Consider the following 72,089-nt stretch of genomic DNA (forward strand, 5'->3'; position numbering starts at 1 on the left):
AAATAAAAAAAGTAATTATGAGAGCATATCTCATTTTATAAAATTAAATATCTTGACAAAATCTTTCTTCAGTTCAAAAAGGGAAATTTCCAATTCACTATTGATCAAAAATGAGTTAAATCAGTTAACTCCTTTTTCTTCTGAAATTGAATCAATTAACTCCTTATTTTACTCAAATTAAATCTGTTAACTCCCTTTAATTTGGAAATCTCCTTTTATGACTGAACTTCACGTTTAATCCTAACCGTTGATTGAAATCGATCTCAATCGTTGATGAATTTCAGGAAAGTCTATTTAAGAGACCCTCATCTCTTCATTTTGAATGGTTGAATGAGAATTTGTATCGAATTCTTGCTGGAATTCATACTCACATTTGCTCATATTCACATACGCAATGATCTAGTTTTACCAAAAGTTGACCAGATTTAACCACGGTTGACTTGACTTGACTAGTTTTGAAAAGAATTTTTAAATAATTAAACAAAATTATTTAATTAAAGGTAGTACTTACTTCTAATTAATTAAACAAGGTTATATAATTAAATGAGAAGCCATTCCTAATTAATTAAATGAAGTTATTTAATTAAATAAAAAGTGTGTGTCTAATTGATTAAAGATTATTTAATTAAATAGAAAAAGTAATTATGAGAGCATTTCTCATTTTATTAAATTAAATATCTCAACAAAATCTCTCTTCAGTTCAAAAAGGGAAATTTCCGATTCACTATTGATCAAAAATGAGTTAAATCAATTAACTCCTTTTTCTACTCAAATTGAATCATTTAACTCCTTATTTTACTAAAATTAAATCTGTTAACTTGCTTTAATTTTGAAATCTACCTTTATGACTAAACTTCACCTTTAATCATGACCGTTGATTGAAATCGATCTCAACCGTTGATGAATTCTAGAAAAGTCTATTTAAGAGACCCTCATCTCTTCATTTTGAAAGGTTGAATGAGAATTTGCATCAAATTGTTGCTGGAATTCATACTCACATTTGCTCATATTCACATACGCAAATATCAAGTTTTACCAAAAATTGACCAAATTTAACCATGGTTGACTTGAGTTGACTAGTTTCGAAAAGAATTTTAAAATAATTAAACGAAATTATTTAATTAAACGGAGTACTTACTTCTAATTAATTAAACAAAGTTATTTACTTAAATGAGAAGCCATTCCTAATTAATTAAATGAAGTTATTTAATTAAATTAAAAAAGTGTCTCTAATAAATTAAAGATTATTTAATTAAATAGAAAAAGTAATTATGAGAGCATATCTCGTTTTATTAAATTAAATATCTCAACAAAATCTCTCTTCAGTTCAGAAAGGTAAATTTCCAGTTCACTATTGATCAAAAATGAGTTAAACCAGTTAACTCCTTTTTGTACTCAAATTGAATCAGTTAACTCCTTATTTTACTCAAATTAAATCTGTTAACTCCCTTTATTTTGAAAATCTCCCTTTATGACTGAACTTCATCTTTAATCCTGACCATTGATTGAAATCGATGTCAACCGTTGATGAATTCCAGGGAAGTCTATTTAAGAGACCCTCATCTCTTCATTTTGAAAGGTTGAATGTGAATTTGCATCGAATTGTTACTGGAATTCATACTCACATTTGCACATATTCACATACAAAAAGATCAATTTTGACCAAATGTTGACTAAATTTAACCACGGTTGACTTGAGTTGACTAGTGTCAAAAAGAATTTTGAAATAATTAAATGAAATTATTTAATTAAATGGAGTACTTGCTTCTAATTAATTAAACAACGTTATTTAATTAAATGAGAAGCCATTTCTAATTAATTAAATGAAGTTATTTGATTAAATAAGAAAAGTGTCTCCAATTAATTAAAGATAATTTAACTAAATAGAAAAAGTAATTATGATAGCATATCTCTTTTTATTAAATTAAATATCTTGACAAAATCTCTCTTTAGTTCAAAAAGGGAAATTACCAGTTCACTATTGATAAAAAATGAGTTAAATCAATTCAATCCTTTTTCTACTCAAATTGAATCAGTTAACTCCTTATTATACTCAAATTAAATCTGTTAAATTCTTTTAATTTGAAAATCTCCCTTTATGACTGAACTTCACCTTTAATCTTGACCATTGTTTGAAATCGATCTCAACCATGGATGAATTCCAGGAAAGTCTATTTAAGAGACCCTCGTCTGTTCATTTTGAAAGGTTGAATGAGAATTTGCATCAAATTGTTGCTAGAATTCATACTCACATTTGCTCATATTCACATACGCAAAGATCAAGTTTGGCCAAAAGTTGACAAGATTTATCCACGGTTGACTTGTGTTGACTAGTTTCGAAAAGAATTTTGAAATAATTAAACGAAATTATTTTATTAAATGGATTACTTACTTCTAATTAATTAAACAATGTTATTTAGTTAAATGAGAAGCCATTCCTAATTAATTTAATGAATTTATTTAATTAAATAAGAAATGTGTCTCTAATTAATTAAAGATTATTTAGTTAAAAAGAAAAAGTAATTATGAGAGCATATCTCATTTTATTAAATTAAATATCTCCACAAAATCTCTCTTCAGTTCAAAAAGGGAAATTTCCAGTTCACTATTGATCAAAAATGAGTTAAATTAGTTAACTCCTTTTTCTACTCAAATTGAATCAGTTAACTCCTTAGTTTACTCAAATTAAATCTGTTAGCTCCCTTTAATTTGGAAATCTCCCTTTATGACTGAACTTCACCTTTAATCTTGACCATTGATTGAAATCAATCTCAACTATTGATGAATTCTAGGAAAGTCTATTTAAGAGACCCTCATCTCTTCATTTTGAAAGGTTGAATGAGAATTTGCATCGAATTGTTGTTGGAATTCATACTCACATTTGCTCATATTCACATATGCAAAGATCAAGTTTGACCAAAAGTTGACCAAATTTAATCACGGTTGACTTGAGTTGACTAGTTTCGAAAAGAATTTTGAAATAATTAAATGAAATTATTTAATTAAATGGAGTACTTACTTCTAATTAATTAAACAAAGTTATTTAATTAAATGAGAAGTCATTCCTAATTAATTAAATGAAGTTATTTAATTAAATAAGAAAAGTGTCTTTAATTAATTAAAGATTATTTAATTAAATAGAAACAGTAATTATGACAGCATATCTCATTTTATTAAATTAAATATCTCAACAAAATCTTTCTTCAGTTGAAAAAGGGAAATTTCCAGTCCACTATTGATAAAAAATGAGTTAAATCAGTTAACTCCTTTTTCTACTCAAATTGAATCAGTTAACTCCTTATTTTACTCAAATTAAATCTGTTAACTCCCTTTAATTTGAAAATCTCCCTTTATAACTGAACTTCACCTTTAATCCTTACCGTTGATTGAAATCGATCTCAACCGTTGATGAATTCCAGGAAAGTCTATTTAAGAGACCCTCATCTCTTCATTTTGAAAGGTTGAATGAGAATTTGCATCGAATTGTTGCTGGAATTCATACTCACATTTGCTCATATTCACATATGCAAAGATGAAATTTGACCAAAAGTTGACCAGATTTAACCACATTTGAGTTGAGTTGACTAGTTTTGAAAAGAATTTTGAAATAATTAAACAAAATTATTTAATTAAATGGATTACTTGCTTCTAATTAATTAAACAAAGTTATTTAATTAAATGAGAAGCCATTCCTTATTAATTAAATGAAGTTATTTAATTAAATAAGAAAAGTGTCTCTAATTATTTAAAGATTATTTAATTAAATAGAAAAAGTAATTATGAGAGCATATCCCATTTTATTAAATTAAATATCTCAACAGAATCTCTTTTTAGTTCAAAAAGTAAAATTTCCAGTTCACTATTGATAAAAAATGAGTTAAATCAGTTAACTCCTTTTTCTACTCAAATTGAATCTGTTAACTCTTTATTTTACTCAAATTAAATCTGTGAACTCCCTTTAATTTGGAAATCTCCCTTTATGACTGAACTTCACCTTTAATCCAGACCGTTGATTGAAATTGATCTCAACTATTGATGAATTCTAGGAAAGTCTATTTAAGAGACCCTCATCTCTTCATTTTGAAAGGTTGAATGAGAATTTGCATTGAATTGTTGCTGGAATTCATACTCACATTTGCTCATATTCTGTAGTGCTTACCCTCGTTCACATCTTTTCTGGACATTGTTGTTATTATCAGACTATGATGGACTAGTTTTATGTTGATGAGTTAGTGGTATTGTTTTGACACTATCAGATATTATATTATGGATTCAAAGGTTATGAGATGAAATCATTTAGACTTTACATTTCATGCATACATGATGATCATTATACTATTTTTAGTTATTATTGATGATTGTTAGATCTCATGTGTTTTATTATAGATACTTACCCCATACTTGCATGTGTATGGTGTGCGTGTTTTCTTATTGTATGGCATTTTTGATGTGGTTAAGGGAGTCGTAGTCACCTGCTTAGTCGGGATCTACACGATGCACCACTTCCTGCCATTGTTTGTTTAGCTTAGCATATATATATATATATTGTATGTACATGCATAGTTTTTCTGTAGGTTGCAGGTACCGAGTATCGACTTTCGTAAATTGCTAGGATGAGCGTACCCTATTATACTATCTCAATGATAAGAGAAGGGAGATAAATTCTCAAGTCCAAATCCCAAACCCTTAAACCAATTGTCCTAGTGAGGTAGGACAAGTATCTAGATATTTTACCCTCCGAATGTGTCGAATGACATAATTTGTGATTTTTAACCCTTTAGGCTAATTTTGAGTGATTTACTCTATGATTGGTTTTCATATTTTATTTTGGAAGTCTATGGTGAATTTTCTATTAATTAAGTCTTAATAAATAGATTTAATTAATAAATTAATTATTTGAGAAAATTAATATAAAATATCATGTTATTTGATATTTTGATTATAATTAATTGAATGGGAATTAATTAAGGAAAAAGAATTAAATTAAAAAAATTAGAAATTAAAATTAATAATAATAATAAAATAATAATAAAGTAATAAATAAATAATAATAATTAAAGTTATAAAAATTAAAATATTAGTTATAAATATTTAAATAGAAATTACATTAAAGTGAATTTGAGTTATAACCTTGCATGAGAATTAACTCACTTCTCTATTTCTCATGTGTCAACAACACAGGGGTTAGTGCATCAATTAAGCACATGGTGTCTACAACCCTATGGCTCATCTTGAAGGTTGGAAAAGACCCATGCTTAGTTGGTGACACCTTCCAGCTATTTCTAAAAGCATTCTAGATGTTTCGTGAAAGCTCTTTATATTCAGGCATTCATAGAAGCTTAGACATAGCGTTGGGAGAGCAATTGGAGCATTGGAGGACTCAAGAATTCTGAAGAAGGGAGGAGCTTGCTCTGCAAATTTTCTGAGAAAGAGCGATTTAGCATCAAAATCCAGGTAGATTCTTGTGCTTTTAATTATGTTATTTTTGCATCACACATTCCCTATCTTCTTTGTGTCTTCCATATGTCTTCTGAGAAATTTTATATTTATATGCATTCTCAATATGGGTGGATTAATTTATTGGAGAATTTTATATGCATTCTATAATGTAAATATTTTATTCTTAAATTGTACATATAATCTTTGTCAAAAAAAAAAAAAAACATACATGGTTATATATTCAGATCAGCATACATACATATATATATATATATATATATGCATATGTATACATTTATTATGAATCTATTATAAAATTTGAATATATATATATATATACATACATACATACATATATATATACTAATATATATATATATATATATATATATATATATATATATATATATATATATATATATATATATATATATATATATATATATATATATATATATATATACATACCTATGTATATTTATATATAATACGTCGAATGAGAGATTGATAAATCGCAGTGGAGAAATTTAATAAATCGCATCGCGATTCATATCGCATGAATCAATGTATATAATGAAATGCCATGGGCACGAATTGTACCCATGCCTGCGAAAGGCAGAGACCTGCCATCGTAGGTCTGCGACAATAGGGGTACTACGTACCCGCTGTCGATGCAGTGCCTACAACCGCAGGTACTACGTACCGCAGAAAGTGTTTTGGGGGGTAAATCAATGTTAATGTGATGCAAAAAAAATGTTTATGTTAAAATGTTTATAAGCAATCGATTCTCATTGCTATATAACATGGTGTCAATCAAAATTGTTAAATCGATTTTATAAAAACGTATTAACTATTTATATATTTACATATGTATATATCTAATACGTAAACATGTTATTTATAAATTTAAGTTATTATTATTTGATAAATGATTTATATTGAAGGTTTATTTTCATAAAGGTGACTCTTTAATAACTTTCAACTATTTAATAATTTAATTATTTTAAATTATTAAATAAAGAATTGATAGTTTGGTGGGGAATGTATCAAACAAATATTATTAATTGGAAAATGGATTTTTTTAAGTTCTAATAAGGAAAACTTTTATCCAAAAACAATATATGTGTTCCTCCATTCAAACTTGGAAACTAAAACTGAGATCTCTACATTTTGTAAACTTGGTATAACCAAAACATGTGTTTGCATTGTGTATTCTTTAAGCTATTGTTTTGGGTTTTGGGTTTTGGGTTGACTAGTGTTGACCAGTATAGGATGTCTACCAGAGGCTTGGGGGTTAGGTGATTGTGGTGACATGATGATTTTTTAATCTCGATCTTTATAAACCCAACCATGGTTATGTGATGGAATGCCCTATGTATTGGTTGTGATTACTAATTGTAATAGTTGAGATTTTTATGTATGAGACACTTGACTTAACCATTATTTTGGTCATCGATCAGTTATCCTTGGTTATTTTCTAGATGCCATGATGGGACTGTAATGTGAATTTATTTTTGATGATGTAATGTTGTGACATGTTTGACTCAACCATTTTTGGAGTCTTCGATCAGTATGATTGAGATATATATTTTGGTTATTGAGAACCATTGGATATTTGATTATCAGTGATACTTCAGTTGCCAATAGAGAGCTGTTGTGTTCATGATTTTCTATGGATGATAGCTCATGGAGATATGATGCTTTTTATGCATATTTGATGATTTTATTATGGATTATCTTTTGTGATTTTGAGATTTATGATTCCATGAGCATTAGGGTAGGATATCTGCATATAGTGATAGGAAGTGGCTTGCAATGGGGGCCGGGGCCCTAAGAGGCTGCCAGGGTAACTCATTGTAAGTTGGATTAATAAGTGATAACATTCACACCTAATACTAACTGAATGAACCTAAAAAGATAAGTGTTTTGTTCTCGCCCATGCCTTGATTTCTTGCACAGGCTAGGATGGGAGTAGTGAGACGCATGGTTGTGACTTTGCATTCTGTAATATGCCTCGTTAGTATGAGAGGATACTAGTGGCCGCATGAAATCAGTATAGAACCATGGAGTTTAGCTAATTACTAGGGTAACTTGTACGTGATAATTGCGATGACACTTTCTCGCTTGCATAGTAAGTTCCTACATGTCATTGTGTGCCTCTGGGATTAGATGTCAGATTTTGTGTTGGAACCTTTGAGTTAGTATACTTTTAGGATTCCTGGACTTATAAAGATATGTGCTATGTGAATTTGATAGCCTACTTGGGACATGAGGTTATCTCCTTACCACAGTGGGAGTGGACCACTTAGGTACCACATGGTCGGGTGGTAGTGTATTTTCCACTCTTATCATTTTGAGATTCATTGAGATATCGTGGCTGATGCGTCCTTCATGATGGTGGATATGTATCCTTTTTCATTGATGATAAGCATATGTTAGATGATGTTATCTTATGCTTTTATTTGTATGTTAGATTACTTCTACATATGGTGTTGTATTTATTAGGAATAACATTCCTACTATGTAATATCGATGATCTCTTCGGTGATTTGGAATGTTACACACCGAGGGATGGCTAGGATCCACAATGGTCTAATAATGCTATTAACGGTTGGGAGGAATCGTGCGCTTAGTTTATTATTTTTGATATTTATGATGGATGTATATGACTTCTATGATGATGTATAATGTGATTATCTCTACTTTGATGTATCATGGATTAGAATAGGATGATGTACCTTATTCTATGTATGTATATTCTTCTGAGCTTGTCATACCCTGTGACATGTACAGTGGATGATTGAGTATTTGAAATGTAATGTATAAACATTGGACTTATCATTATTATTTCATGTGGATGTTGTACTAAATGGATTCATGTATGTAATTCAACGTTAAGGGATCTTAAAGAATGTAATCTGTTATTTATGTTATGTTTATTTTCAGATGGACATTACTATTGCTTTCGTTATTGTGCATTAGTTATATGTGATATTTTCTTTCAAAAAATAAATAAAAAAATGCTACTAAACTTAGTGAAATTTTAGGTTAATTCTTTAGATCCCTTGGCGGGGCATTACATATTCACATACGCAAAAATCAAGTTTCACCAAAAGTTGACAAGATTTAACCACAGTTGACTTGAGTTGACTAGTTTCGAAAAGAATTTTGAAATAATTAAATGAAATTATTTAATTAAATGGAGTACTTACTTCTAATTAATTAAACAAAGTTATTTAATTAAATGAGAAGCCATTCCTAATTAATTAAATGAAGTTATTTAATTAAATAAGAAAAGTGTCTCTACTTAATTAAAGATTATTTAATTAAAAAGAAAAAGTAATTATGAGAGCATATCTCATTTTATTAAATTAAATATCTCAACAAAATCTCTCTTCAGTTCAAAAAGGGAAATTTTCAGTTCGCTATTAATCAAAAATGAGTTAAATCAGTTAACTACTTTTTCTACTCAAATTGAATCAGTTAACTCCTTATTTTACTCAAATTAAATCTGTTAACTCCCTTTAATTTGGAAATCTCCCTTTATGACTGAACTTCACCTTTAATCCTGACCGTTGATTGAAATTGATCTCAACCGTTGATGAATTCCAAGAAAGCTTATTTAAGAGACCCTCATGTCTACAGTTTGAAAGGTTGAATGAGAATTTGCATCGAATTGTTGCTGGAATTCATACTCACATTTGCTCATATTCACATACACAAAGATCAAGTTTGACCAAAAGTTGAACAAATTTAACCACGGTTGACTTGATTTCACTAGTTTTGAAAAGAATTTTGAAATAATTAAACGAAATTATTTAATTAAATGGAGTACTTACTTCTAATTAATTAAGCAAAGTTATTTAAATAAATGAGAAACCATTCCTAATTAATTAAATGAAGTTATTTAATTAAATAAGAAAAGTGTCTCTAATTAATTAAAGATTATTTAATTAAATAGAAAAAGTAATTATGAGAGCATATCTCATTTTATTAAATTAAATATCTCAACAAAATCTCTCTTCAATTCAAAAAGAAATTTTTTTAGTTCACTATTGATCTAAAATTAGTTAAATTAGTTCACTCTTTTTTCTACTCAAATTGAATCAATTAACTCCTTATTTTACTCAAATTAAATCTGTTAACTCTTTTAATTTTGAAATCTCCCTTTATGACATCTCATTTTATTAAATTAAATGTCTTGACAAAATCTCTCTTCAGTTCAAACAGGGAAATTTCTAGTACACTATTGATCAAAAATGAGTTAAATCTGTTAACTCCCTTTAATTTGAAAATCTCTCTTTATGACTGAACTTCACCTTTAATCCTGACTGTCAATTGAAATCGATCTCAACCGTTGATGAATTCCAGGAAAGTCTTTTTAAGAGACCCTCATCTTTTCATTTTGAAAGGTTGAATGAGAATTTGCACCGAATTGTTGCTGAAATTCATACTCACATTTGTTCATATTCACATAGGAAAAGATCAAGTTTGACCAAAAGTTGACCAAATTTAGCCATGGTTGAATTGAGTTGACTAGTTTCGAAAAAAAATTTAAAATAATTAAATGAAATTATTTAATTAAATAGAGTTCTTACTTCTAATTAATTAAACAAAATTACTTAATTAAATGAGAAGCCATTCATAATTAATTAAATGAAGTTATTTAATTAAATAAGAAAAGTGTCTCTAATTAATTAGAGATTATTTAATTAAATAGAAAAAGTAATTATGAGAGCATATCTCATTTTACTAAATTAAATATCTCGACAAAATCTCTCTTCAATTCAAAAAGGGTAATTTTCAGTTCACTATTGATCAAAAATGAGTTAAATGAGTTAACTCCTTTTTCTACTCAAATTGAATCAATTAACTCCTTATTTTACTCAAATTAAATCTGTTAACTCCTTTAATTTTGAAATCTCCCTTTGTGACTGAACTTCACTTTTAATCCTGATCGTTGGTTGAAATCAATCTCAACCGTTGATGAATTCCAGGAAAGTCTATTTAAGAGACCCTCATCTCTTCATTTTGAAAGGTTGAATGAGAATTTGCATTGAATTGTTGCTAGAATTCATACTCACATTTGCTCATATTCACATACGCAAAGATCAAATTTGACCAAAAGTTGACCAGATTTAACCACAGTTGAATTGAGTTGACTCGTTTCAAATTTTTTTCGAAATAATTAAACAAAATTATTTAATTAAATGTAGTACTTACTTCTAATTAATTAAATTTATTTAATTAAATGAGAAGCCATTCCTAATTAATTAAATGAAGTTAATTAATTAAATAAGAAAAGTGTCTCTAATTAATTAAAGATTATTTAATTAAATACAAAAAGTAATCACGATAGGATATCTAATTTTATTAAATTAAATATCTCAACAAAATCTATCTTCAGTTCAAAAAGGGAAATTTCTAGTTCACTATTGATCAAAAATGACTTAAATCAGTTAACTCTTTTTTCTACTCAAATTGAATCAGTTAACTCCTTATTTTACTCAAATTAAATTTGTCAACTCCCTTTAATTTGGAAATCTCCTTTTATGACTGAACTTCACCTTTAATCCTGACCATTGATTGTAATCGATCTCAACTGTTGATGAATTCCAGGAAAGACTATTTAAGAGACCCTCATCTCTTCATTTTCAAAGGTTGAATGAGATTTTGCATCAAATTGTTGTTGGAATTCATACTCACATTTGCTCATATTTGCATATGCAAAGATCAAGTTTGACCAAAAGTTGAACAGATTTAACCACGGTTGACCTAAGTTGACTAGTTTCAAAAAAAAAATTTAAATAATTAAATAAAATTATTTAATTAAATGGAGTACTTACTTCTAATTAATTAAGCAAAATTATTTAGTTAAATGAGAAGCCATTCCTAATTAATTAAATGAAGTTATTTAATTAAATAAGAAAAGTGTCTCTAATTAATTTAAGATTATTTAATTAAATAGAAAAAGTAATTACGAGAGCATATCTCATTTTATTAAATTAAATATCTCAACAAAATCTCTCTTCAGTTCAAAAAGGGAAATTTCCAGTTCACTATTGTTCAAAAATCAGTTAAATCAGTAAACTCCTATTTCTACAAAAATTGAATTAGTTAACTCCTTATTTTACTCAAATTAACTCCGTTAACTCCCTTTAATTTGGAAATATCCCTTTATGACTGAACTTCATCTTTAATCCTGACCGTTGATTGAAATCGATCTCAACCATTGATGAATTCTAGAAAACTCTATTTAAGAGACCCTCATCTCTTCATTTTGAAAGCTTGAATGAAAATTTGCATCGAATTGGTGCTAGAATTCATACTCACATTTGCTCATATTCACGTACGCAAAGATCAAGTTTGACAAAAAAATTGACAAGATTTAACCACGGTTGACTTGAGTTGATTAGTTTCGAAAAGAATCTTAAAAAAATTAAACAAAATTATTTAATTAAATGGAGTACTTACTTCTAATTAATTAAACAAAGTTATTTAATTAAATGAGAAGCCATTCTTAATTAATTAAATGAAGTTATGTAATTAAATAAAAAAATTGTCTCTAATTAATTAAAGATTATTTAATTAAATAGAAAAAGTAATTACGAGAGCATATCTCATTTTATTAAATTAAATATCTCAACAAATTCTCTCTTGAGTTCAAAAAGGGAAATTTCCAGTTCAATATTGATAAAAATGAGTTAAATCAGTTAACTCCTTTTTCTACTCAAATTGAATCAGTTAACTCCTTATTTTACCCAAATTAAAATTGTTAACTCCCTTTAATTTGGAAATCTTCCTTTATGACTGAACTTCACCTTTAATCCTGACCGTTGATTGAAATCGATCTAAACCGTTGATGAATTCCAGAAAAGTCTATTTAAGAGACCCTCATCTCTTCGTTTTGAAGGTTGAATGAGAATTTGCATCGAATTGTTGCTAGAATTCATACTCACATTTGCTCATATTCACATACGCAAAGATCAAGTTTGACCAAAACTTGACCAGACTTAACCACGGTTGACTTGAGCTAACTAATTTTGAAAAGAATTTTGAAATAATTAAACGAAATTATTGAATTAAATGGAGTACTTCTAAATAATTAAACAAACTTATTTAGTTAAATGAGAAACCATTCATAATTAATTAAATGAAGTTATTTAATTAAATAAGAAAAGTGTCTCTAATTAATTAAAGATTATTTAAATAAATAGAAAAATTAATTATGAGAGCATATCTCTTTTTATTATATTAAATATCTTGACAAAATCTCTCTTCAGTTCAAAAAGGGAAATTTTTAGTTCACTATTGATCAAAAATGAGTTAAATCAATTAACTTCTTTTTCTACGCAAATTGAATCAGTTAACTCCTTATTTTACTCAAATTAAATCTGTTAACTCCTTTTAATTTGGAAATCTCCCTTTATGACTGAACTTCATCTTTAGTCCTGACCGTTGATTGAAATCGATCTCAACCGTTGATGAATTCCAGGAAAGTCTATTTAAGAGACACTCATCTCTTCATTTTGAAAGGTTGAATGAGAATTTGTATTGAATTGTTACTGGAATTCATACTCACATTTGCTTATATTCACATACACAAAGATCAAGTTTGACCAAAAGTTGACCAAATTTAACCATGGTTGACTTGGGTTGACTAGTTTCAAAAAAAAAATTGAAATAATTAAATGAAATTATTCAATTAAATGGACTACTTATGTCTAATTAATTAAATAAAGTTATTTAATTAAATGAGAAGCCATTCCTAATTAATTAAATGAAGTTATTTAATTAAATAAGAAAAGTGTCTCTACTTAATTAAAGATTATTCAATTAAATAAAAAAATAATTATGAGAGCATATCTAATTTTATTAAAGTAAATATCTCGACAAAATCTCTCTTCAGTTCAAAAAGGGAAATTTCCAGTTTACGATTGATAAAAAATGAGTTAAATTAGTTAACTCCTTTTTCTACTCAAATTGAATCAGTTAACTCCTTATTTTACTCAAATTAAATCTGTTAACTCCCTTTAATTTGAAAATCTCCCTTTATAACTGAACTTCACATTTAATCCTAACCGTTGATTGAAATCGATCTTAACCGTTGATGAATTCTAGAAAAGTCTATTTAAGAGACCCTCATCTCTTCATTTTGAAAAGTTGAATGAGAATTTGTATCAAATTGTTGCTGGAATTCATACTCACATTTGCTCATATTTACATATGTAGAGATCAAATTTGACCAAGAGTTGACCAGATTTAACTACGGTTGACTTGAGTTGACTAGTTTCGAAAAAAATTTTGAAATAATTAAATGAAATTATTTAATTAAACGGAGTACTTACTTCTAATTAATTAAACAAAGTTAATTAATTAAATGAGAAGCCATTCCTAATTAATTAAATGATGTTATTTAATTAAATAAGAATAGTGTCTCTAATTAATTAAACATTATTCAATTAAACAGAAAAAGTAATTATGAGAGCATATCTCATTTTGTTAAATTAAATATCTCAACAAAATCTCTCTTAAGTTCAAAAAGGGAAATTTCCAACTCACTATTGATAAAAAAAAGAGTTAAATCAGTTAACTCCTTTTTCTACTCAAATTGAATCAGTTAACTCCTTATTTTACTCAAATTAAATCTATTAACTCCCTTTAATTTGGAAATTTTCCTTTATGACTGAACTTCAGCTTTAATACTGACCGTTGATTGAAATCGATCTCAACCGTTGATGAATTCTACGAAAGTCTATTTAAGAGAAACTCATCTCTTCATTTTGAAAGGTTGAATGAGAATTTGCATCGAATTTTTGCTGGAATGCATACACACATTTGCTCATATTCACATACGCAAAAATCAAGTTTGACCAAAAGTTGAATAGATTTAACCATGGTTGACTTGAGTTGACTAGTTTCGAAAAGAATTTTGAAATAATTAAACAAAATTATCTAATTAAATGGAGTACTTACTTCTAATTAATTAAACAAAGTTATTTAATTAAATGAGAAGCCATTCCTAATTAATTAAATGAAGTTATTTAATTAAATAAGAAAAGTGTCTCTAATTAATTAAAAATTATTTAATTAAATAGAAAATGTAATTATGAGAGCATATCTCATTTTATTAAATTAAATATCTCAACAAAATCTCTCTTCAGTTCAAAAAAGGAAATTTCTAGTTCACTATTGATCAAAAATGAGTTAAATGAGTTAACTCTTTTTTCTACTCAAATTGAATCAGTTAACTCCTTATTTTACTCAAATTAAATTTATTAACTCCTTTTAATTTGGAAATCTCCCTTTATGACTGAACTTCACCTTTAATCTTGATTGTTGATTGAAATCGATCTCAACCGTTGATGAATTCCAAGAAAGTCTATTTAAGAGACTCTCATCTCTTCATTTTGAAAGGTTCAATGAGAATTGGCATCGAATTGTTGATGGAATACATACTCACATTTGCTCATATTCACATATGCAAAGATCAAGTTTGACCAAAAGTTGACCAGATTTAACCATAGTTGACTTCAGTTCACTAGTTTCAAATTTTTTTTTGAAATAATTAAACGAAATTATTTAATTAAATGGAGTACTTACTTCTAATTAATTAAACAAATTTTTCTAATTAAATGAGAAGCCATTCCTAATTAATTAAATGAAGTTATTTAATTAAATAAGAAAAGTGTTTCTAATTAATTAAAGATTATTTAATTAAATAAAAAAAGTAATTATGAGAGGATATCTCATTTTATTAACTTAAATATCTCAACAAAATCTGTCTTCAGTTCAAAAAGGGAAATTTTTAGTTCACTATTGATAAAAAATGAGTTAAATGAGTTAACTCCTTTTTCTACTCAAAGTGAATCAGTTAACTTCTTATTTTACTCAAGTTAAATCTGTTAACTCCCTTTAATTTGAAAATATCCCTTTATGACTGAACTTGACCTTTAATTCTGACCGTTGATTGAAATCGATCTCAACCGTTGATAAATTTCAGGAAAGTCTAGTTAAGAGACCCTCATCTCTTCATTTTGAAAGGTTGAATGAGAATTTGCATTGAATTGTTGCTGGAATTCATACTCACATTTTCTCATATTCACATACGCAAAGATCAAGTTTGACCAAAAGTTGACCAGATTTAACCACGGTTGATTTGAGTTGAATAGTTTCGAAAAGAATTTTGAAATAATTAAACGAAATTGTTTAATTAAATGGAGTACTTACTTCTAATTAAATAAACACAGTTATTTAATTAAATGAGAAGCGATTCCTAATTAATTAAATGAAGTTATTTAATTAAATAGGAAAAGTGTCTCTAATGCAGCTAATTGTGAATTCTTCAAATCGGAGATTCAGTATTTAGGGCATGTTATTTCAGGTGATGGTATTTCAGTGGATCCTGCAAAGATTCAGGTGATAATAGATTTGTCGACACCGACTAATGTGTTCGAGGTTCATAATTTCATGGGTTTAGCTAGTTATTATCGCATATTTGTCCAGAACTTCTCTAGGATAGCACACCCTATCACTTCTCTTCAAATGAAAGGAAAAAAGTTCATATGGACAAAGAAATGTGAGGAAGCTTTTCAGAAATTCAAGGAGCTTTTGACCAATGCAATGATACTAGCTGTACCGAATCTAGAAGGTGATTTCATTGTATGCATAGATGCTTCTCTTGAAGGGATTAGGGCAGTATTGATGCATAATGGATGGGTGATTGCGTATGAATCACGCAAGCTCAAGGATCATGAGTTAAATTACCCTACGCATGATCTTGAGTTAGCAGCAGTAGTTCATGCTTTGACTAGATGGAGACATTTCTTGTTGAGGCACAGATTTGAGCTACATAGTGATCATCGTAGTCTTAAGTACATTTTTACTCAGCCTAATTTGAATGCTCACCAGAGGCGATGGATGGAGTTTCTATGTGAGTATGATTTTGGGGTTAAGTACATTTAGGGTAAGGAGAATGTGGTGGTGGATGCTTTGAGTCGCAGGAGACATGTGTTATCATCGATGACTCTTAGTGTGGATTTGAGGAGTCAGATTCTTCAGGCACTTCCTACAGATTCATGGTATCAGGAAGTGTGTAGAGAGATTGATTTAGGAAGATCTCTAGAAGGTAAGCTTGCAGGTTATGTTTGAGAATTAGATGGTCTTTTGAGGCATTTGGGGAGGATTTATGTGCCATGTTCAGATGAGCTTCGCACCTTGATACTAGTAGAAGCCCATCATACACCTTACTCAGCACATCCAGGTGTTAAGAAGATGCATGCTGATTTGAGACGTTTGTTATTTTGGTTTGGGATGAAGCGAGATATTGCTGATTTTGTGGCTAAGTTCCTTGAGTGTCAGAGAGTTAAGGTAGAACATCAGCACCTGGCTGGACTTTTGCAACCTAATCTCATTCCTTCTTGGAAGTGGGATATCATCTCCATGGATTTTATTGTGGGATTACCTATGACAGTTCGACGTCATGATGCTATCATGGTCACCATTGATCAATTGACTAAGGTGGCACATTTTTCATGAATTAGGTCTTCCTACATAACAACTTCTGTAGGTAATGTCTTTATGCATGATATTGTGAGGTTACATGGTCTTCCTAGAAAGATCATTTCTGACAGGGATCTTCTATTCACATCTGCATTCTGGACATCGCTGCAACATGAGCTTGGAGTGCAATTAAACTTTAGCTCGGCATATCATCCAGAGATTGATGGTCAGACAGAGAGGGTGAATTAGGTTTTGGAGGATATGTTACGGATGTATGTGATGGATAGGCAGACACATTGGGAGGATTATCTCTACTTAGTGGAGTTTGCTTACAAGAATGGGTATCATAGTTCTATTGGTATGGCACCATTTAAGACATTATATGGACATCCTTGTCATACACCATTGAGTTGGGACAGTCTTGAGGATCGCATCCTAATGGGTCCTGAGATGCTTCGTGATATGGAGCAACAGGTAGCGTGTATCCGTGAGCACTTGACTATGGCACAAGATAGGCAGAAGAAGTACGCCGATGCTCATAGGACTGATAAGCAGTTTGTTGTGGGTGATAAGGTTTTCTTGAGAGTGCGATCGCGAAAGAGTCCTATCCAATATGGAAAGGGTTCTAAGCTAGCACCTCGCTTTGTGGGACCATTTGAGATTCTAGAGAGGATTGGCCTGGTTGCTTACCATCTTGCTCTATCGCCTAGCCTAGCTTGCATTCATGATGTTTTCCATGTTTCAGTGCTTCGATAGTATATACTTGATATTGTACACGTTCTTGATTGGAATGCATTGCAGGGTAGAGGATGGGTAGCTGGTTTTGGAGCCGGTTTGTATTCTGGAGCAGTGGGAGTTGACCCTCAGGGGTCGAACCATTGAGCAGGTAAGTGTCCAATGGGACCCTACTGATGATTCTTCAGCTACTTGGGAGGATGCAACTAGATTGAGGGAGTTATATCCCTACTTGTTTGTAGGCTTCCAGGAGTAAGCCTAACCCAAGGGGGGGTGGACGTAGTGCTTACCCTCGTTCACATCTTTTCTAGACTTATTATTAGACTATGATAGACTAGTTTTATGTTGATGGATTAATGGTATTACTTTGAGACTATCAGACATTATGTTATTGATTCAGTGGTTATATGATGAGATCATTTAGACTTTACATTTCATGCATACATAATAATCATTATATTATTTTCAGTTATTATTGATGATTAGATGGATGGTTTATTATCTTATGTGTTTTATTATGGATATTTACCCCATACTTGCATGTGTATGGTGTGCATTTTTTCTTATTGTATAGTGTTTTTGATGTGGTTAAGGAAGGGAGTCGTAGTCACTTGCTTAGTCGGGATCTACACGATGTACCACTTCTTGCCATTGTCTATTTAGCTTAGCATTATATATATTGTATGTACATGGATGGTTTTTCTACAAGTTGTAGGTACTAGATATCGACTTCCCTGAATTGTCAGGATGAGCGTACCCTATTATACTATCTCAATGATAAGAGAAGGGAGATAAATTCTCAAGTCCAAATCCCAAACCTTTAAACCAATTGTCCTATTGAGGTAGGACAACTATCTGGATATTTTACCCACCGAATGTTTCGGATGACATGATTTATGATTTTTAACCCTTTAGACTGATTTTGAGTGATTTTCTCTATGATGGGTTTTGATATTTTATCTTGGAGGTCTATGGTGAATTTTCTATTAATTAAGTCTTAATAAATAGATTTAATTAATAAATTAATTATTTGAGAAATTTAATATAAAATATCATGTTATTTGATATTTTGATTGTAATTAATTAAATGTGAATTATTAAGGAAAATGAATTAAAAAAAAGAAAATTAGAAATTAAAATTAATAATAATAATAAAAGTTATAATGTTAAAATGAAAGTTATAAATATTTAATATAAAAATTATATAAAAAGTGAATTGGAGTTATAAGCTTGCATGAGAATTAACGCACTTCTCTATTTCTCAAGTGTCAACAACACAGGGGTTAGTGCATCAATTAAGCACATGGTGTCTACAACCCTAAAGCTCATCTTGAAGGTTGAAAAAGACCCATGCTTAGTTGGTGACACCTTTTAGCTATTTTTAGAAGCATTCTAGATGTTTCCTGAAAACTCTTTATATTCAAGCATTCATAGAAGCTTAGAGATAGCGTTTCGAGTGCAATTGGAGCATTGGAGGACTTAAGAATTTTGAAGAAGGGAGGAGTTTGCTCTGCGGATTTTCTGAGGAAGAGCGATTTACCATCAGAATCCTGGTAGATTCATTTGATTTTACTTATGCTATTTTCGCATCACGCATTCCTTGTCTTCTTCGTGTCTTCCATATGTCTTCTAAGAAGTTTCATATTTATATGCATTCTCAATGTGGGTAGATTAATTTAATTGGAGAACTTTATATGCAAATATCTTATTCTTAATTGTAGATATAATCTTTGTGAAAAACATACATGGTTATATATTCCGATCTGCATACATATAAATATATATATATATATATATATATATATGCATATGTATACATTATGATGGATCTATTATAAAATTTGAATATATATATATATACATACATATATATATACATATATATATATATACATACTGATAGATATATAAATATATATATATATATATATATATATATATATATATATATATATATATATATATATATATATATATATATATATATATATATATATATATATATATATATATGCCTATGTATATTTATATATAATGCATCGAATCGAGGGATTAATAAAATCGCAGTGGAAAATTTATTAATTCGCATCACAATTTATATCGCATAGAACAAAGTTTATATATTATATGTCATGGGCACATTTTGTACCCCACACCGGCGAAAGACAGAGGCCTACCGTCGCAGGTCTGCGACGATAGGGGTACTACGTACCCGCCGTCGGCGTCATGCCTGCAACTGCAGGTACTACGTACCGCAACATGAGTTGGGGGGAGTTAAAATTGATGTTAATTATATGCAAAAAAAATAATAACGTTTATGTTAAACGTTTATATAATCAATTCTCATATGAAGTCAATTGAAATTGTTAATTCGATTTAATGGAAACGTATTTACATATGTATGTATGTATGTATGTATGTATGTATGTATGTATGTATGTATGTATGTATGTATGTATGTATGTATGTATGTATGTATGTATGTATGTATGTATATATATATATATATGTAATATGTAAATGTGCTATTTATAATTTAAGTTATTATTTGATCAATGGCTTATATTGATGGTTTATTTTCATAAGGTGACTCTTTAATAACTCTCAACTATTTAATAATTTAAATGTTTTAAATTATTAAATAAGGAATTGATAGTTCGGTGGGGAATGTATCAAACAAATGTTATTAATTGGAAAATGGATTTTTAGTTCTAATTAAATAAAGTAATTTAATTAAATGAGAAGCGATTCCTAATTAATTAAATGAAGTTATTTAATTAAATAAGAAAAGTGTATCTAATTAATTAAAGATTATTTAATTAAAAAGAAAAAATAATTATGAGAGCATATCTCATTTTATTAAATTAAATATCTCAACAAAATCTCTCTTCAGTTCAAAAAGGGAAACTCCTAGTTCACTATTGATCAAAAATGATTTAAATCAGTTAACTCCTTTTTCTACTCAAATTGAATCAGTTAACTCTTTATTTTAATCAAATTGAATCGGTTATCTCCCTTCAATTTGGAAATCTCCCTTTATGACCGAACTTCACCTTTAATCCTGACCGCTGATTGAAATTGATCTCCATCGCTGATGAATTCTAAGAAAGTCTATTTAAGAGGCCCTCATCTCTTCATTTTGAAAGGTTGAAGGAGAATTTGCATCGAATTATTGCTGGAATTCATACTCACTTTTTCTCATATTCACATACGCAAAAATCAAGCTTGACCAAAAGTTGACCAGATTTAACCACGATTGACTTGAGTTGACTAGTTTCAAATTTTTTTTTGAAATAATTAAATGAAATTATTTAATTAAATGGAGTACTTACTTCTAATTAATTAAACAAAGTTATTTAATTAAATGAGAAGCCATTCCTAATTAATTAAATGAAGTTATTTAATTAAATAAGAAAAGTGTCTCTAATTAATTAAAGATCATTTAATTAAATAGAAAAAGTAATTATCAGCGCATTTCTCATTTTATTAAATTAAATATCTCAACAAAATCTCTCTTCTGTTCAAAAAGGAAAATTTCCAGTTCACTATTGATAAAAAATGAGTTAAATCAGTTAACTCTTTTTTCTACACAAATTGAATTATTTAACTCCTTATTTTACTCAAACTAAATCTGTTAACTCCATTTAATTTTGTAATCTCTCTTTATGACTAAACTTCACCTTTAACCCTGACCATTGATTGAAATTCATCTCAACCGTTGATGAATTCTAGGAAAGTCTATTTAAGAGACCCTCATCTCTTCAATTTGAAAGGTTGAATGAGAATTTGCATCGAATTGTTGCAGGAATTCATACTCATATTTGCTCATATTCACATAGGCAAAGATCAACTTTGACTAAAAGTTGACCAGATTTAACCACGGTTGACTTGAGCTGACTAGTTTTGAAAAAAAAAATTAAATAATTAAACAAAATTATTTAATTAAATGGAGTACTTACTTCTAATTAATTAAACAAAGTTATTTAATTAAATGAGAAGCCATTCCTAATTAATTAAATGAAGTTATTTAGTTAAATAACAAAAGTGTCTCTAATTAATTAAAGATTATTTAATTAAATAGAAAAAGTAATAATGAGAGCATATCTCATTTTATTAAATTAAATATCTCAACAAAATCTCTCTTCAGTTCAAAAAGGGAAATTTCTAGTTCACTATTGATAAAAAATGAGTTAAATCAGTTAACTCCTTTTTCTACTCAAATTGAATCAGTTAACTCCTTATTTTACTCAAATTAAATCTGTTAACTCCCTTTAGTTTGGAAATCTCCCTTTATGACTGAACTTCACCTTTAATCCTGACCTTTAATTGAAATCGATCTCCACCATTGATGAATTCCAGGAAAGTCTATTTAAAAGACCCTCATCTCTTCATTTTGAAAGGTTGAATGATAATTTGCATCGAATTGTTGTTGAAATTCATACTCACGTGTGCTCATATTCACATACGCAAAGATCAAGTTTGACCAAAAGTTGACCAGATTTAACCATGGTTGACTTGATTTGACTAGCTTTGAAATTTTTTTTGAAATAATTAAACGAAATTATTTAATTGAATGGAGTACTTACTTATAATTAATTAAACAAAGTTATTTAATTAAATGAGAAGCCATTCCTAATTAATTAAATGAAGTTATTTAAATAAATAAGAAAAGTGTCTCTAATTAATTAAAGATTATTTAATTAAAAAGAAAAAGTAATTATGAGAGCATATCTCATTTTATTAAATTAAATATCTCAACAAAATCTTGCTTCAGTTCAAAAAGGGAAATTTCTTGTTCACTATTGATCAAAGATGACTTAAAGTAGTTAACTATTTTTTCTACTCAAATTGAATCAATTAACTCCTTATTTTTCTTAAATTAAATCTATTAACTCCCTTTAATTTGGAAATCTCCCTTTATGACTGAACTTCACCTTTAATCATGTCCGTTGATTCAAATCGATCTCAACCGTTGATGAATTCCAAGAAAGTCTATTTAAGAGACCCCCATCTCTTCATTTTGAAAGGTTGAATGAGAATTTGTATCGAATTGTTGCTGGAATTCATACTCACATTTGCTCATATTCACATACGAAAACATCGACTTTGACCAAAAGTTGACCAAATTTAACCACAGTTGACTTGAGTTGACTATTTAGAAAAAAGAAATTTAAATAATTAAACGAAATTATTTAATTAAATGGAGTACTTACTTCTAATTAATTAAATAAAGTTATTTAATTAAATGAGAAGTCATTCCTAATTAGTTAAGTGAAGTTATTTAATTAAATAAGAAAAGTGTCTCTAATTAATTAAAGATTACTTAATTAAATAGAAAAAATATTTATGATAGCATATCTCATTTTATTAAATTAAATATCTCAGCAAAATCTCTCTTCAGTTCAAAAAAGGAAATTTTCAGTTCACTATTGATAAAAAATAAGTTAAATCAATTAACTCCTTTTTCTACTCAAATTGAATCAGTTAACTCGTTATTTTACACAAATTAAATCTGTTAACTCCCTTTAATATGGAAATCTCCCTTTATGACTGAACTTCACCTTTAATCCTAACCGTTGATTGAAATCGATCTCAACCATTGATGAATTCTAGGAAAGTATATTTAAGAGACCCTTATCTCTTCATTTTGAAAGGTTGAATGAGAATTTACATCGAATTGTTGCTGGAATTCATACTCACATTTGCTCATATTCACATACACAACGATCAAGTTTGACCAAAAGTTGACCATATTTAACCACGGTTGACTTGAGTTGACTAGTTTCGAATTTTTTTTTGAAATAAGTAAACAAAATTATTTAATTAAATGGAGTACTTACTTCTATTTAATTAAACAATGTTATTTAATTAAATGAGAATCCATTCCTAATTAATTAAATGGAGTTCTTTAATTAAATAGGTAAGGTGTCTCTAATTAATTAAAGATTATTTAATTAAATAGAAAAAGTAATAATGAGAGCATATCTCATTTTATTAAATTAAATATCTCAACAAAATTTCTCTTCAGTTCAAAAAAGGAAACTTCCAGTTCACTATTGATAAAAAATGAGTTAAATCAGTTAACTCCTTTTTCTACTCAAATTGAATCAGTTAACTCCTTATTTTACTCAAATTAAATCTGTTAACTCCCTTTAATTTGGAAATCTCCCTTTATGACTGAACTTCATCTTTAATCCTGACTGTTGATTGAAATCGATCTCAACCGTTGATGAATTCAAGGAAAAGTCTATTTAAGAGACCCTCATCTCTTCATTTTGAAAGGTTGAATGAGAATTTGCATCGAATTGTTACTGGAGTTCATACTCACATTTGCTCATATTCACATACGCAAAGATCAAGTTTGACCATAAGTTGACCAGATTTAACCACGGTTGACTTAAGTTGACTTGTTTCAAATTTTTTTTAAAAATAATTAAACAAAATTTTTCAATTAAAAGGAGTACTTACTTCTAATTAATTAAACAAAGTTATTTAATTAAATAAGAAGCCATTCTTAATTTATTAAATGAAGTTATTTAATTAAATTAGGAAAGTGCCTCTAATTAATTCAAGATTATTTAATTAAATAGAAAAAGCAATTATGAGAGCATATCTCATTTTATTAAATTAAATATCTCAACAAAATCTCTCTTCAGTTCAAAAAGGGAAATTTCTAGTTCACTATTGATCAAAAATGAGTTAAATAAGTTAACTCTTTTTTCTACTCAAATTGAATCAATTAACTCCTTATTTTACTCAAATTAAATTTATTAACTCTTTTTAATTTGGAAATCTCCCTTTATGACTGAACTTCACCTTTAATCTTGATTGTTGATTTAAATCGATCTCAACCGTTGATGAATTCGAAGAAAGTCTATTTAAGAGACCCTCATCTCTTCATTTTGAAAGGTTCAATGAGAATTTGCATCGAATTGTTGCTGGAATTCATACTCACATTTGCTCATATTCACATATGCAAAGATCAAGTTTGACCAAAAGTTGACCAGATTTAACCATAGTTGACTTGAGTTCACTAGTTTAGAAATAAAAATTGAAATAATTAAACGAAATTATTTAATTAAATGGAGTACTTACTTCTAATTAATTAAACAAATTTTTCTAATTAAATGAGAAGTCATTCCTAATTAATTAAATGAAGTTATTTAATTAAATAAGAAAAGTGTCTCTAATTAATTAAAAATTATTTAATTAAATAGAAAAAGTAATTATCAGAGCATATCTCATTTTATTAAATTAAATATCTCAGCGAAATCTCTCTTCAGTTCAAAAAAGAAAATTTTCAGTTCAGTATTGATTAAAAATGAGTTAAATCAATTAACTCCTTTTTCTACTCAAATTGAATCAGTTAACTCGTTATTTTATTCAAATTAAATCTATTAACTCCCTTTAATATGGAAATCTCTCTTTATGACTGAACTTCACCTTTAATCTTAACCGTTGATTGAAATCGATCTCAACCGTTGATGAATTCCAGGAAAGTATATTTAAGAGACCCTGATCTCTTCATTTTGAAAGGTTGAATGAGAATTTGCATCAAATTGTTGCTGGAATTCATACTCACATTTGCTCATATTCACATACGCAAAGATCAAGTTTGACCAAAAGTTGACCATATTTAACCACAGTTGACTTGAGTTGACTAGTTTCGAAAAGAATTTTGAAATAAGTAAACAAAATTATTTAATTAAATGGAGTACTTACTTCTAATTAATTAAACAAAGTTATTTAATTAAATGAGAAGCCATTCCTAATTAATTAAATGAAGTTATTTAATTAAATAAGAAAGGTGTCTCTAATTAATTAAAGATTATTTAATTAAATAGAAAAAGTAATAATGAGAGCATATCTCATTTTATTAAATTAAATATCTCAACAAAATCTCTCTTCAGTTCAAAAAGGAAAATTTCCAGTTCACTATTGATAAAAAATGAGTTAAATGAGTTAACTCCATTTTCTACTCAATTTGAATCAGTTAACTCTTTATTTTACTCAAATTAAATCTGTTAACTCCCTTTAATATGGAAATCTCCCTTTATGACTGAACTTCACCTTTAATCCTGACCGTTGATTGAAATCGATCTCAACTGTTGATGAATTCCAGGAAAGTCTATTGAAGAGACCCTCATCTCTTCATTTTGAAAGGTTGAATGAGAATTTTCATTGAATTGTTGCTGGAATTCATACTCACATTTGCTCATATTCACATACGCAAAAATCAAGTTTGGGCAAAAGTTGACCAAATTTAACCACGGTTGACTTGAGTTGACTAGTTTTGAAAAGAATTTTGAAATAATTAAACAAAATTATTTAATTAAATGGAGTTCTTACTTCTAACTAATTTAACAAATTTATTTAATTAAATGAGAAGCCATTCCTAATTAATTAAATAAAGTTATTTAATTAAATAAGAAAAGTGTCTCTAATTAATTAAAGATTATTTAATTAAATAGCAAAAGTAATTATGAAAGCATATCTCATTTTATTAAATTAAATATCGCCACAAAATCTCTCTTCAGTTCAAAAAGGGAAATTTTCAGTTCACTATTGATAAAAAATGAGTTAAATCAGTTAACTCCTTTTTCTACTCAAATTGAATCAGTTAACTCCTTATTTTACTCAAATTAAATCTGTTAACTCCCTTTAATTTGGAAATCTCTCTTTATGACTAAACTTCACCTTTAATCCTGACCATTGACTGAAATCAATCTCAACCGTTGACGAATTCCAGGAAAGTCTATTTAAGAGACCCTCATCTCTTCATTTTGAAAGGTTGAATGAGAATTTGCATCGAATTGTTGCTGGAATTTATACTCACATTTGCTCATATTCACATATGCAAAGATTAAGTTTGACCAAAAGTTGACCAGATTTAACCATGATTGACTTGAGTTGACTAGTTTCAAAAAGAATTTTGAAATAATTAAACGAAATTATTTGATTAAATAGAGTACTTACTTTTATTTAATTAAACAAAGTTATTTAATTAAATGAGAAGCCATTCCTAATTAAATAGAAAAAGTAATTATGAGAGCATATCTCATTTTATTAAATTAAATATCTCAAGAAAATCTCTTTTGTAGTACCTACCCTCGTTCACATCTTTTCTGGACATTGTTAATATTATCAAACTATGGTAGACTAGTTTTATGTTGATAGATTAGTGGTATTGTTTTGACATTATCAGACATTATGTTATGGATTTAGTGGTTATAAGATGATATCATTTAGACTTTACATTTCATGCATACATGATGATCATTATTTTCTTTTCAGTTATTATTAATGATTAGATGGATGGTTTATTATCTTATGTGTTTTATTATGGATACTTACCCCATACTTGCATGTGTATGGTGTGCGTGTTTTCTTATTGTATGACGTTTTTGATGTGGTTAAGGAAGGGAGTCGTAATCACCTGCTTCTTCTGGATCTACATGATGCACGACTTCCTGCCATTGTCTGTTTAGCTTAGCATTATATATATTATATGTACATGCATAGTTTTCCTGCAGGTTGCAGGTACTGAGTATCGACTTTCCTGAATTTCCAAAATGAGCGTACCCTATTATATTATCTCAATGATAAGAGAAGGGAGATAAATTTTCAAGTCCAAATCCCAAACCCTTAAACCAATTGTCCTAGTGAGGTAGGACAAGTATCTGGATATTTTACCCACCGAATGTGTCAGATGACATAATTCATGATTTTTAACCCTTTAGACTGATTTTGAGTGATTTGCTGTATGATGGATTTTCATATTTTATCTTGGAGGTCTATGGTGAATTATCTATTAATTAAGTCTTAAAAAATAGATTTAATTAATAAATTAATGATTTGAGGAAATTAATATAAAATATCATGTTATTTGATATTTTGATTATAATTAATTAAATGTGAATTATTGATTAAAAATGAATTAAATAAAAGAAAATTAGAAATTAAAATTAATAATAATTATAAAATAATGATAAAGTAACAAATAAATAATAATAATAAAAGTTATAAAGTTAAAATGAAAGTTATAAATATTTAAATAGAAATTATATAAAAAGTAAATTGGAGTTATAAGCTTGCATGGGAATTAACGCACTTCTCTATTTCTCATGTGTCAACAACACGGGGGTTAGTGCATCAATTAAGCACATGGTGTCTACAACCCTATGGCTCATCTTGAAGGTTGGAAAAGACCCATGCTTAGTTGGTGACACCTTCCTGCTATTTCTAGAAGCATTCTAGATGTTTTCTGAAAGCTCTTTATATTCAGGCATTCATAAAAGCTTAGACACAGCGTTGGGAGAGAAATTGGAGCATTGGAGGACTTGAGAATTCTGAAGAAGGGAGGAGCTTGCTCTGCGAATTTTCTAAGGAAGAGTGATTTAGCATCAGAATTCGTGTAGATTCTTGTAATTTTAATTATGCTATTTTCGCATCTCACATTCCCTTTCTTCTTCGTATCTTCCATATGTCTTCTGAGAAGTTTCATATTTATATGCATTCTCAATATGGGTAGATTAATTTATTGGAGAATTTTATATGCATTCATAATTGTAGATATAATCTTTGTGAAAAAAGTTATTTAATTAAATGAGAAGTCATTCCTAATTAGTTAAATGAAGTTATTTAATTAAATAACAAAAGTGTCTCTAATAAATTAAAGATTATTTAATTAAATAAAAAAAGTAATTATGAGAGCATATCTTATTTTATTAAATTAAATATCTCAACAAAATGTCTCTTCAGTTCAAAAAGGGTAATTTCAAGTTCACTATTGATAAAAAATGACTTAAATCAGTTAACTCCTTTTTCTACTCAAATTGAATCAGTTAACTCCTTATTTTACTCAAATTAAATCTATTAACTCTATTTAATTTTTAAATCTCCCTTTATGACTGAACTTAACCTTTAATCCTGACCGTTGATTGAAATCGATCTCAACCGTTGATCAATTCTAGGAAAGTCTATTTAAGAGACCCTCATCTCTTCATTTTGAAAAGTTGAATGAGAAATTGCTTCGAATTGTTATTGGAATTCATACTCACATTTGCTCATATTCACATACGCAAAGATCAAGTTTGACCAAAAGTTGACTAGATTTAACCACGGTTGATTTCAGTTGACTAGTTTCGAAAAGAATTTTGAAATAATTAAATGAAATTATTTAATTAAATGGAGTACTTACTTCTAATTAACTAAACCAAATTATTTAATTAAATGAGAAGCCATTCCTAACTAATTAAATGAAGTTATTTAATTAAATAAGAAAAGTGTCTCTAATTAATTAAAGATTATTGAATTAAATAGAAAAAGTAATTATGAGAGCATATATCATTTTAATAAATTAAATATTTCAACAAAATCTCTCTTCAGTTCAAAAAGGGAAATTTCCAGTTCACTATTGATCAAAAATGAGTTAAATGAGTTAACTCTTTTTTCTACTCAAATTGAATCAATCAACTCCGTATTTTACTCAAATTAAATCTGTTAACTCTCTTTAATTTGGAAATCTTCCTTTATGACTGAACTTCACCTTTAATCATGACCACTGATTGAAATTGATCTCAACAGTTGACAAATTTCAAGAAAGTCTATTTAAGAGACCCGCATCTCTTCATTCTGAAAGGTTGAATGGGAATTTCCATCAAATTTTTGCAAGAATTCATACTCACATTCGCTCATATACACATACGCAAAGATCAAGTTTGACCAAAAGTTGACCAGATTTAACCACGGTTGACTTGAGTTGACTAATTTCGAAAAGAATTTTGAAATAAATAAACATAATTATTTAATTAAATGTAGTACTTACTTTTAATTAATTAAACAAAGTTATTTAAATAAATGAGAAGCCATTCCTAATTAATTAAATAAAGTTATTTAATTAAATAAGAAAAGTGACTCCAATTAATTAAATATTATTTGATTAAATAAAAAAAGTAATTATGAGAGCATATCTAATTTTATTAAATTAAATATCTCAACAAAATCTCTCTTTAGTTAAAAAAGGGAAATCTCCAGTTCACTGTTGATAAACAATGAGTTAAATCAGTTAACTATTTTTTCTACTGAAATTGAATCAGTTAAATCCTTATTTTACTCAAATTAAATCTGGTACCTCCCTTTAATTTGGAAATCTCCCTTTATGACTGAACTTCACCTTTAATCCTGACTGTTGATTGAAATCGATCTCAACCGTTGATGAATTCGAAGAAAGTCTTTTTAACAGACCCTCATGTCTTCATTTTGAAAGGTTGAATGAGAATTTGCATCGAATTGTTGCTGGAATTCATACTCACATTTGCTCATATTCACATACGCAAAAATCAAGTTTGACCAAAAGTTGATCAGATTTAACCACGGTTGACATGAGTTGACTAGTTTCGAAAAGAATTTGGATATAATTAAACCAAATTATTTAACTAAATGGAGTACTTCTAATTAATTAAACAAAGTTATTTAATTAAATGACAAACCATTCCTAATTAATTAAATGAAGTTATTTAATTAAATAAGAAAAGCGCCTCTAATTAATTAAAGATTATTTAATTAAATAGAAACAGTAATTATGAGAGCATATCTCATTTTATTAAATCAAATATCTCAACAAAATCTCTTTTCAGTTCAAAAAGGGAAATTTCCAGTTCGCTATTGATCAAAAATTAGTTAAATCAATTAACTCCTTTTTCTACTCAAATTTAATCAGTTAACTCGTTATTTTACTCAAATTAAATCTGTTACCTCTCTTTAATTTGGAAATCTCCCTTTATGATAGAACTTCACCTTTAATCCTGACCGTTGATTGAAATCGATCTCAACCGTTGATGAATTCCAGGAAAGTCTATTTAAGAGACCCTTATCTCTTAATTTTGAAAGGTTGAATGAAAATTTGCATCGAATTGTTACTGGAATTCATACTCACACTTACTTATATTCACATACACAAAGATCAAGTTTGACCAAAAGTTGACTAGATTTAACCACGGTTGACTTGAGTTGATTAGTTTCGAAAAGAATTTTTAAATAATTATACAAAATTATTTAATTAAATGGAGTACTTACTTCTAATTAATTAAACAAAGTTATTTAATTAAATGAGAAGCCATTCCTAACTAATTAAATGAAGTTATTTAATTAAATAAGAAAAGTTTCTCTAATTAATTAAAGATTATTTAATTAAATAGAAAAAGTAATTATGAGAGCGTATCTCATTTTATTAAATTAAATATCTTAACAAAATCTCTCTTCAGTTCAAAAAGAGAAATTTTCAGTTCACTATTGGTAAAAAATGAGTTAAATGAGTTAACTCCTTTTTCTACTCAAATTGAATCAGTTAACTCCTTATTTTACTCAAATTAAATTTGTTAACTCCCTTTAATTTGGAAATCTCCCTTTATTATTGAACTTCACCTTTAATCTTGACCGTTGATCTAAATCAATCTCAATCATTGATGAATTCCAATAAAGTCTATTTAAGAGACCCTCATCTCTTCATTTTGAAAGGTTGAATAAGAATTTACATCGAATTGTTGCTGGAATTCATACTCACATTTGCTCATATTCACATACGCAAAGATCAAGTTTGACAAAAAGTTAACCAGATTTAACTACGATTTACTAGTTTCAAAAATAATTTTGAAATAATTGAATGAAATTATTTAATTAAATGGAGTACTTACTTCTAATTAATTAAACAAAGTTATTTAATTAAATGAGAAGCCATTCCTAACTAATTAAATGAAGTTATTTAATTAAATAAGAAAAGTGTCTCTAATTAATTAAAAATTATTTAATTAAATAGAAAATTTAATTATTAGAGCATATTTCATTTTATTAAATTAAATATCTCAACAAAATCTCTATTCAGTTCAAAAAGAGAAATTTCTAGTTCACTATTGATAAAAAATGAGTTAAATTAGTTAACTCTTTTTTTTACTCAAATTGAATCATTTAACTCCTTATTTTACTCAAATTAAATCTGTTAGCTCCCTTTAATTTGGAAATCTCCCTTTCTGACTGAACTTCACCTTTAATCCTGACCGTTGATTGAAATCGATCTCAACCGTTGATGAATTCTAGGAAAGTCTATTTAAGAGACCCTCATCTCTTAATTTTGAAAGGTTGAATGAAAACTTGCATCGAATTGTTACTGGAATTCATACTCACACTTGCTCATATTCACATACACAAAGATCAAGTTTGACCAAAAGTTGACTAGATTTAACCACGGTTGACTTGAGTTGATTAGTTTCGAAAAGAATTTTTAAATAATTATACGAAATTATTTAATTAAATGGAGTACTTCTAATTAATTAAAAAAAGGTATTTAATTAAATGAGAAGCCATTCCTAACTAATTAAATGAAGTTATTTAATTAAATAAGAAAAGTGTCTCTAATTAATTAAAGATTATTTAATTAAATAGAAAAAGTAATTATGAGAGCATATCTCATTTTATTAAATTAAATATCTTAACAAAATCTCTCTTCAGTTTAAAAAGAGAAATTTCCAGTTCACTATTGGTCAAAAATGAGTTAAATGAGTTAACTCCTTTTTCTACTCAAATTGAATCAGTTAACTCCTTATTTTACTCAAATTAAATTTGTTAACTCCCTTTAATTTGGAAATCTCTCTTTATCATTGAACTTCACCTTTAATCTTGACCATTGATCTAAATCAATCTCAACCGTTGATGAATTCCAATAAAGTCTATTTAAGAGACCCTCATCTCTTCATTTTGAAAGGTTGAATGAGAATTTACATCGAATTGTTGCTGGAATTCATACTCACATTTGCTCATATTCACATACGCAAAGATCAAATTTGACAAAAAGTTAACCAGATTTAACTACAATTGACTAGTTTCGAAAATAATTTTGAAATAATTGAACAAAATTATTTAATTAAATGGAGTACTTACTTCTAATTAATTAAACAAAGTTATTTAATTAAATGAGAAGCCATTCCTAACTAATTAGATGAAGTTATTTAATTAAATAAGAAAAGTGTGTCTAATTAATTAAAAATTATTTAATTAAATAGAAAAATTAATTATCAGAGCATATTTCATTTTATTAAATTAAATATCTCAACAAAATCTCTCTTCAGTTCAAAAAGGGAAATTTCCAGTTCACTATTGATAAAAAATGAGTTAAATTAGTTAACTCTTTTTTCTACTCAGATTGAATCAGTTAACTCCTTATTTTACTCAAATTAAATCTGTTAGCGCACTTTAATTTGGAAATCTCCCTTTATGACTGAACTTCAACATTAATCCTGACTGTTGATTGAAATTGATCTCAACCATTGATGAATTTCAGGAAAGTCTATTTAAGAGACCCTCATCTCTTAATTTTGAAAGGTTGAATGAAAATTTGCATCGAATTGTTACTGGAATTCATACTCACACTTGCTCATATTCACATACACAAAGATCAAGTTTGACCAAAAGTTGACTAAATTTAACCATAGTTGACTTGAGTTGATTAGTTTCGAAAAGAATTTTTATGTAATTATTCAAAATTATTTAATTAAAATGAGTACTTACTTCTAATTAATTAAACAAAGTTATTTAATTAAATGAGAAGCCATTCTTAACTAATTAAATGAAGTTATTTAATTAAATAAAAAAAGTGTCTCTAATTAATTAAAGATTATTTAATTAAATAGAAAAAGTAATTATGAGAGCATATCTCATTTTATTAAATTAAATATCTCAACAAAATCTCTCTTCAGTTCAAAAAGAGAAATTTCCAGTTCACTATTGGTCAAAAATGAATTAAATGAGTTAACTCCTTTTTCTACTCAAATTGAATCAGTTAACTCCTTATTTTACTCAAATTAAATTTGTTAACTCCTTTTAATTTGAAAATCTCCCTTTATCATTGAACTTCACCTTTAATCTTGACCATTGATCTAAATCAATCTCAACCGTTGATGAATTCCAATAAAGTCTATTTAAGAGACCCTCATCTCTTCATTTTGAAAGGTTGAATGAGAATTTACATCGAATTGTTGCTGGAATTCTTACTCACATTTGCTCATATTCACATACGCAAAGATCAAGTTTGACAAAAAGTTAACCAGATTTAACTACGATTGACTAGTTTCGAAAAGAATTTTGAAATAATTGAACGAAATTATTTAATTAAATGGAGTACTTACTTCTAATTAATTAAAAAAAGTTATTTAATTAAATGAGAAGTCATTCCTAATTAGTTAAATGAAGTTATTTCATTAAATAACAAAAGTGTCTTTAATTAATTAAAGATTATTTAATTAAATAGAAAAAGTAATTATGAGAGCATATCTCATTTTATTAAATTAAATATCTCAACAAAATCTCTCTTCAGTTGAAAAAGGGAACTTTCCAGTTCACTATTGATAAAAAATGAATTAAATCAGTTAACTCCTTTTTCTACTTAAATTGAATCAGTTAACTCCTTATTTTACTCAAATTAAATCTGTTAACACCCTTTAATTTGAAAATCTCTCTTTATGACTAAACTTCACCTTTATTCCTGAGTTTTGATTGAAATCGATCTCAACTATTGATGAATGTCAGGAAAGTCTATTTAAGAGACCCTCATCTCTTCATTTTGAAAGGTTAAATGAGAATTTGCATCGAATTGTTGCTAGAATTCATACTCACATTCGCTCATATTCACATACGCAAAGATCAAGTTTGACCAAAAGTTGACTAGATTTAACCACGGTTGACTTGAGTTGATTAGTTTTGAAAAGAATTTTGAAATAATTAAACAAAATTATTTAATTAAATGGAGTACTTACTTTTAATTAATTAAACAAAGTTATTTAATTAAATGACAAGTCATTCCTAATTAATTAAATAATGTTATTTAATTATATAAGAAAAGTGACTCTAATTAATTAAAGATTATTTAATTAAATAGAAAAAGTAATTATGAGAGCATATCTCATTTTATTAATTTAAATATCTCAACAAAATCTCTCTTCAGTTCAAAAAAGAAAATTTCCAGTTCCCTATTGATCAAAAATGAGTTAAATCAGTTAACTTTTTTTTCTACTCAAATTGAATTAGTTACCTCCTTATTTTAGTCAAATTAAATCTGTTAACTCTCTTTAATTTGAAAATCTCCCTTTATGACTGAACTTCACCTTTAATCTTGACCGTTCATTGAAATAAATCTCAACCATTGATGAATTCCAGGAAAGTCTATTTGAGAGACCCTCATCTAGTCATTTTCAAAGGTTGAATGAGAATTTGCATCGAATTATTGCTGGAGTTCATACTCACATTTGCTCATATTCACATACGCAAAGATCAAGTTTGACCATAAGTTGACCAGATTTAACCACAATTGACTTGAGCTGACTAATTTCGAAAAGAATTTTGAAATAATTAAATGAAATTATTTAATTAAATTGAGTACTTACTTTTAATTAATTAAACAAAGTTATTTAATTAAATGAGAAGCCATTCATAATTAATTAAATAAAGTTATTTAGTTAAATAAGAAAAGTGTCTCTAATTAATTAAAGATTATTTAATTAAATAGAAAAAGTAATTATGAGAGTATATCTCATTTTATTAAATTAAATATCTCAACAAAATCTTTCTTCAGTTCAAAAAGGGAAATTTTCAATTCACTATTGATCAAAAATTAGTTAAATGAGTTAACTCCTTTTTCTACTCAAATTGAATCAGTTAACTCCTTATTTTACTCAAATTAAATCTGTTAACTCCCTTTAATTTGGAAATCTCCCTTTATGACTGAACTTTACCTTTAATCTTGACCGTTGATTGAAATCGATCTCAACCGTTGATGAATTTCAGGAAAATCTATTTTAGAGACCCTCATCTCTTCATTTTGAAAGGTTGAATGAGAATTTGCATCGAATTTTTTGCTTGAATTCATAGTCACATTTGCTCATATTCACATACACAAAGATCAAATTTGACCAAAAGTTGATCAGATTTAACCACGGTTGACATGAGTTGACTAGTTTGGAAAAGAATTTTGAAATAATTAAACAAAATTATTTAATTAAATGGAGTACTTCTAATTAATTAAACAAACTTTTTTAATTAAATGAGAAGCAATTCCTAATTAATTAAATGAAGTTATTTAATTAAATAAGAAAAGTATCTCTAATTAATTAAAGATTATTTAATTAAATAGAAAAAGTAATTATGAGAGCATATCTCATTTTATTAAATTAAAAATCTCAACAAAATCTCTCTTCAGTTCAAAAAGGGAAATTTCCAGTTCACTATTGATCAAAAATTAGTTAAATCAGTTAACTCCTTTTTCTACTCAAATTGAATAATTTAACTCCTTATTTTACTCAAACTAAATCTGTTAACTCCCTTCAATTTTTAAATTTCCCTTTATGACTGAACTTCACCTTTAATCTTGACCGTTGATTGAAATCGATCTTAACCGTTGATGAATTCCAAGAAAGTCTATTTAACAGACCCTCATCTCTTCATTTTGAAAGGTTGAATGAGAATTTGCATCGAATTGTTGCTGGAAATCATACTCACATTTGCTCATATTCACATACACAAAGATCAAGTTTGACTGAAAGTTGACTAAATTTAACCACGGTTGACTTGAGTTGACTATTTTCGAAAAGATATTTGAAATATATAAGTGAAATTATTTAATTAAATAGAGTACTTACTTTTAATTAATTAAACAAAGTTATTTAATTAAATGAGAAGCAATTCCTAATTTTTTTAATAGGGGTAAACGCTTTGACCTATAGCTATGAGCCAGTGAGGCCACAAACGGGGGACCTCATCCCCTTGAGATTTGAACCTTGATGGCAAAGATAACAATGCAACAACTTAACCATCACAACATGCCACTGTTGGCTAAAAAGAGGGGTAAACGCTTTGACCTTGAGCTATGAACCAGTGAGGCCACAAATGGGGGACCTCATCTCCATTAGATTTGAACTTTGATGGAAAGGATAACCACTCAACTACTTAACCATAACAACATGCCACTATTGGCAGAAGCAATTCCTAATTAATTAAATGAAGTTATTTAATTAAATAAAAAAATTGTCTTTAATTAATCCTGACCGTTGATTGAAATCGATCTCAACCGTTGATGAATTCCAAGAAAGTCTATTTAAGAGACTCTCATCTCTTCATTTTGAAAGGTTGAATGAGAATTTTCATCGAATTGTTGCTGGAATTCATACTCACATTTTCTCATTTTCACATACGCAAAGATCATGTTTGACCAAAAGTTGACCAAATTTAACAACAGTTGACTTGAGTTGACTATTTTCGAAAAGATATTTGAAATATATAAATGAAATTATTTAATTAAATAGAGTACTTACTTTTAATTAATTAAACAAAGTTATTTAATTAAATGAGAAGCAATTCCTAATTTTTTTAATAGGGGTAAACGCTTTGACCTGTAGCTATGAGCCAGTGAGGCCACAAATAGGGGACCTCATCCCCTTGAGATTTGAACCTTGATGGCAAGGATAACAATGCAACAACTTAACCATCACAACATGCCACTGTTGGCTAAAAAGAGGGGTAAACGCTTTGAACTGGAGCTATGAACCAGTGAGGCCACAAATGGGGGACCTCATCTCCATTAGATTTGAACTTTGATGGAAAGGATAACCACTCAACAACTTAACCATCACAACATGCCACTATTGGCAGAAGTAATTCCTAATTAATTAAATGAAGTTATTTAATTAAATAAGAAAATTTTCTCTAATTAATCCTGACCGTTGATTGAAATCAATCTCAACCGTTGATGAATTCCAAGAAAGTCTATTTAAGAGACCCTCATCTCTTCATTTTGAAAGGTTGAATGAGAATTTGCATCGAATTGTTGCTGGAATTCATACTCACATTTTCTCATTTTCACATACGCAAAGATCATGTTCGACCAAAAGTTGACCAAATTTAACCACGATTGACTTGAGTTGACTAGTTTCGAAAAGAATTTTAAAATAATTAAACAAAATTATTTAATTAAATGGACTACTTCTAATTAATTAAACAAACTTATTTAATTAAATGAGAAGTCAATTCTAATTAATTAAATAAAGTTATTTAATTAAATAAAACAAGTGTCTCTAGTTAATTAAAGATTATTTAATTAAATAGAAAAAGTAATTATGAGAGCATATCTCATTTTATTAAATTCAATATCTCAACAAAATCTCTCTTCAGTTCAAAAAAGGAAATTTCCAGTTCACTATTGATAAAAAATGAGTTAAATCAGTTATCTCCTTTTTCTACTCAAATTGAATCAGTTAACTCCTTATTTTACTCAAATTAAATCTCTTAACTCCCTTTAATTTGGAAATCTCCCTGTATGACTGAACTTCACCTTTAATCCTGACTGTTGATTGAAATCGATCTCAACCGTTGATGAATTCCAGAAAATTCTATGTAAAAGACCCTCATCTATTCATTTTGAAAGGTTGAATGAGAATTTGCATCGAATTGTTGCTTGAATTCATACTCACATTTGCTCATATTCACATACGCAAAGATCAAGTTTGACCAAAAGTTGATCAGATTTAACCATGGTTGACATGAGTTGACAAGTTTCGAATTTTTTTTTGAAATAATTGAATAAAATTATTTAATTAAATTGAGTACTTACATCTAATTAATTAAACAAAGTTACTTAATTAAATGAGAAGCCATTCCTAATTAATTAAATAGAGTTATTTAATTAAATAAGAAAAGTGTCTCTAAGTAATTAAGGATTTTTTAATTAAATAGAAAAAGTAATTATGAGAGCATATCTCATTTTATAAAATTAAATATCTCAAAAAATTCTCTCTTCAGTTCAAAAAGGGAAATTTCCAGTTCACTATTGATCAAAAATGAGTTAAATCAGTTAACTCCTTTTTCTACTCAAATTGAATCAGTTAACTCTTTATTTTACTCAAATTAAATCTGTTAACTCCCTTTAATTTGAAAATCTCCTTTTATCACTGAACTTCACCTTTAATCCTAACTGTTGATTGAAATCGATCTCAACCGTTGATGAATTTTAGGAAAGTCTATTTAAGAGACCCTCATCTCTTCATTTTGAAAGGTTGAATGAAAATTTGCATCTAATTGTTGCTGAAATTCATACTCACATTTGCTCATATTCACATATGCAAAGATCACGTTTGACCAAAAGTTGACCAAATTAAACTACGGTTGACTTGAGTTGATTAGTTACGAAAAGAATTTTGAAATAATTAAATGAAATTATTTAATTAAATGGAGTACTTACTTCTAATTAATTAAACAAAGTTATTTAATTAAATGAGAAGTCATTCCTAATTAATTAAACGAAGTTATTTAATTAAATAAGAAAAGTGTCTTTAATTAATTAAAGATTATTTAATTAAATAGAAAAAGTAATTATGAGAGCATATCTCATTTTATTAAATGAAATACCTCAACAAAATCTCTCTTCTGTTCAAAAAGAGAAATTTCCATTTCACTATTGATAAAAAATGAGTTAAATCAGTTAACTCTTTTTTCTACTCAAATTGAATTAGTTTACTCCTTATTTTACTCAAATTAAATCTGTTAACTCCCTTTAATTTGGAAATCTTCCTTTATGACTGAACTTCACCTTTAATCCTGACCGTTTATTGAAATCGAACTCAACCGTTGATGAATTCCAAGAAAGTCTATTTAACAGACCCTCATCTCTTCATTTTGAAAGGTTGAATGAGAATTTGCATCGAATTGTTGCTGGAAATCATACTCACATTTGCTCATATTCACATACGCAAAGATCAAATTTGACCAAAAGTTGACTAGATTTAACCACAGTTGACTTTAGTTGACTTGTTTCGAAAAGAACTTTGAAATAATTAAACCAAATTATTTAATTAAATGGAGTACTTACTTCTAATTAATTAAACAAAATTATTTAATTAAATGAGAAGCCATTCCTAATTAATTAAATGAAGTTATTTATTTAAATAAGAAAAGTGTCTCTAATTAATTAAAGATTATTTAATTAAATAGAAAAAGTAATTATGAGAGCATATCTCATTTTATTAAATTAAATATCTGAACAAAATCCCTCTTCAGTTCAAAAAGGGAAATTTCCAGTTCACTATTGATAAAAAATGAGTTAAATCAGTTAACTCCTTTTTCTACTCAAATTGAATCAGTTAACTGCTTATTTTACTCAAATTAAATCTGTTAACTCTCTTTAATTTGGAAATCTCCCTTTATGACTGAACTTCACCTTTAATCCTGACCGTTGATTGAAATCGATCTCAACCATTGATGAATTCAATGAAAGTCTATTTAAGAGACCCTAATCTATTCATTTTGAAAGGTTGAATGAGAATTTGCATCGAATTGTTGCTGGAATTCATACTCACATTTGCTCATATTCACATATGCAAAGATCAAGTTTGACAAAAAGTTGACCAGATTTAACCTCATGTCATGCCAAAAACTTGAACGCAAAAACACACACACAAATTTTTATTTTTTTATTTTTTAAAATAAAATAACTAATAATTAAACATGCTCTAAGTTTGATATGATTGAAATAGAAGTTTAAGTACAGGTTCTCTACAATACGTCTTAAAATTATAAACAAGAGGATGGTTATTATAATTAAGATTTGAAACTTTAGTTATAAGGTTTATATCAATAAACTTATGTTATTACATTAACTTTTAATAATAAGAAAACAATTATTTAAATGACAAAGAAAATGTATTCGAGTATAGATTCATTGAGAAAGTATAATCAAAATCAACTTTAAAACTCTTAGACAATAATCCATTTACAAACTAATCGATATTGGACGTCACTTGATGGAAAAAAAATTTAACTAGAATTAAAACATATTATATATATATATATATATATATATATATAATTTATTAACTTTAAACATTTCAACTATTTTAACATAAAAATTAATTATCTAATCTTACTAAATTTGCATGATGATAGAACCTAAAATTTAGTATTAATTTATCATGATGCTTATAACAAATTTTAACTTAACCTTGTAATTCAAATAAAATCACCATTCAGGTACCAATTCAATTTATGCTAATAAAAACTATGATTGCAACTAAACTATATTAAAAGATAAATTTATTTAAAAGAAAAACTAACTGAATTAAAATCTAAACTATGTTACATCTAATATAATTTTGATACTAAACTAACTTTAACTTTAGTATCAAAAACAATTAAATACCTAAGCTAATTCTAATACTTATTTTACGAATTGAACAAGTATAAGCATTCTAACTACGAACTTAAGTCTACTCTAACTTCAATATAAATTAACTAAAACTTAAGATAAACTATCTACACTAATAAAAAAAATTTTAATATACAAATTTCTATAAAGAATTTCATTGGATCACAATTAAAATTCAAAACTAATGAATTAACATTTAACTATATTTAATGAAGACTAATAGCCCATAACTAAAATTAAGCTAATCTAAACATAATTTATTAACATAGATAGTAAGTAACCCAGAATGACAAGACAAAACTTAATTAATCCACTTGACAAGTGGATTCCCTCACACACCTACCCTACTCACCCACCCCTAAACCCCCATCCCCCAAACTAGCCTGGGTGGATTCCTAGCTTCTCCATGCAGACCGAGGTCTACAAGGCGCTGCCCAAGAAGACCCTGACTAGGGTACGTGAGCAGTACAAGCGCAGCTCCCAAATAGCGTACCCTTCCAAGGTAAAGGCAAGAGGTTTAAACTTGAAACCACTTAACAAACATTTGCTCCAACACAAGTAACAACCAAAAGTTAAGAAAAGGAACAAAGGATGTTAGCCATGTTATGATGGCTTTTATTTCATAAATGCCCAAGCAAAAAAAAAACAAAACAAAGGAAAGGGGGTAGATGGGTTCTAGGAACAAGGGGGGGGGGTAGTAATGTAAAATGATTTATAGGTGAGATCTAGGGTAAGATAGGATAAGATTTAAGCATGATGACACTATAGTTATTAATATTTATATTATTGTTTATTTTATTTTATTTTTTTGAATTTAAATTTGAAAACAAAGGATCAACAGAGAATATTCTCTGTTCCATCAAATTTTAACTTCCAAGCCCATACAAAAGGCAGAGAGTTTTCTTACTCTCTTGGGCCATTTTTTTTTTGAAAGTCTTCTAAGTGTAGAGTTAAAGTCATGCATTATTATTATTTTTTTTTTGTATATAATTGGAATAGAATTAAAACATAGATTTAACCATTAACACAATAATGCAAGTTTGATTAATATCCAATAATCATAAAAAAAAAAATAAATCTACATGAATGAACATAAATTTCCATTCTCAACATATATGAACAACTTGTTATATTGCCAAACTGAACATCATTAATTCCATCCAAATTTTTAAGATTCACCCATCTAAAATTAAAATTTACAAATAAATCACATGACAAGCAATTATACCCAACACCAATTTTATTGGCCAACCTGATTCCAAGGCTCAGTCGGGAAAGAATTAGGAAGAAAACTCGGCTTCGTAGCCAATAACAACAAGGTTTAAAATACAATTTACAATAGGATCTCAATCCCAATTTCAACAATTTTATCAAATTTTTCCTCATGATCAAAATCAAGGAACTTGTAATGTTTTCTGAATCTCTTTTCAAGAACCATGGAGGAAACCAATAACTGATCGAATGACAACCAAGCAAAACCAAAAGAACATCAAGCATGCATAGTCACACATGGTTTACACAATAAGATTCACAATGAATCAAGACTAGGGAGAGGTGGATTCTTCCAACTGGAGAAGTCAAACACAACACCAAATCAAATGCCCAATTGGGGCCAATAACCAAGAACTTTCGTTCTTCCATTTAAACTTGCCATACTCATACTAGGTTTGTATTGACGGGTAGGGGCCCATAACACCCTACCCTTTTATCCCTCTTCTCATCCTTAGAAGAGACTCTACATAGGTTGGAGTCCAACTAAACAGACCTCTCCCAAAATTGGTCACTTCTGCCCTCTCCTAGGGTGAGTAATACCAAAACACCCATGCAAGGAAAACTCAAAATTTCAAACATAAACAAGAAAGGAAAACAAAAAAAAAAAAAAGACATGGTTTGCAAATCCTCCCAACATACCCACAACCATACAACAGTAAAACAACAACAAGGTAACAAGAACAAGAACAAAACATAAAAACTGAAATAAGGGAGATAGGAGTTTCCTACCTTCACAAAGAGGTAATGGCAATGAGCCAATTTGAGTAGAGTATCCCTCCTTCCTTCAAGCTTCAAGAAATATTTCCTAAATGTAGAGATTGGGTAACCAAAACCACTAGACCAAGGAAGGCCTCTAAATAAGCCTCCAACTCAACCACCCAAAAAGGAGCAATAACTATTTCCACCCACTAGCCACACTAGAAACTCCTAACTCAACCTTCACCATGGTTAAACCCTAAGAGGATGTGCGGTAAGACAACTCATGAAAACCACTTGCAATTTTCGCACAAAGGCAAAAAGGGACTTTTTGAGTGCCCTCAAAAGTCAAAGCTAGGGGCTTAGGGGTTGGAAAAGACCCCTAACCCATACCCATACCCTTTGGTTAGAATAAAAACATGTTAAAAGCCTTAGGAAGGAGTTTTAGAGACAAAATAAAATCTAGGAATAAAATAGGTCCATCTAACAATTTTAACTAGCAAAATAAGCACATAAACATTTTTACGAGTGTCAAGTGACACTGAAAGAACATAATTACGAACAATAGGGTTTCCAAATTTTAGCACATGGAGATTAGTTTTGTTCCTTCGTAGGGTTTCTCGGCTAAATATCTGCACACTCATTGCACACATCAGTAGTCCCAAAAAATCACATGTATATAAACGTATATGTATCAAAAAATTTCATCATTTGAAACATACATTAATAAAGTTTCTTCTCCCTTCATAATTCTTAACCATTTGAAATATCTTAAATCAAATCTCAATCCTACATCTACTGATTTCATCAACATACATATACATGAACATTAAATGACAATCATCAAATATATCTGGAAATAACATCACACAACATGAAATAATAAAATATGTTCTAAGCATCAGATAATGTCTCGACATCTCGAGTTGCGGATAACAAAAATAAGAGTAATGTATCACTATGCTATGATGGGTCGGGGCGAGGCCTCACATCCTCCCACACTAGGCATGAACTTCCTCTTGGAGTTCATAAAAAAGGTACGGGTACTGAGATTGCATCTGCACTACATCCTCCCATGAAGCTGTGACCTCATCATAACAATCCCATTGGACCCTAACCTGGTCCAGCTCTCGGCCTCGAAGTGCTAGGGTCCGTCGGGCAATAATGTGGATAGGCTCCAGTGCTAGCTGTCCGTCTGACTCCACCTGTAAAGCATCCCAATCTATAATATGAGACTCATCATAAATGTATCCTCTAAGTACAGAAATATGAAACACATCATGGATGCGCAACATGCTAGGTGGCAAAGCTAAACAGTATGCAACAGGTCCTATCCTCTCAAGGATCTCGAATGACCCAACAAATTGGGGTGCCAACTTAGAGCCCTTTTCGAATCGAATCAGACTCTTGTGTGGTCATACCCTCAAGAACACTCTATCACCAACCTGATACTCTCGATCTATCCTCTTCGCATCTGCATACTTCTTCTACCTATCCTGTGCCTCTCTCAGGTGCTGTCTAATCAGGGTCACCTGCTACTCCATCTCCTTTACTAACTGGGGACCCATAGATACTCGATCCTCAATCCTATCCCAACTCAAGGGTGTCCTACACGGTCTCCCATACAAAGCCTCATACGACGACATACCTATGGAAGAATGATGCCCATTGTTATAGGCAAACTCGACAAGATGAAGGTATTCCTCCCATTTAACCTGATGGTCCATCACGTACATACACAGCATATCCTCCAAAACCTGATTCACTCACTCAGTCTGGCCATCGGTCTGAGGATGGTACGCTGTACTAAAATTGAGTCTAGTGCCCAAAGCCGACTGCAAATCTCTCCAAAATGAAGAAGTGAACAAAGAGTCTCTGTCAGATATGATCTTACGGGGAACACCATGAAGTCTAACAATGTCCTGCAAGAACACCTGAGCTATGTCTCGTGCTGTAAATGTAGTACGCACGGGTGAGAAATGGGCAACCTTGGTCAATGTGTCGACTATCACCAAAATGGCATCATGACGACGAGATGACATAGGAAGACCAACAATAAAATCCATAGATATAGTGTCTCATTTCCACACTGCAATATCATGTGGTTGGAGAAGCTCGTCAGGATGACGGTGCTCCGCCTTCACCCTCTGGCACTCGAGGCATCTCGCAACTATGCTAGCAATTTGCACTCTCATGCCTAGCCAATGATACAACTGCCTCAAATCTGCATGTAACTTTTTAACATCGGGGTGCACTGCATAAGGTGCTCTGTGAGCCTCAAGTACAATGAGCTCGCACAAACCCCCAATGGAAGGTACATACATATGTCCCCTATGTCACAAAAGTCCATCGGACTCCAAAGAATACTCTGTAAACTTCCCTTCCAAGGGTCTCTGAGAATGTACCAACTGACTTACTTTTGCATAAAGCTCATCAGCGGGTAAGTGCTGCAAGATCTGCTCTCTCAAGTCGGTGCAAGTAGTCACAGATGAAAGTTCATGGCACCTTCTGCTTAAGGCATCTACAACCACATTCTCCTTTCCCTTGATGTAATGAACATCAAAATCATACTCACACAGGAACTCCATCCACCTTCTTTGCCTAGCATTAAGGTTCGGCTGAGAAAATATGTACTGCAAGCTCTGGTGATCAGAGTGAAGCTCGAATCTATGACCCAGAAGGAAATGTCACCATCTCACCAAGGCATGAACCACTGCCGCTAGTTCTAGGTCATGAGTAGGTTAATTGAGTTCATGAGTCTTCAACTTCCTAGACTCAAAGGAAATAGGCCATCCTTCCTACATAAGGATTGCTCCTAAACCATCTAAAGATGCATCGATGCACACCACAAAATCTGCAACAGGATCTAGTACAGTGAGAATCGGTGCACTCGTGAGGGCTCTCTTGAGCTCTTCAAAAGCTCTACCACACTTCTCTATCCACTCATACTTCTTCCCCTTCCTCTGAAGAGAAGTGATGGGGTGTGCCAACCTAGAGAATCCTGAAATGAAGCGTCGGTAATACCCTGCTAGCCCCATAAAGCTCCTCACTTCGGTAACACTGGTGGGTGCTGGCCAATCCATGATAGCCCTGATCTTTGATGGGTCTACTGAGATACCATCACCTGATATGACATGACCCAAATAATGTATCTCAGGTCTGAAGAATGCACACTTCGACAAGCTACCAAACAACTGATTCTCTCTCAGCCTCTGCAATACCTATCTCAGGTGCTCTTCATGCTCTCTCTCATCATGAGAATAAATTAGAATGTCATCAAGAAACACTACCACAAACTTATCCAAAAATGTATGAAATACTCCATTCATGGGGCTCATGAATACAGTTGGAGCATTTGTAAGACCAAAAGGTACCACGGCGAACTCGTAGTGGCCATACCTAGTACGAAAAATTGTTTTGGGGATATCACTATCCACAATCCTCAACTGATGGTAACCCGACTTTAGGTCAATCTTTGAAAATACTCGGGCACCCTGCAACTGGTCAAAGAGATCATCGATTCTGGGAAGAGGATATCGGTTCTTGATGGTCACCTTGTTCAATTGCCGATAATCAATACACAACCTTAGTGATCCATCCTTCTTCTTGACTAAAATCACCGGTGCACCCCAAGGTGACACACTAGGTCGAATATGCCCCTTCTCCAAGAGTTCCTCCAACTGAGCCTTTAGCTCACTAAGTTCGTGAGTAGTCATCCTATATGGTGCTCTCGAAACTGGCTCAGCTCCTAGCACTAGGTCTATATGAAAATCCACTGCTCACGGTGGAGGCATACCAGGAAGCTCTGTAGGAAACACATCTGCAAAATCTTGAAGGATTGGAAAATTATCAAGGGATGGCTCCCTTTCTGAATCTTCCTCTCGGTCACTGATAGTGATAGCAAATAACTGAGAACCCTTTTGCATGCACTATCTAACCTGCATAGCAGAAATCATACGAAGGGACACTGGCCTCTTCACTCCGAAGATCTCTCTAGAGATACCATCATCATCCACACATTCCACCCTCTTCTGTCGACAATCCACCTTGGCGCTATGGGCACAAAGCCAATCCATGCCAAGGAAAACATCATAAGAACCTAGAGGGGTAATGCGTAGGTCAGTCCTAGTGGACATGTCTCCAATCTGCATCTGAAAACTCTGCACCATGGAACTAACTAACACTCTAGCTCCTGAGGCTAACTCTACCTCCCAACTAACATCATGTCTAACTGCCACTAGCCCGCAACACTCCACCACAAATGGAGATATAAAAGAGTCAGTAGCTCTGAAATCAAATAAAACTGCAACCATATGGCCCTGTATAATACCTGTAGCCTCGATAATTGTGGCCTGATGCTCAGCTTGGCGGTTGTCAACCGCTGCAAAAACTCTATGGGATCTACCCATGTCACCAATTGTCGGCTCTAAAAAAGTCCTGCTCTAACCACTCGATGCCTGTCCCTGTGGACACTCCCTAGCTATATGACCCATGCCACCACAAGTGTAGCATGGTCCGCGAGTATAAGATCATGCACCTTGTGACCTAGACTACTGTGGGCCTCTTGATCTGCTAGATCTGCTGAATCCTCCCCTAGAAGACTGATGAGTCTTCACTGACTGAGACTATGGGACCTGTACTTTCTGCTCCTACCTAGGACCCTGTGACTGCCACTGCTTGGGCTTAGAGCCTTGATAACCATGAGAAGGTTTTTGCTGTTGTTTCTGGGGTTTTGGCTGCTGAGACCATTGGCCCCTAGAGGACCCTGCTGTATAATTCTGATTCCCTTTCTAAGGGGGTTTCTGCTAGGAGGAGTTTCGGTTTTGAGACCGATCCCGTGACTCCTACCTACCTCGAGTATCCTCAGCAACTAGTGCTATCTCCACTGCCTGTCTGAAGGTGGTAGGGAAGGCCATCCTAACTGGGCCCTGAAGAGAGAAATTCAGACCCATGATAAAGCGATGCACCCGTAGTTTCTCGTCCTTCATGTATTCCACATAGGGAAGGAGCTCGAGAAATCTACTCTCGTACTGAGCCACTGTAATGCCTCTCTGATAAAGAGAATGGAACTTCTCTATCTGTTTCTGCCAGGAATGCTCTGACAAGTACCTCTCTCAAAATCTTTCTAAGAAAGATTCCCATGTGAGGGTGTCCATCCTCACTCCACCAATGATCTCCTCCTGATGCCACCAATTGGAGGCATCCCCTCTCAACTAATGGACTGCTAGGCGTGCTTTTAGATTACTCCCATAAGGGCATAACCCAAATCACCACTGTAAGCTCTGCAACCATGCCTCTACTACTGAACCCTCAGTGGTACCGATAAACAATGGTGGTCCGAGTCGAATCAATTCCCTGATGTCATCCCCTACATGTCTAGGAGGTCTGTCAAAAGGGGCTCCTCTCTGGTGTATGGACTCTTCCTCGTGATCACCCTAACCCTCTATCTGTCTCGGTGGGGGACTCCTAGTCCTCTCTCTGATCCTGGGCTCGCCTCCTCCGGGTCCCTCTGCTTCCACTACTAGAATCTGATGGACTGGCTAAACTATAGGTACCACTCTCTATTGAACTACACCGATCAAAGTCTGGAGTGCATCAATAATGTCCTGATTTGGGTTCGGTGGTGGTGGTGGTGGTGGTGGTGGTGGTGGCCCACCCTCCTATCCCGCTCTACCACCCCCAGTCTTACGACCTCTGCCTCGTCGGTTGCGAGTAACAGGCGGCATCTTCACAAATTAAAAGTTTGAGTTAAGTTTAGGAAGCATAATGGTTTAAGGTTCCTAGTGTTGAAACACAGGCTCTGATACCAAAATGTCATGCCCAAAACTTGAAGGCAAAAACACATACACAATTTTTTTGTTTTTTAAAAAAAAATTACTAATAATTAAACATGCTCTAAGTTTGATATGATTGAAATAGAAGTTTTAGTACAGGTTCTCTACATTACGTCTTAAGATTATAAACAAGAGGATGGTTATTATAATTAAGATTTGAAACTTTAGTTATAAGGTTTATATCAATAAACTTATGTTATTACATTAACTTTTAATAATAGGAAGACAATTATTTAAATGACAAAGCAAATGTATTCGAGTATAGATTCATTGAGAAAGTATAATCAAAATCAACTATAAAACTCTTAGACAATAATCCATTTACAAACTAATCGATATTGGAAGTCACTTGATGGAAAAAAAAATTTAACTAGAATTAAAACATATTATATATATATAATTTATTAACTTTAAACATTTCAACTATTTTAACATAAAAATTAATTATCTAATCTTACTAAATTTGCATGATGATAGAACCTAAAATTTAGTATTAATCTATCATGATGGTTATAACAAATTTTAACTTAACCTTGTAATTCAAATAAAATCACCATTCAGGTACCAATTCGATTTATGCTAATAAAAACTATGATCGCAACTAAACTATATTAAAAGATAAATTTATTTAAAAGAAAAACTAACTGAATTAAAATCTAAACTATGTTACATCTAATATAATTTTGATACTAAACTAACTTTAACTTTAGTATAAAAAATAATTAAATACCTAAGCTAATTCTAATACTTATTTTACAAATTGAACAAGTATAAGCATTCTAACTACGAACTTAAGTCTAAGCTAACTTCAATATAAATTAACTAAAACTTAAGATAAACTATCTACACTAATAAAAAAAATTTCAATATACAAATTTCTATAAAGAATTTCATTGGATCACAATTAAAATTCAAAACTAATGAATTAACATTTAACTATATTTAATGAAGACTAATAGCCCATAACTAAAATTAAGCTAATCTAAAAATAATTTATTAACATAGATAGTAACTAACCCAGAATGACAAGACAAAACTTAATTAATCCACTTGACAAGTGGATTCCCTCACACACTTACCCTACTCACCCACCCCTAAACCCCCATCCCCCAAACTAGCCTGGGCCGATTCCTAGCTTCTCCACACAGACCGAGGTCTGCAAGGCGCTGCCCAAGAAGACCCTGACTAGGGTACGTGAGCAGTACAAGGGCAGCTCCCAAACAGCATACCCTTCCAAGGTAAAGGCAAGAGGTTTAAACTTGAAACCACTTAACAAACATTTGCTCCAACACAAGCAATGACCAAAAGTTAAGACAAGGAACAAAGGACGCCAGCCATGTTATGATGGCTTTTATTTCATAAATGCCCAAGCAAAAAAAAAAAAAAACAAAGGAAAAGGGGTAGATGGGTTCTAGGAACAAGGGGGGGTAGTAATGTAAAAAGATTTATAGGTGAGATCTAGGGTAAGATAGGATAAGATTTAAGCATGATGACACTATAGTTATTAATATTTATATTATTGTTTATTTTATTTTATTTTTTTGAATTTAAATTTGAAAACAAAGGATCAATAGAGAATATTCTCTGTTCCATCAAATTTTAACTTCCAAGCCCATACAAAAGGCAGAGAGTTTTCTTACTCTCTTGGGCCATTTTTTTTTTTTGAAAGTCTTCTAAGTGTAGAGTTAAAGCCATGCATTATTATTATTATTATTGTATATAATTGGAATAGAATTAAAACATAGATTTAACCATTAACACAATAATGCAAGTTTGATTAATATCCAATAATCATTAAAAAAAACTAAATCTACATGAATGAACATAAATTTCCATTCTCAACATATATGAACAACTTGTTATATTGCCAAACTGAACATCATTAATTCCATCCAAATTTTTAAGATTCACCCATCTAAAAATAAAATTTACAAATAAATCACATGACAAGCAATTATACCCAACACCAATTTTATTGGCCAACCTGATTCCAAGGCTCAGCCGAGAAAGAATCAGGAAGAAAACCCAGCTTCGTAGCCAATAACAACAAGGTTTAAAATACAGTTTACAATAGGATCTCAATCCCAATTTTCAACAATTTTATCAAATTTTTCCTCATGATCAAAATCAAGGAACTTGTAATGTTTTCTGAATCTCTTTTCAAGAACCATGGAGGAAACCAACAACTGAATGAATGACAACCAAGCAGAACCAAAAGAACATCAAGCATGCATAGTCACACATGGTTTACACAATAAGATTCACAATGAATCAAGACTAGGGAGAGGTGGATTCTTCCAACTGGAGAAGTCAAACACAACACCAAATCAAATGCCCAATCGGGGCCAATAACCAAGAACTTTCGTTCTTCCGTTTAAACTTGCCATACTCATACTAGGTTTGTGTTGATGGGTAGGGGCCCATAACACCCTACCCTTTTATCCCTCTTCTCATCCTAAGAAGAGACTCTACACAGGTTGGAGTCCAACTAAACAGACCTCTCCCAAAATTGGTCACTTCTGCTCTCTCCTAGGGTGAGTAATACCAAAACACCCATGCAAGGAAAACTCAAAATTTCAAACATAAAAAAGAAAGGAAAACAACCAAAAAAAAAAGACATGGTTTGCAAATCCTCCCAACATACCCACAACCATACAACAGTAAAACAACAACAAGGTAACAAGAACAAGAACAAAACATAAAAACTGAAATAAGGGAGATGGGAGTTTCCTACCTTCACAAAGAGGTAATGGCAATGAACCAATTTGAGTAGAGTATCCCTCCTTCCTTCAAGCTTCAAGAAATCTTCCCTAAATGTAGAGATTGGGTAACCAAAACCACTAGACCAAGGAAGGCCTCTAAATAAGCCTCCAACTCAACCACCCAAAAAGGAACAATAACTATTTCCACCCACTAGCCACACTAGAAACTCCTAACTCAACCTTCACCATGCTTAAACCCTAAGAGGAGGTGGGGTAAGACAACTCATGACAACCACTTGCAATTTTCGCACAAAGGAAAAAAGGGACTTTTTGAGTGCCCTCAAAAGTCAAAGCTAGGGGCTTAGGGGTTGGAAAAGACCCCTAACCCATACCCATACCCTTTGGTTAGAATAAAAACATGTTAAAAGCCTTAGGAAGGAGTTTTAGAGACAAAATAAAATCTAGGAATAAAATAGGTCCATCTAACAATTTTAACTAGCAAAATAAGCACATAAACATTTTTACGAGTGTCAAGTGACACTGAAAGAACATAATTACGAACAATAGGGTTTCCAAATTTTATCACATGGAGATCAATTTTGTTCCTCCATAGGGTTTCTCGGCTAAATATCTGCACACTCATTGCACTCATCCGTAGTCCCAAAAAATCACATGTATATAAACGTATATGTATCAGAAATTTTCATCATTTGGAACATACATTAATAAAGTTTCTTCTCCCTTCATAATTCTTAACCATTTGAAATATCTTAAATCAAATCTCAATCCTACATCTACTGATTTCGTCAACATACATATACATGAACATTAAATGACAATCATCAAATATATCTGGAAATAACATCACACAACATGAAATAATAAAATATGTTCTAAGCATTAGATAATGTCTCGACATCTCGAGTCGCGAATAACAAAAATAAGAGTAATGTATCACTATGGTACGATGGGTCGGGGCGAGGCCTCACACCACAATTGACTTGAGTTGACTAGTTTTGAAAAAAAAATTTAAATAATTAAACGAAATGATTTAATTAAATGGAGTACTTACATCTAATTAATTAAACAAAGTTGTTTAATTAAATGAGAAGCCATTTCTAATTAATTAAATGAAGTTATTTAATTAAATAAGAAAAGTGTCTCTAATTAATTAAAGATTATTTAATTAAATAGAAAAAGTAATCATGAGAGCATATCTCATTTTATTAAATTAAATATCTCAACAAAATCTCTATTTAGTTCAAAAAGGGAAATTTTCAGTTCACTATTGATAAAAAATGAGTTAAATCAGTTAACTCCTTTTTCTACTCAAATTGAATCAATTAACTCCTTATTTTACTCAACTTAAATCTGTTAACTCCCTTTAATTTGGAAATCTCTCTTTATGACTGAACTTCACCTTTAATCTTTACTGTTCATTGAAATCGATATCAACCATTGATGAATTCTAAGAAAGTCTATTTAAGAGACCCTCATCTCTTCATTTTGAAAGGTTGAATGAGAATTTGCATCAAATTGTTGCTAGAATTCATAGTAACATTTGCTCATATTCACATATGCAAAGATCAAGTTTTCCATTAGTTGACCAAATTTTGCTGCGGTTGACTTGAGTTGACTAGTTTCGAAAAGAATTTTAAAATAATTAAACAAAATTATTTAATTAAATGGAGTACTTACATCTAATTAATTAAACAAAGTTGTTTAATTAAATAAGAAGCCATTCCTAATTAATTAAATGAAGTTATTTAATTAAATAAGAAAATTCTCTCTAATTAATTAAAGATTATTTAATTAAATAGAAAATGTAATTATGAGAGCATATCTCATTTTATTAAAGTAAATATCTCAACAAAATCTCTCTTTAGTTCAAAAAGGGAAATTTCCAGTTCACTATTGATAAAAAATGAGTTAAATCAGTTAACACCTTTTTCTACTCAAATTGAATCCGTTAACTCCTTATTTGACTCAAATTAAATCTATTAACTCCCTTTAATTTGGAAATCTCCCTTTATGATTGAACTTTACCTTTAGTCCTGACCGTTGATTGAAATTGATCTCAACTGTTGATGAATTCCAGGAAAGTCTATTTAAGAGACCCTCATGTCTTCATTTTGAAAGGTTGAATGAGAATTTGCATCGAATTGTTGCTGGAATTCATACTCACATTTTCTCATATTCACATATGCAAAGATCAAGTTTGACCAAAAGTTGACCAGATTTAACTACGTTTGACTTAAGTTGACTAGTTTCGAAAAGAATTTTTAAATAATTAAATGAAATTATTTAATTAAATGGAGTACTTACTTCGAATTAATTAAACAAAGTTATTTAATTAAATGAGAACCCATTCCTAATTAATTAAATGAAGTTATTTAATTAAATAAGAAAAGTGTCTCTAATTAATTAAAGATTATTTAATTAAATAGAAAAAGTAATCATGAGAGCATATCTCATTTTATTAAATTAAATATCTCAACAAAATCTCTCTTCAGTTCAAAAACAAAAATTTCCAATTCATTATTGATAAAAAAATGAGTTAAATCAATTAACTCCTTTTTCTACTCAAATTGAATCAATTAACTCCTTATTTTACTCATGTAATGCTACTCAAGACATACTGAAAGAATATAAAACAAAACACAATTCCATAAATGCAATAATTTTTTTTTAAAATTATCTCAACAAAAGTTCCATTACAATAAAAATACATAAAGAGTTCAGAAGTATAATGAAATACAATTTCATTTCTTGACACCTTTGTCCAACTTTGGAACCCTAAATGCTGATTCAGAAGTAACTTCAATAAACATCCTTATCTACTTAAATCTCGAAGCACCTGAAAACCACACAGAATGCAAGATAACACAAACAGGGGCTCAGTACACACTGAGTTAAAAGGCGAAACCCATCTGCTTACATGTTAGTACCAACATATAGATATCCAAAAACAGATTTCTAATCCATCTAATATAGTGCAAATCTAATAATAATATGCAAGAAGTAAACAATTACTTTTCATTGCAAAAATTAAACTTGCACTAAGAATAACTCATAAATGAAACATATATATTCTAAGGTGTCATCGTTATGGCACTAAGTTTCTACATCCAAATATGGTATGCTCATAGTCATCATATAACGGTATTCTCTATTTTACTTGTCATTGACAAAATAGAGACATGCCTTTTCTCCGTACTTAACCATATAGGTTTAAGTCATAGGTAAGACCAATTTTCTTTTATGTGAAACTAACCCACCCAATTTATTTTTAAAGTCATCACTGAATTAATTAACTAAATAGGATAAACCAACTTCAGCCACCTCGATATACGTTCATCATAGATATTCTTAAAAATACACATCAAATAGATATACTAAGAATGAACATGCAGCAATTATAAAATGAGTTTACAATATGATACTACATCCTTAAATCCATCTGTAACACATCTTATACTGCCAAGTTCAAAGGTAAATATGGTATATTACATCAACAGGATTAAAACCTATAATATCAAGATTGCATAGATACAATTGAATTGTTGCACAGCTCAATGATACTTACAAAATCTTCATACTATACTTTTAATTCCCTGCTGACCTATTCATCTATACTTAACATCGAATTGACCAAGATAACGAATCATAATGCACATGATATTCACATCATCAAACATGTATCAAAATCTGCCTCAATTCATATACTACTTTCATTTTTATTAAGAACTGAAATTCATCTTACATAATAAAAGAATTATGTCTTAAGCATCTAATCTCAAAAAATTCAATAAAGCTAAAAGATCACATTATAATCATAGTAAAAACTAAGTACAACCAAATCTTAACTAGTGATCATTAACTAAGATATTAAGATAAACCAGTGTCTATAAAAGTAACACCTCTGTTTTGACAATATGCCACCACCAAAATAACCACAACAACATATTAAGATGTGATGTTTAAAATCGATTTAGAAAATAATTCACAATATGCAAAGTGACTTTCAGCATTTTATACAACTATTTAACAATATGTCGATACCCTGATTATATATGTATGTTTGTTTTCAAAATTACAATTTATACATTATGTCAAAAATGTCATTCCTGTTAGTGATAAAAAATGAACAAAATACAACTTCCTTTGAAGGTATTTCACAAAGATCGACTAATGCTTTTAACATGTTTACTGCCGACTGTTCTCACTAAATTATTTACAACCTAAAGTTCCATATTGACATTAAAACCAACTAGTTACAATATGCATCGAACCTCATTCCATAACAGAATTTTCGAATTCACCCAAAATTCATTCTATTTAGGCTTATTTGACTTAAACAATTTAAACCTCCCAAATACGAATTTAACATAAAAATAGTTATGTTGTTACAATATAAACCAACTTCAATTATAATACAAGGTAAATGCTTAAAAAAATGTCGATGCTCACATTTCCTACTATCGACGCTTCAGAAAAAAAAATCTCATAGTCTACGAATGGAATATAACCACTAAGCACTAAGATTGCGACATCCAATAAACTTATTGTGAACAACATAATCATTCGTTAAAACATAACACCCTAAACTCCGCTAAGTACATTTCTAAACTAATATGCTTGTTTATAGCTGAACTGTTTGACAAAATGCCGATGACATTAATTTCATAAGAAATTTAACTCAACTGTGTTTTTTTTTAAAAAAAGACTAACAGTCCATCTAATAGCATAACCAACCTAAATTTGAAAACCATTGTTTATGAATATGCTATACTCTGTTTTGAATAAGATATTGGGATAAACAACTATGCCCTAGTTCAAATGCAAAACCTAGTAAAAATAAAACCCGATTCCATTTATCGAGCTCTTTAACTCTAGACGTATCACACCATACACAGTGACCTCTTTTTCCTCAACATAATAAACACCCAAAAATGTACAACATAACACAACGATAGTTTCACTCAAACTTCTAATTTAAAACTTAAAATTTGGCCAAATACAATTAACAACTGAGAGCTATGTGATAACAAACAATAAAGCTCAGACATATCCATGTTTCCCAAGTACACTTTCATAACCTCCCTTGAGTATGGGAACAAACATTGCCCAGAAAATATCTCTGAACCTTGCCTATTTCCAGGCTCAAAAGTAGTTTACACAAATGTCCTTCAAAATATTTTAAAATCAAACTTCTACCATTCCTAATTTAAACATTTAAATGCAGTAGCAAGAGAGAGAAGGATAGAAAATGCCCCTACCTGAGCTAAGAAGACACAACTTGTTCAACAAAGTCCCTGCTACACAACTTGATGTGAAGCCCAAAATGTTGAATCTGACCAAAGTTCAAGATGCAGAGATGGAAGAGCTTGATAAACAAACTGGCTGTGAATAATATCTCGAGCCTCAGCCTCATATGCATGAAAATAGTTCCAACAAACCCTTCCATGTTTTCGAAAATCACTGCAACTTAGTTCAAAAATGTATGCCAAACAGAGTACGGCGGCCATGATTCCGACCAAGCCTTAATAGTAAACCCTCTTGAAATTGAAATGATCAACAGAACACCGAGTGCCATAATGCCTCTTTAATATTGCTTTTAATGCTACAATGCAACATAACGATACGAGTATAATAAAAATAAACCCATTACCACTGCCATTTTGGCATTTTGTAACAATGCGAAATTCACATCATTTTAGCATTCAAGACTAATTTACAAAACAACTAGTATGCATGATCTATCATCCGCGGGTAATAAAATCCTAACTTAAACAAGTGAAGCATTGACATGAAATCAAAACCATTATAGGATAAGATGCAATTAAATATATTTAACCCTATTCACAACATTTGCAAATATACCAAGTCAAAAACCTCTAAGGCTATGATTAATCTATTTACAATTTATATGCATAAACCTTGTAAAACTTAACCTCATGAACACTTGATACCCTATTTAATGAATTCTTATAATCAAGTTTACAATCCTTAAAACTCATATTAAGTTAAGAACTTAAAACATTTTATTCCTTCAAAGCAATCTAATATAAGCAACTGAAAAATATTAGGTATTAAAACCTCATATATTAAAATTATTAAGTCATCCGTCATATCTAGATAAAGTAATGCTGATACCGAAAACAAACTCAACAAAATTTTTATGTTCTTGCTAAAAAGAATATAATCAAATTCTGACTGAACAATCAACGTATCACACTGAAAGAAATTAGATCACAGCTAAGTCATAAAAAAAGAATAACCAAAAGGAGTCAGGCATGACAACTCAACTTAAATTTGTTAACTCCAATTAATTTAGAAATCTCCCTTTATGACTGAACTTCACCTTTAATCCTGACCATTGATTGAAATCGATCTAAATTGTTGATGAATTACAGGAAAGTCTATTTAAGAGACCCTCATCTCTTCATTTTGAAAGGTTGAATGAGAATTTGCATCGAATTGTTGCTGGAATTCATACTCGCATTTGCTCATATTCACATACGTAAAGATCAAGTTTGACCAAAAGTTGACCAGATCTAACCACGATTGACTTGAGTTGACTAATTTTGAAAAGAATTTTGAAATAATTAAACGAAATTATTTAATTAAATGGAATACTTACTTCTAATTAACTAAACAAAGTTATTTAATTAAATGAGAAGCCATTCCTAATTAATTAAATGAAGTTATTTAATTAAATAAGAAAAGTTTCTCTAATTAATTAAAGATTATTTAATTAAATAGAAAAAGTAATTATGAAAGCATATCTCATTTTCTTAAATTAAATATCTCAACAACATCTCTCTTCAGTTCAAAAAGGGAAATTTCCAGTTCACTATTGATAAAAAATGAGTTAAATCAGTTAACTCCTTCTTCTACTCAAATTGAATTAGTTAAAGCCTTATTTTACTCAAATTAAATCTATTAACTCCACTTAATTTGGAAATCTCCTTTTATGACTGAACTTCACCTGTAATCCTGACCTTTGATTGAAATCGATCTCAATCGTTGACGAATTCCAAGAAAGTCTATTTAAGAGACCCTCATCTCTTCATTTTGAAAGGTTGAATGAGAGTTTGCATTGAATTGTTGATGGAATTCATACTCACATTTTCTCATATTCACATACGCAAAGATCAAGTTTGACCAAAAGTTGACCAGATTTAACCACGGTTGACTTCAGTTGACAAGTTTCGAAAAGAATTTTGAAATAATTAAACAAAATTATTTAATTAAATAGAGAACTTACATCTAATTAATTAAACAAAGTTAGTTAATTAAATGAGAAGCCATTACTAATTAATTAAATGAATTTATTTAATTAAATAAGAAAAGTGTCTCTAATTAATTAAAGATTATTTAATTAAATAGAAAAAGTAATCATGAGAGCATATCTCATTTTATTAAATTAAATATCTCAACAAAATCTCTCTTTAGTTCAAAAAGGGAAATCTCCAGTTCACTATTGATCAAAAATGAGTTAAATCAGTTAACTCCCTTTTCTACTCAAATTGAATCAGTTAACTCCTTATTTTACTCAAATTAAATCTATTAACTCCCTTTAATTTAGAAATCTCCCTTTATGACTGAAATTCACCTTTAATCCTGACCATTGATTGAAATCGATCTCAACCATTGATGAATTCCAGGAAAGTCCATTTAAGAGACCCTCATCTCTTTATTTTGAAAGATTGAATGAGAATTTGCATCGAATTGTTGCTGGAATTCATACTCACATTTGCTCATATTCACATACGCAAATATCAAGTTTGCACAAAAGTTGACTAGATTTAACCACGGTTGACTTGAGTTGACTAGTTTCGAAAAAAAATTTGAAATAATTAAACGAAATTATTTAATTAAATGGAGTACTTCCTTCTAATTAATTAAACAAAGTTATTTAATTAAATGAGAAGCCATTCTTAAGCAGTTAAATAAATTTATTTAATTAAATAAGAAAAGTTTCTCTAATTAATTAAAGAGTATTTAATTAAATAGAAAAAGTAATCATGAGAGCATATCTCATTTTATTAAATTAAATATCTCAACAAAATCTCTTTTAAGTTCAAAAAGGGAAATTTCTAATTCACTATTGATCAAAAATGAGTTAAATCAGTTAACTCCTTTTTCTACTCAAATTGAATCAGTTAACTCCTTATTTTACTGAAATTAAATCTGTTAACTCCGTATAATTTGGAAATCTTCCTTTATGACTGAACTTAACCTTTAATCCTTACCGTTGATTGAAATCGATCTCAATCGTTGATGAATTCCAGGAAAGTCCATTTAAGAGACCCACATCTCTTCATTTTGAAAGGTTGAATGAGAATTTGCATCGAATTGTAGCTGGAATTCATACGCACATTTTCTCATATTCACATACGCAAAGATCAAGTTTGACCAAAAGTTGACAAGATTTAACCATGGTTGACTTGAGTTGACTAGTTTCAAAAAGAATTTTAAAATAATTAAATGAAATTATTTAATTAAATAGAGTACTTACTTCGAATTAATTAAACAAAGTTATTTAATTAAATGAGAAGCCATTCCTAATTAATTAAATCAAGTTGTTTAATTAAATAAGAAAAGTGTCTCTAATTAATTAAAGATTATTTAATTAAAAAGAAAAAGTAATTATGAGAGCATATCTCATTTTATTAAATTAAATATCTCAACAAAATTTGTCTTCAGTTCAAAAAGGGGAATTTCCAGTTCACTATTGATCAAAAATGTGTTAAATCAGTTGACTCCTTTTTCTACTCAAATTGAATCAGTTAACTCTTTGTTTTACTCAAATTAAATCTGTTAACTCGCTTTAATTTGGAAATCTCCCTTTATGACTGAACATCATCTTGAATCCTGACCATTAATTTAAATCGATCTCAACAGTTGATGAATTCTAGGAAAGTTTATTTAAGAGACCCTCATCTCTTCATTTTGAAAGGTTGAATGAGAATTTGCATCGAATTGTTGCTAGAATTCATACTCATATTTGCTCATATTCACATATGCAAAGATCAAGTTTGACCAAAAGTTGACCAGATTTAACCACGGTTCACTTGAGTTGACTAGTTTTGAAAAGAATTTTGAAATAATTAAAAAAAATTATTTAATTAAATGGAGTACTTACTTCTAATTAATTAAACAAAGTTATTTAATTAAATGAGAAGCCATTCCTAATTAATTAAATAAAGTTATTTAATTAAATAAGAAAAGGGTCTCTAATTAATTAAAGATTATTTAATTAAATAGAAAAAGTAATTATGAGAGCATATCTCATTTTATAAAATTAAATATCTCAACAAAATCTCTCTTCAGTTCAAAAAGGGAAATTTCCAGTTCACTATTGGTAAAAAATGAGTTAAATGAGTTAACTCTTTTTTCTACTCAAATTGAATCAGTTAACTCCTTATTTTACTCAAATTAAATCTATTAACTCCCTTTAATTTGAAAATCTCCCTTTATGACTGAACTTCACCTTTAATCCTGATTGTTGATTGAAATCGATCTCAACCATTGATGATATGTAGGAAAGTCTATTTAACAGACCCTCATCTCTTCATTTTGAAAGGTTGAATGAGAATTTGCATCGAATTGTAGCTGGAATTCATACTCACATTTGCTCATATTCACATACGCAAAGATCAAGTTTGACCAAAAGTTGACCAGATTTAACCATGGTTTACTTGAGTTAACTAGTTTTGAAAAAAAATTTGAAATAATTAAACGAAATTATTTAATTAAATGGATTACTTACTTCTAATTAATTAAAGAAAGTTTTTTAATTAAATGAGAAGCCATTCCTAATTAATTAAATGAAGTTATTTAATTAAATAAGAAAATTGTCTCTAATTAATTAAAGATTATTTAATTAAATAGAAAAAGTAATTATGAGAGCATATCTCATTTTATTAAATTAAATATCTGAACAAAATCTCTCTTCAGTTCAAAAAGAGAAATTTCTAGTTCACTATTGATAAAAAATGAGTTAAATCAGTTAACTCCATTTTCTACTCAAATTGAATCAGTTAACTCCTTATTTTACTCAAATTAAATGTGTTAACTCCCTTTAATTTGGAAATCTCCCTTTATGACTGAACTTCACCTTTAGTCCTGACCGTTGACTGAAATCGATCTCAACCATTGATGAATTCTAGCAAAGTCTATTTAAGAGACCCTCATCTCTTTATTTTGAAAGGTTGGAGTAGAATTTGCATCGAATTGTTGCTGAAATTCATACTCACATTTGCTCATATTCACATACACAAAGATCAAGTTTGAACAAAAGTTGAGCAGATTTAACCACGGTTGACTTGAGTTGACTAGTTTTGAAAAGAATTTTGAAATAATTAAAATAAATTATTTAATTCAATGGAGTACTTACTTGTATTTAATTAAACAAAATTACTTAATTAAATGAGAATCCATTCCTAATTAATTAAATGAAGTTATTTAATTAAATAAGAAAAGCGTATCTAATTAATTAAAGATTATTTAATTAAATAGAAAAAGTAATTATGAGAGCATATCTCATTTTATTAAATTAAATAGCTCAACAAAATCTCTCTTCGGTTTAAAAAGGGAAATTTCTAATTCACTATTGATCAAAAATGAGTTAAATCAGTTAACTCCTTTTTCTACTCAAACTGAATCAGTTAACTCCTTATTTTACTCAAATTAAATCTGTTAACTCCCTTTAATTTGAAAATCTCCCTTTATGACTAAACTTCACCTTTAATCTTGACCGTTGATTGAAATCGATCTTAACCGTTGATGGATTCTAGGAAAGTCTATTTAAGAGACCCTCGTCTCTTCATTTTGAAAGGTTGAATGAGAATTTGCATCGTATTGTTGCTGGAATTCATACTCACATTTGCTCATATTCACATACGCAAAGATCAAGTTTGACCAAAAGTTGACCAGATTTAACCACGGTTGACTTGAGTTGACTAATTTCGAAAAGAATTTTGAAATAATTAAAAGAAATTATTTAATTAAATGGAGTACTTACTTCTAATTAATTAAACAAAGTTATTTAATTAAATGAGAAGCCATTCCTAATTAATAAAATGAAGTTATTTAATTAAATAAAAAAATTGTCTCTAATTAATTAAATATTATTTAAATAAATAGAAAAATAAATTATGAGAGCATATCTCATTTTATTAAATTAAATATCTCAACAAAATCTCAACCGTTGATGTATTCCAGGAAAGTCTATTTAAGAGACCCTCATCTCTTCATTTTGAAAGGTTGAATGAAAATTTGCATCGAATTGTTGCTAGAATTCATACTCACATTTGCTCATATTCACATACGCAAAGATCAAGTTTGACCAAAAGTTGACGAGATTTAACCATAGTTGACTTGAGTTAACTAGTTTTGTAATGCCCCGCCAAGGGATCCAAAGAATTAACCTAGAATTTCACTAACATTTTTTTTTTTTCATAGAAGTAAAGATCACATATAAGTTTTGTACAATATTGGAAGCAATAGCAATGTCCATCTGAAAGTAAACATAACATAAATAATAGATTACATTCTTTAAGATCCCTTAATGTTGAATTACATACATGAATCCATCTAGTACAACATCTACATGAAATAATAATGATAAGGCTGATGTTTATACATTACATTTCAAATGCTCATTCATCCACTATACATGTCATAGGGTATGACAAGCTCAAAAATATACATACATAGAATAAGGTACATCACCTATTCTAATCCATGATACATCAAAGTAGAGATAATCACATGATACAACATCATAGAGAACATATACATCCATCATAAAGATCAAACATAATAAACTAAGTGCACGGTTCCTCCCAACTGTTAATAGCATCATTAGACTATCATGGATCTTAGTCATCCCTCCGTGCGTAACATTCCAAATCATCGAAGAGTTCATCGGTATTAACATAGTAGGAATGTCACTCCTAATATATACAACATCATATGTAGAAAGTAATCTAACATGCAAATAAAAGCATAAGATAACATCATCTAACATATGCGAAACATCAATGAAAAAGGATACATATCCACCATCATGAAGGACACATCAACTATGATGTCTTAATGAATCTCAAAATGATAAGAGTGGAAAACACACTACCACCCGACTGCATGGTACCAAAGTGGTCCACTCCCACCGTGCTGAGGAGATAATCTCAAGTCCCAAACAGGCTATCAAAATCACATAGCACAAATCTCCATAAGTCCAGGAATCCTAAAAGTATACTAACTCAAAGGTTCCAAACAAAAAATCTGACATCTAATCCCAGAGGCACACAATGACATGTAGGAACCTACTATGCAAGCGAAAAAGTGTCGTCGCAATTATCACGTACAAGTTACCCTGGCAGTGAGCTAAACTCCACAGGTCCATACTGATTTCATGCAGCCACTAGTATCCTCTCATACTAACGAGGCATACTACGGAATGCAAGGCTGCAACCATGCGTCTCACTACTCCCATCCTAGCCTGTACAAGCACTCAAGGCATGGGCGAGAACAAAACTCTTATCTTTTTAGGTTTATTTTGTAAGTATTAGGTGTGAATGTTATCACTTATTAATCCAACTTACAATGAGTTACCTTGGCAGCCTCTTAGGTCCTCGGCCCCCATTGCAAGCCACTTCCCGTCACTACATGCAAATATCCTACCCTAATGCTCATGGACTCATAAATCTAAAAATCACAAACGATAATCCATAATAAAATCATCAAATATGCATAAAAGCATCAAATCTCCATGAGCAAACATCCATAGAAAATTATGAACACAACAACTCTCTATTGGCAACTGAAGTATCACTGATAATCAAATATCCAATGGTTCTCAATAACCAAAATATATATCTCAGTCATACTGATCGAAGATTCCAAAAATGGTTGAGTCAAACATGTCACAACATGAAATCATCAAGAATAAATCCACATCTCAATCTCATCATGGCGACTAGAAAATAATCAAGGATAACTGATCGATGACCAAAATAATGGTTAGGTCAAGAGTCTCATACACAAGAATCTCAACTATAACAATCAGTAATCACATCCAATACATGGAGCATTCCATCACAAACCATGGTTGGGTTTATAAAGATCGAGATTAAATATCATCATGACATCACAATCACATAACCCCCAAGCCTCTAGTAGACATCCTATAACTGGTCAACACTAGTCAACCCAAAACCCAAAACAGTAGCATAAAGAATACACAATGTAAACACATGTTTTGGTTTTGCTAAGTTTTCAAATTTGAATTTAAAAGTCTCCATTTACGTTTTTTCAAATTATATTAAGTGAAAAAATTTCATGTTTTTCCTAACCCATGTATTTGTTTGATAGATAAAAGTTTCTCCCCAAAACTATTAGACTCAATTTTCTAATTGATCTAATAATATTTTGTTTATATAACATTTTTTAAAAATTGACACTCTCAATGAATCAAAACTTCGATTATATATTCTAATAACTAATCTTAATTAAACTGAGTTTAATTAAATTAATTATTAATATCTCTTCATAATTAACAAGCTCAATATCAATATTTTAAATCATTAAAAGAGTGATCCATTAATTTAGAACTTTATAATATTCATTTATAATACATATATACTTATATATACATACATACATACATACATATATATATATACATAAATATATATATATAATAACATTTAATAATTAATGATATTGCAACAAAATCGAGATTCATATCCAAATCTCATATGAAATAACGTTGCAAATAAAACTTTAAATAATTTAAAACCAAACTCAAATCGCAATGCGATTTTAAAATCGCACGGCCCAATACATCTGCACCGCAGGTACACTGTAGATCGTAGGTACACTGCGGTCTTGCAGGCCTGCGGTGGGTGGGGTATATAATACCCACCCAACATCATATATATCTTTTTAACGCAATTTTCAATAATGTTTTTTTATAAAAACGTTCCCATGCGATATGAAATACTATTTACATGAAACTCTATCACGATTTGACATTCGATTATTATATAAATAAATAAATATATGTATATATATACATATGTATGTATATATATGGGTATATATATGTATATATATATATGTGTGTGTGTGTGTGTGTGTGTGTGTGTGTGTGTGTGTGTGTGTATACGCAAAGTTTATCATCATCACAGCACATACATATATATATATATGTATATAATGATATATACGTATATGTGTATGCAGATTCATAGTTTACTTAAAAATTCTAATTTTTAGAATTCTCCTTTAAATCTTTGATCTTCAAATTTATCCAATAAATAATCTAATGGTTTTGGCTATGAATTTAAACCCTAGGCCCATTTTCTTTCAGATCTATGCATATAAAGATTTCCACATTAATTCAATTGCCCATATTGAGAATGCATACAATAAAAATATGAAATTCCTCAGAAGACATATGGAAGACACAAAGAAGACAGAGAATGTAAGATACAAAAAAAGCATAAGTAAAATCACAAGAATCTACCCGGATTCTGATGCTAATTTGCTCTTCCTCAGAAAACCCGCAGAGCAAGCTCCCTTCTTCAGAATTTTCGAATCCTCCAATGCTCCAATTGCACTCCAAACGCTATGTCTAAGCTTCTAGGGATGCTTGAATATAAAGAGCTCTCAGGAAACCTCTAGAATGTTTCTAGAAACAGCTGGAAGGTATCACCCACTAAGCATGGGTCTTTTCCAACCTTCAAGATGAGCCATGCACTAACCCCCGTGTTGTTGACACATGAGAAATAGAAAAGTGCGTTAACTCCCATGCAAGCTTATAACTCCAATTTACTTTTTATATAATTTTTATTTAAATATTTATAACTTTTATTTTAATTTTTGTAACTTTTATTATTTTATTTATTTATTACTTTATTATTATTTTATTATTACTATTAATTTTTAATTTCTAATTTTCTTTTATTTAATTCTTTTCTCTCAATTAATTCTCATTTAATTAATTATACTCAAAATATCAAAGATCATGATATTTTATTAATTTTCTCCAAAATAATTAATTTATTAATTAAATCTATTTATTAAGACTTAATTAATAGAAAATTCACCATAGACCTCCAAGATAAAATATGAAAACCCATCATAGAACAAATCATACAAAATCAGTCTAAAGGGTTAAAAATCACGAAATATGTCATCCGACACATTCGGTGGGTACTCAACTCTGATACTTGTCCTAACTCACTAGGACAAATGGTTTAAGGGTTTGGGATTTGGACTTGAGAATTTATCTCCCTTCTCTTATCATTCAGATAGTATAATAGGGTACGCTCATCTTGGCAATTCAGGGAAGTCAATACCCGTTACCTGCAACCTGGAGAAAAACCATGCATGTACATACAATATATATAATGCTAAGCTATACAGACAATGGCAAGAAGTGGTGCATCGTGTAGATCCCGACTAAGCAGGTGACTATGACTCCCTTCCTTAACCACATCAGAAATGCCATACAATAAGAAAACACACACACCATACACATGCAAGTATGGGGTAAGTATCCATAATAAAATACATGAGATAATAACCATCCATCTAATCATCAATAATAACTGAAAATAGTATAATGATCATCATGTATGCATGAAATGTAAAATCTAAATGATCTCATCATATAACCACTGAATCCATAACATAATGTCTGATAGTGTCAAAACAATACCACTAATCCATCAATCATAAAACTAGTCTATCACAGTCTGATAATGATAACAATGTCCAGAAAAGATGTGAACGAGGGTAGGCACTACATCCAACCCCCCTTGGGTTAGGCTTACTCCTGGAAGCCTACAAACAAGTAGGGAGATAACTCCCTCGATCTAGCTACATCCTCCCAAGTAGCTGAAGAATCATCAGTAGGGTCCCATTGGACCCTTACCTGCTCAATGGTTCGACCCTTGTGGGTCAACCCCCGCTGCTCCACAATACGAACCGGCTCCAAAGCCAGCTGCCCGTCCTCTACCTGCAACGCATTCCAATCAAGAACATGCACAATATCAGGAATATATTGCCTAAGCATTGAAACATGGAAAACATCATGAATGCGAGCTAGGTTGGGCAGTAGAGCAAGACGGTAAGCAACCGGGCCAATCCTCTCTAGAATCTTGAATGGTCCCACAAAAAGAGGTGCTAGCTTAGAACCCTTTCCATATCGGACCGGACACTTTTGCGGTCACACTCTCAAGAAAAAATTATCTCCCACAACAAACTGCTTATTAGTCCTCTGAGCATCGGCATACTTCTTCTGCCTATCCCGTGTCGTAGTCAAATGCTCATGGATATGCACTACCTGTTGCTCCATTACACAAAGCATCTTAGGACCCAACAGGATGTGATCCTCAAGACTGTCCCAACTCAATGGTGTACGAAAAGGACATCCATATAATGCCTGAAATGGTGCCATACCAATAGAACTATGATACCTTGTTATTGTAAGAAAACTCCACTACATAGAGATAATCCTCCCAATGTGTCTGCCTATCCATCACATACATTCGTAACATATCCTCCAAAACCTAGTTCACCCTCTCTGTCTGACCATCAGTCTCTGGATGATATGCTGAACTGAAGTTTAACTGCGCTCCAAGCTCATGCTGCAGTGATGTCCAGAATGCAGATGTGAATACAGGATCCCTGTCAGAAATGATCTTTCTAGGAATACCATGTAATCTCACAATATCACGCATGAAGATATTAGCTACAGAAGCTACTATGTAGGAAGACCTGATCGGTGAGAAATGTGCCACCTTAGTCAATCGATCAACGGTAACCATGATAGCATCATGATGCCGAAATATCATAGGTAATCCTACAATAAAATCCATGGAGATGATATCCCACTTCCAAGAAGGAATGAGATTAGGCTGCAAAAGTCCAACCGGGTGCTGATGTTCTGCCTTAACTCTCTGGCACTCAAGGAACCTAGCGACAAAATCAGCAATATCTCGCTTCATCCCAAAGCAAAAGAACAAACGTCTCAAATCAGCATGCATCTTCTTGACACCTGGATGTGCTAAGTAAGGTGTACGATGGGCTTCTGCCAGTATCAAGGTGTGAAGCTCATCCAAAAATGGCACATAAATCCTCCCCAAATGTCTCAAAAGACCATGTGATTCTCGAATGTAACCTGCAAACTTACCTTCCAAAGATCTTCCTGAATCTATCTCTCTGCACACTTCTTGATACCAGGAATCCGTAGGAAGTGCCTGAAGAATTTGACTCCTCAAATCCACACTAAGAGTCATCGATGATAACACATGTCTCCTGCTACTCAAAGCATCTGCCACCACATTCTCCTTACCCTGAATGTACTTAACCTCAAAATCATACTTGCGTAGAAACTCCATCCATCGCCTCTGGCGAGCATTCAAATTAGGCTGAGTAAAAATGTAATGAAGACTATGATGATCATATGTAGCTCAAATTTGTGCCCTAACAAGAAATGTCTCCACCTTTTCAAAGCATGAACTACTGCTGCTAACTCAAGATCATGTGTAGGATAATTTAACTCATGATCCTTGAGCTTGTGTGGTTCATATGCAATCACCCATCCATTCTGCATCAATACTACCCCAATCCCTTCAAGAGAAGCATCTGTACATACCATGAAATCAAATTTTGGATCTGGTACAGCTAGTATCGGTGCACTGGTCAAAAGCTCTTTGAGCTTTTGGAAAGCTTCCTCACATTTCTCTGTCCATACGAACTTCTTTCCTTTTCTTTGAAGAGAAGTGATAGGATGTGCTGTCCTAGAGAAGTTTTGGTCAAATTTGCAATAATAACTAGCTAAACCCATGAAACTATGAATTTCTGACACATTAGTCAGTGTAGGCCATTCTATTATTGTCTAAATCTTTGTAGGATCCACTGAAATACCATCACCTGAAATAACATGCCCTAAATACTGAATCTCTGATTTGAAGAATTCGCACTTAGCTGCATTAGCATAAAGCTGATTGTCTCTCAAAAACTGCAATACCAACCACAGGTGTTCCTCATGCTCCTTCTGAGTTTAGAATATATCAATATGTCATCAAGAAACACGAGTACAAACTTGTCTAGATAAGATCAAAACACACCATTCATCAAACTCATGAAAACCGATGGAGCATTAGTCAATCCAAAAGGTACCACTGTGAACTCATAATGCCCATAGCAAGTTTGAAAAGAAGTCTTGTGAATATCTGCTTCCTTAATGCGAAGCTGGTGGTATCTTGACTTAAGATCAATCTTGGAGAATACTGTAGCTCCCTTGATCTGATCGAATAAGTCATCAATCCTAGGTAAAGGATACCTGTTCTTAATAGTCACCTTATTCAACTGTCTGTAGTCAATGCAAAGGCGCAAAGAATCATCTTTCTTCTTCACAAAGAGCACTGGAGCTCCCCATGGTGATACACTAGGTCAAATGCTCCCTTTGGCTAGAAGTTCCTCTAGCTGAAGACGTAGCTCACCCAATTCCTGTGTAGTCATACGATAAGGAGCTTTAGAGATAGGCTTCACTCCAGGAATCAGATCAATACTAAAATCAATGTCCCTCTTAGGAGGCATGCCTAGAATCTCACTTGGAAAAATATCCGCCTACTATTGCAAAATCGGGTGATCCAAAGTCTTCCTCACAGGATCTTCTTCATCAAGATCGTTTACCATAACAGCAAATATCTGACATCCCTTACAGAAACTTCGCTTCAATTGCATAGTAGAAATCATCTATAGAGATATATTCCTCGGTATTCCAATTATCTGCACATCATTCCCTTGGTCATCTTGGCACAAAATAATCTTCTTCCTATAATCTATACTGGCTCTATGAGATCCATGCTAGTCCATGCCTAGAACCACATCATAGAAACCAAGGGGTATGACTCGAAGATCCACTGCCGTATCAAAGATTCCTAAGCTAAGCCCACACCTATGAACTACAGAATCTATGGAAACCTTAATGCTTGAGGCGAGTTCCACTTGCCAACCATGATTTTGCTTCACCACATCCAGCTTACACTTAGAAACTATAGATGGTGAAATAAATGAATCTATAGCTCCTGAGTCAAATAATACTGAAAGAGATATACCTCTAATAGCTCTTGTGGTCTCAACCATTGTTCCCTGGTGATCTGCCTGACACTGCTCAACTGCTGCAAATACTCTATGAGCTCTACCTGCATCACCAACTATAGGCTCTGAAACTGTAGGCCTAGGTCCTGAAAACTGAGGTACTCACTGAGGACACTAAGCTGCATAATGTCCAATTTGACCACATAAAAAAACATTCCATATTTTTGTCAGAACCTCTTCCCACAGGTGGTACATTTGATTGCTGACGACTGTTCCTACTAACAAAAGACTAGCTACTCTGAGTTGGCTGATTGGTCTAATTCTATCTATTGCGTTGAGCATTGTAGTTGTTCTTGGTGTTACAACCTTTACCACTGCCTTGAGCTTGAGAATTTGAGCCCTTCTGTTGCTGTGTCTGTTGAGAGTGTTGCTAATACTGTTTCCCCTTAGAGAAAGATAACTTCTTGTTACCACCTGAATTAAAGTTGCCTTTAGATCCTGATGCTGCTGGCGCTCCTACAAAACCACCTTGACCAAGGTTGACACTTTTCTTAACAAGGATAGCTCGATGCACCGCATCCTTGAGGGTTTTTGGCTCAAATACCTTAACTCCCCCAATAATATGGTTATTTAAACCCCTAATAAAGTGTTGTGTCAACTGAGCTGAATTTTCACTGAACCCTAAAAAAGGCATAAGCTAATAAAACTTATGCTCATACTCGGTCACTGACAAAGTGTATTGTCTAAGATTATGAAATTCATCAGCCCTTTGCTGTTTCCATTCCTCTGGTAGGAATCGTTCATGAAAACTCTCTAGGAATAACTCCCATGTAACACTGCTCATATCGATTCCCAACTTCTTCTCCTCAATTGTCCACCAAGTGGCCCCAAAATTCTCTAAATTAGTGATCGCAAACCTTGTCTTAACATTGATGTCGAACTCCTGCATGAGAAAAATCATGTCGAGAGAAATAAGCCACTTCTCAGCCACATAACCAGAACCTTGCCCATTGAAAGGCTTAACCTTGGATCTTGAAAGATCCTTCATCTGAGTGGACACAATGGACCTCTGACGATCCTTCCGAGGACTTCTAGACCTAGGTCTATGCTCTTGTTCTGTCTGATGCACTTTAGGCTATTCTTGAACAAGAGGTAGATGTTCTAAAATGGTTTGCATCATTTGTCTCAAACTGACCTTGTTAGACTCAGCTTGGTCCTCTCTATGGCTCTCTTCTTGCTGTCTACTAGAGTGCTCTTCCCTGCTCTCTACATGAGCCGATCCCTCATGGGTAGACTCATGGGCACTGATAGCTCTGCCACAACCACGGCCTCTTCCATGGCCTCTAACTGAAGAACTAGTCCCAGATACCATCCTACAACAGTATAAAGTACTATTAAAATCACATGTTGCTATAGACTATGTTCTGTTCTATGTTTAGGTTTAAGTAAAATTTCTAGTTTTGAAAACTAAGTGTTGAAGTATGAAAAATATACAAGTAACAGTTCAAGTTCTGTTTCAGTTCACCTAGTTTCAAATTGAAC

The sequence above is a fragment of the Cupressus sempervirens genome, chromosome 1 (assembly GCF_028749045.1).
Source record: "Cupressus sempervirens isolate cs-2001-9-10 chromosome 1, ASM2874904v1, whole genome shotgun sequence".
Taxonomy (NCBI): Eukaryota; Viridiplantae; Streptophyta; class Pinopsida; order Cupressales; family Cupressaceae; genus Cupressus; species Cupressus sempervirens.